General features: G+C 47.1%; 1 protein-coding gene across 1 annotated transcript; it reads left to right on the top strand.

The window, feature by feature from the left end:
• The first annotated feature begins 493 nt into the window (after nucleotides 1-493).
• Nucleotides 494-50,081, top strand: USF3 (upstream transcription factor family member 3). Its single transcript, XM_088450775.1, has 8 exons — nucleotides 494-553; nucleotides 11,064-11,251; nucleotides 18,667-18,778; nucleotides 21,747-21,815; nucleotides 22,907-22,935; nucleotides 23,608-23,690; nucleotides 34,230-34,326; nucleotides 39,932-50,081. Exons 4-8 carry the CDS (start codon nucleotides 21,769-21,771, stop codon nucleotides 46,207-46,209), a joined length of 6,534 nt encoding a protein of 2,177 aa, XP_088306901.1. The 5' UTR covers nucleotides 494-553; nucleotides 11,064-11,251; nucleotides 18,667-18,778; nucleotides 21,747-21,768; the 3' UTR covers nucleotides 46,210-50,081.
• The last annotated feature ends 11,149 nt before the right edge of the window (nucleotides 50,082-61,230 follow it).

Below are 61,230 nucleotides of genomic sequence, written 5' to 3'. Positions count from 1 at the left end.
GGAATACTTTAAAATAAGTATGATTCTAATGTACCTATTTGTGGTTACTTATTCACATTTCGCAGGCTGGACCAGTACTCCCTTAGAACTGGAGGCACCACTGAGGCACAGAGTGCCTCATGCCTCAGCGAGGTTGGCAGCTAGTAAATGCTCGCAGCATGTCTGCCTTCCCCGTGTCACGGAGTTCCAGCTGTAGGTGAATGGGTAATGATATCGGAGAGGGTAGGTCACCGGGTGGGCAGGCATGGCACATAACCCATAGCCCATCCTGGGGTGTAACCAGCTCATATGGTGCCGCCAAGGTGTAGGTTGTACAGCGTGCTTGTATCCGGCGCGGTCTAGGACCCGGCGCGGCCCGGGAATGGGGACGTCCCAAACTCAGGATCAGCCTATCAGGTGTGGACCTCACTGATCCGTTCCGCCCCTCCCCCCGCTCGCCAGCTGACCGGCGCAGATCACACTGAGGACGCGCATGCGCGCTGCGGGGTAACCAGGAAGAGGGGCAGCAGGCGGAAGAGAGTCTGGCAGCGGCTGCAGACCCGGATGGAAGGAGGTAAGTGTGTGTACTGTGTGTATATATATATATATCCCTGAATGTATGTACTGTGCATCTATATAAGTATATCTGTGTATACTGTACATCTAGCTCTGTGTTACTGTATATGTATATCTGTGTGTACGGTACCTCTAGCTCTGTGTTACTGTATATGTATATCTGTGTGTACGGTACATCTAGCTCTGTGTTACTGTATATGTATATCTGTGTATACTGTACATCTAGCTCTGTGTTACTGTATATGTATATCTGTGTGTACGGTACATCTAGCTCTGTGTTACTGTATATGTATATCTGTGTGTACGGTACATCTAGCTCTGTGTTACTGTATATGTATATCTGTGTGTACGGTACATCTAGCTCTGTGTTACTGTATATGTATATCTGTGTGTACGGTACCTCTAGCTCTGTGTTACTGTATATGTATATCTGTGTGTACGGTACATCTAGCTCTGTGTTACTGTATATGTATATCTGTGTGTACGGTACATCTAGCTCTGTGTTACTGTATATGTATATCTGTGTGTACGGTACATCTAGCTCTGTGTTACTGTATATGTATATCTGTGTGTACGGTACATCTAGCTCTGTGTTACTGTATATGTATATCTGTGTGTACGGTACATCTAGCTCTGTGTTACTGTATATGTATATCTGTGTGTACGGTACATCTAGCTCTGTGTTACTGTATATGTATATCTGTGTGTACGGTACATCTAGCTCTGTGTTACTGTATATGTATATCTGTGTGTACGGTACCTCTAGCTCTGTGTTACTGTATATGTATATCTGTGTGTACGGTACATCTAGCTCTGTGTTACTGTATATGTATATCTGTGTATACTGTACATCTAGCTCTGTGTTACTGTATATGTATATCTGTGTGTACGGTACATCTAGCTCTGTGTTACTGTATATGTATATCTGTGTGTACGGTACATCTAGCTCTGTGTTACTGTATATGTATATCTGTGTGTACGGTACATCTAGCTCTGTGTTACTGTATATGTATATCTGTGTGTACGGTACATCTAGCTCTGTGTTACTGTATATGTATATCTGTGTGTACGGTACATCTAGCTCTGTGTTACTGTATATGTATATCTGTGTGTACGGTACATCTAGCTCTGTGTTACTGTATATGTATATCTGTGTGTACGGTACCTCTAGCTCTGTGTTACTGTATATGTATATCTGTGTGTACGGTACATCTAGCTCTGTGTTACTGTATATGTATATCTGTGTGTACGGTACATCTAGCTCTGTGTTACTGTATATGTATATCTGTGTGTACGGTACATCTAGCTCTGTGTTACTGTATATGTATATCTGTGTGTACGGTACATCTAGCTCTGTGTTACTGTATATGTATATCTGTGTGTACGGTACATCTAGCTCTGTGTTACTGTATATGTATATCTGTGTGTACGGTACATCTAGCTCTGTGTTACTGTATATGTATATCTGTGTGTACGGTACATCTAGCTCTGTGTTACTGTATATGTATATCTGTGTGTACGGTACATCTAGCTCTGTGTTACTGTATATGTATATCTGTGTGTACGGTACATCTAGCTCTGTGTTACTGTATATGTATAACTGTGTGTACGGTACATCTAGCTCTGTGTTACTGTATATGTATATCTGTGTGTACGGTACATCTAGCTCTGTGTTACTGTATATGTATAACTGTGTGTACGGTACATCTAGCTCTGTGTTACTGTATATGTATATGTGTGTACGGTACATCTAGCTCTGTGTTACTGTATATGTATATCTGTGTGTACGGTACATCTAGCTCTGTGTTACTGTATATGTATATCTGTGTGTACGGTACATCTAGCTCTGTGTTACTGTATATGTATATCTGTGTGTACGGTACATCTAGCTCTGTGTTACTGTATATGTATATCTGTGTGTACGGTACATCTAGCTCTGTGTTACTGTATATGTATATCTGTGTGTACGGTACATCTAGCTCTGTGTTACTGTATATGTATATCTGTGTGTACGGTACATCTAGCTCTGTGTTACTGTATATGTATATCTGTGTGTACGGTACATCTAGCTCTGTGTTACTGTATATGTATATCTGTGTGTACGGTACATCTAGCTCTGTGTTACTGTATATGTATATCTGTGTGTACGGTACATCTAGCTCTGTGTTACTGTATATGTATATCTGTGTGTACGGTACATCTAGCTCTGTGTTACTGTATATGTATATCTGTGTGTACGGTACATCTAGCTCTGTGTTACTGTATATGTATATCTGTGTGTACGGTACATCTAGCTCTGTGTTACTGTATATGTATATCTGTGTGTACGGTACATCTAGCTCTGTGTTACTGTATATGTATATCTGTGTGTACGGTACATCTAGCGCTGTGTTACTGTATATGTATATCTGTGTGTACGGTACATCTAGCGCTGTGTTACTGTATATGTATATCTGTGTGTACGGTACATCTAGCGCTGTGTTACTGTATATGTATATCTGTGTGTACGGTACATCTAGCGCTGTGTTACTGTATATGTATATCTGTGTGTACGGTACATCTAGCGCTGTGTTACTGTATATGTATATCTGTGTGTACGGTACATCTAGCGCTGTGTTACTGTATATGTATATCTGTGTGTACGGTACATCTAGCGCTGTGTTACTGTATATGTATATCTGTGTGTACGGTACATCTAGCGCTGTGTTACTGTATATGTATATCTGTGTGTACGGTACATCTAGCTCTGTGTTACTGTATATGTATATCTGTGTGTACGGTACCTCTAGCTGTGTTACTGTATATGTATATCTGTGTGTACGGTACCTCTAGCTGTGTTACTGTATATGTATATCTGTGTGTACGGTACCTCTAGCTCTGTGTTACTGTATATGTATATCTGTGTGTACGGTACCTCTAGCTCTGTGTTACTGTATATGTATATCTGTGTGTACGGTACCTCTAGCTCTGTGTTACTGTATATGTATATCTGTGTGTACGGTACCTCTAGCTCTGTGTTACTGTATATGTATATCTGTGTGTACGGTACATCTAGCTCTGTGTTACTGTATATGTATATCTGTGTGTACGGTACATCTAGCTCTGTGTTACTGTATATGTATATCTGTGTGTACGGTACATCTAGCTGTGTTACTGTATATGTATATCTGTGTGTACGGTACATCTAGCTCTGTGTTACTGTATATGTATATCTGTGTGTACGGTACATCTAGCTCTGTGTTACTGTATATGTATATCTGTGTGTACGGTACATCTAGCTCTGTGTTACTGTATATGTATATCTGTGTGTACGGTACATCTAGCTCTGTGTTACTGTATATGTATATCTGTGTGTACGGTACATCTAGCTCTGTGTTACTGTATATGTATATCTGTGTGTACGGTACATCTAGCTCTGTGTTACTGTATATGTATATCTGTGTGTACGGTACATCTAGCTCTGTGTTACTGTATATGTATTTCTGTGTGTACGGTACATCTAGCTCTGTGTTACTGTATATGTATTTCTGTGTGTACGGTACATCTAGCTCTGTGTTACTGTATATGTATTTCTGTGTGTACGGTACATCTAGCTCTGTGTTACTGTATATGTATATCTGTGTGTACGGTACATCTAGCTCTGTGTTACTGTATATGTATATCTGTGTGTACGGTACATCTAGCTCTGTGTTACTGTATATGTATATCTGTGTGTACGGTACATCTAGCTCTGTGTTACTGTATATGTATATCTGTGTGTACGGTACATCTAGCTCTGTGTTACTGTATATGTATTTCTGTGTGTACGGTACATCTAGCTCTGTGTTACTGTATATGTATATCTGTGTGTACGGTACATCTAGCTCTGTGTTACTGTATATGTATATCTGTGTGTACGGTACATCTAGCTCTGTGTTACTGTATATGTATATCTGTGTGTACGGTACATCTAGCTCTGTGTTACTGTATATGTATATCTGTGTGTACGGTACATCTAGCTCTGTGTTACTGTATATGTATATCTGTGTGTACGGTACATCTAGCTCTGTGTTACTGTATATGTATATCTGTGTGTACGGTACATCTAGCTCTGTGTTACTGTATATGTATATCTGTGTGTACGGTACATCTAGCGCTGTGTTACTGTATATGTATATCTGTGTGTACGGTACATCTAGCGCTGTGTTACTGTATATGTATATCTGTGTGTACGGTACATCTAGCTCTGTGTTACTGTATATGTATATCTGTGTGTACGGTACATCTAGCTCTGTGTTACTGTATATGTATATCTGTGTGTACGGTACCTCTAGCTGTGTTACTGTATATGTATATCTGTGTGTACGGTACCTCTAGCTCTGTGTTACTGTATATGTATATCTGTGTGTACGGTACCTCTAGCTCTGTGTTACTGTATATGTATATCTGTGTGTACGGTACCTCTAGCTCTGTGTTACTGTATATGTATATCTGTGTGTACGGTACCTCTAGCTCTGTGTTACTGTATATGTATATCTGTGTGTACGGTACCTCTAGCTCTGTGTTACTGTATATGTATATCTGTGTGTACGGTACATCTAGCTCTGTGTTACTGTATATGTATATCTGTGTGTACGGTACATCTAGCTCTGTGTTACTGTATATGTATATCTGTGTGTACGGTACATCTAGCTCTGTGTTACTGTATATGTATATCTGTGTGTACGGTACATCTAGCTGTGTTACTGTATATGTATATCTGTGTGTACGGTACATCTAGCTGTGTTACTGTATATGTATATCTGTGTGTACGGTACATCTAGCTCTGTGTTACTGTATATGTATATCTGTGTGTACGGTACATCTAGCTCTGTGTTACTGTATATGTATATCTGTGTGTACGGTACATCTAGCTCTGTGTTACTGTATATGTATATCTGTGTGTACGGTACATCTAGCTCTGTGTTACTGTATATGTATATCTGTGTGTACGGTACATCTAGCTGTGTTACTGTATATGTATATCTGTGTGTACGGTACATCTAGCTGTGTTACTGTATATGTATATCTGTGTGTACGGTACATCTAGCTCTGTGTTACTGTATATGTATATCTGTGTGTACGGTACATCTAGCTCTGTGTTACTGTATATGTATTTCTGTGTGTACGGTACATCTAGCTCTGTGTTACTGTATATGTATATCTGTGTGTACGGTACATCTAGCTCTGTGTTACTGTATATGTATATCTGTGTGTACGGTACATCTAGCTCTGTGTTACTGTATATGTATATCTGTGTGTACGGTACATCTAGCTCTGTGTTACTGTATATGTATATCTGTGTGTACGGTACCTCTAGCTCTGTGTTACTGTATATGTATATCTGTGTGTACGGTACCTCTAGCTGTGTTACTGTATATGTATATCTGTGTGTACGGTACCTCTAGCTCTGTGTTACTGTATATGTATATCTGTGTGTACGGTACCTCTAGCTCTGTGTTACTGTATATGTATATCTGTGTGTACGGTACCTCTAGCTCTGTGTTACTGTATATGTATATCTGTGTGTACGGTACCTCTAGCTCTGTGTTACTGTATATGTATATCTGTGTGTACGGTACCTCTAGCTCTGTGTTACTGTATATGTATATCTGTGTGTACGGTACCTCTAGCTCTGTGTTACTGTATATGTATATCTGTGTGTACGGTACCTCTAGCTCTGTGTTACTGTATATGTATATCTGTGTGTACGGTACCTCTAGCTCTGTGTTACTGTATATGTATATCTGTGTGTACGGTACATCTAGCTCTGTGTTACTGTATATGTATATCTGTGTGTACGGTACATCTAGCTCTGTGTTACTGTATATGTATATCTGTGTGTACGGTACATCTAGCTCTGTGTTACTGTATATGTATATCTGTGTGTACGGTACATCTAGCTCTGTGTTACTGTATATGTATTTCTGTGTGTACGGTACATCTAGCTCTGTGTTACTGTATATGTATATCTGTGTGTACGGTACATCTAGCTCTGTGTTACTGTATATGTATATCTGTGTGTTACTGTGTATATATATCAGTGTGCGGTACATCTATCTGTATGTGTGTTACTGTATATCTATATATCAGTGTGCGGTACATCTATCTGTATGTGTTTGTTACTGTATATCTATACATCAGTGTATGGTACATCTATCTGTATGTGTGTGTTACTGTATATCTATATATCAGTATATGGTACATCTGTCTGTATGTGTGTGTTACTGTATATCTATATCAGTGTATGGTACATCTGTCTGTATGTGTGTGTTACTGTATATCTATATATCAGTGTATGGTACATCTATCTGTATGTGTGTGTTACTGTATATCTATATATCAGTGTATGGTACATCTGTATGTGTGTGTTACTGTATATCTATATATCAGTGTATGGTACATCTGTCTATATGTGTGTGTTACTGTATATCTATATATCAGTGTGCGGTACATCTATCTGGATGTGTGTTACTGTATATATATCAGTGTGCGGTACATCTATCTGGATGTGTGTGTTACTGTATATCTATATATCAGTATACGGTACATCTATCTGGATGTGTGTGTTACTGTATATCTCTATATCCGTATACGGCACATCTATCTGTATGTGTCTGCTCTTAGATAGCATTGATAGATAGGGGCTGCTGAGACATGAACCTCACTACAATTGATATGGAAAAAGTGGGAAGTCCAGGTACCGTGCACATACGGTATGTAGTCAGGAAAACCCAGCATGGCACTAATAATAGTCGTGTAAATACCGACACCTATCATCAGCCCAACGACGAAATCCGGACACCCGACATACCTAACGTAGGTGAGCCGGGACCCGTTAGCTGCGGGGGTGGGAGGGGTGATTAGGTTTATGGATCCCGGGAGGGTTAGGATTAGGCTGGGGGGGGTTGGGGGTCAGATACCTCTGGGGGAGGGTTAAGGTTAGGCACCCTTGGGCGGAGGGTTAAGGTTAGGCACCCTTGGGCGGAGGTTAGGGTTAGGCACTAAGGGGGAAGGTTAGGGTTAGGCACTAGGGGGCGGAGGTTAGGGTTAGGCACTAGGGGGCGGAGGTTAGGGTTAGGCACTAGGGGGCGGAGGTTAGGGTTAGGCACTAGGGGGCGGAGGTTAGTGTTAGGCACTAGGGGGGGAGGTTAGGGGTAGGCACTAGGGGAGAGGGTTAGGCACTAGGGGGGGGAGGTTAGGGTTAGGCACTAGTGGGGGGAGGTTAGGGTTAGGCACTAGTGGGGGGAGGTTAGGGTTAGGCACTAGGGGGCGGAGGTTAGGGTTAGGCACTAGGGGGCGGAGGTTAGTGTTAGGCACTAGGGGGGGAGGTTAGGGGTAGGCACTAGGGGAGAGGGTTAGGCACTAGGGGGGGGAGGTTAGGGTTAGGCACTAGTGGGGGGAGGTTAGGGTTAGGCACTAGTGGGGGGAGGTTAGGGTTAGGCACTAGGAGGGGGAGGTTAGGGTTAGGCACTAGGAGGGGGAGGTTAGGGTTAGGCACTAGGAGGGGGAGGTTAGGGTTAGGCACTAGGAGGGGGAGGTTAGGGTTAGGCACTAGGAGGGGGAGGTGAGGGTTAGGCACTAGGAGGGGGAGGTGAGGGTTAGGCACTAGTGGGGGGAGGTGAGGGTTAGGCACTAGTGGGGGGAGGTTAGGCACTAGTGGGGGGAGGTTAGGGTTAGGCACTAGGAGGGGGAGGTTAGGGTTAGGCACTAGGAGGGGGAGGTTAGGGTTAGGCACTAGGAGGGGGAGGTTAGGGTTAGGCACTAGGAGGGGGAGGTTAGGGTTAGGCACTAGGAGGGGGAGGTTAGGGTTAGGCACTAGGGGGAAGGTTAGGGTTAGGCACTAGGGGTGATTAGGTTTATGGAATCCCGGGAGGGTTAGGATTAGGCTGAGGGGGGGGGGGGTTGGGGTCAGATACCTCCGGGGGAGGGTTAAGGTTAGGCACCCTTGGGCGGTTAGGGTTAGGCACTAAGGGGGAAGGTTAGGGTTAGGCACTAAGGGGGAAGGTTAGGGTTAGGCACTAAGGGGGAAGGTTAGGGTTAGGCACCAGGGGGCGGAGGTTAGGCACTAGGGGGGAGGGTTAGGGTTAGGCCAGTGTTGGCTAACCTTGACACTCCAGCTGTTATGGAACTACATAACCCAGCATGCACTGCTACAGTTTTGCTATTAGGGCATGCTAAAACTGGCAGGACATGCTGGGATTTATAGTTTCACAACAGCTGGAGTGTCAAGGTTAGCCAACACTGGGTTAGGCACTAGGGGGGAGGGTTAGGCACTAGGGGAGAGGGTTAGGGTTAGGCACTAGGGGAGAGGGTTAGGGTTAGGCACTAGGGGAGAGGGTTAGGGTTAGGCACCAAGGGGGGAGGTTAGGGTTAGGCACCAAGGGGGGAGGTTAGGGTTAGGCACCAAGGGGGGAGGTTAGGGTTAGGCACTAGGGGGGAGGTTAGGGTTAGGCACTAGGGGGAAGGTTAGGATTAGGCACTAGGGGGAAGGTTAGGATTAGGCACTAGGGGGAAGGTTAGGGTTAGGCACTAGGAGGGGGAGGTTAGGGTTAGGCACTAGGGGGGGAGGTTAGGGTTAGGCACTAGGGGGGGAGGTTAGGGTTAGACACTAGGGAGGGAGGTTAGGGTTAGGCACCAGGGGGGGAGGTTAGGGTTAGGCACTAGGGGGTGAGGTTAGGGTTAGGCACCAGGGGGGGAGGTTAGGGTTAGGCACCAGGGGGGGAGGTTAGGGTTAGGCACCAGGGGGGGAGGTTAGGGTTAGGCACTAGGGGGAAGGTTAGGATTAGGCACTAGGAGGGGGAGGTTAGGGTTAGGCACTAGGAGGGGGAGGTTAGGGTTAGGCACTAGGGGTGATTAGGTTTATGGAATCCCGGGAGGGTTAGGATTAGGCTGAGGGGGGGGGGGGGGGGTTGGGGTCAGATACCTCCGGGGGAGGGTTAAGGTTAGGCACCCTTGGGCGGTTAGGGTTTGGCACTAAGGGGGAAGGTTAGGGTTGGCACTAAGGGGAAGGTTAGGGTTAGGCACCAGGGGGCGGAGGTTAGGCACTAGGGGGGAGGGTTAGGGTTAGGCCAGTGTTGGCTAACCTTGACACTCCAGCTGTTATGGAACTACATAACCCAGCATGCACTGCTACAGTTTTGCTATTAGGGCATGCTAAAACTGGCAGGACATGCTGGGATTTATAGTTTCACAACAGCTGGAGTGTCAAGGTTAGCCAACACTGGGTTAGGCACTAGGGGGAGGGTTAGGCACTAGGGGAGAGGGTTAGGGTTAGGCACTAGGGGAGAGGGTTAGGGTTAGGCACTAGGGGAGAGGGTTAGGGTTAGGCACTAGGGGGGGAGGTTAGGGTTAGGCACTAGGGGGGGAGGTTAGGGTTAGGCACTAGGGGGGGAGGTTAGGGTTAGGCACTAGGGCGGGAGGTTAGGGTTAGGCACTAGGGGGGGAGGTTAGGGTTAGGCACTATGGGGGGAGGTTAGGGTTAGGCACTGGGGGGGAGGTTAGGGTTAGGCACTAGGGGGTGAGGTTAGGGTTAGGCACCAGGGGGGGAGGTTAGGGTTAGGCACTAGGGGGAAGGTTAGGATTAGGCACTAGGGGGAAGGTTAGGGTTAGGCACTAGGGGGGGAGGTTAGGGTTAGGCACTAATGCACACACTCTACATATGTACAGTACACATAGTTGCACTAATGCACACACCATACATATGTACAGTACACATAGTTGCACTAATGCACACACACACTTCTTCATACATATGCACAGTACACATACATGCACACACCACATACATATGTGCAGTACACATAGATGCACTAATGCACACACCATACATATGTACAGTACACATAGTTGCACTAATGCACACACACACTTCTTCATACATATGCACAGTACACATACATGCACACACCACATACATATGTGCAGTACACATAGATGCACTAATGCACACACACTTCTTCATACATATATGTACAGTACACATACATGCACACACTACATACATATGTGCAGTACACATAGATGCACTAATGCACACACACTTCTTCATACATATGTACAGTACACATACATTACAACCAACAAAAATTATTTTGACCAGCATCTAGAAGTTGATTGCAGGACTTCCCATTTTGCCATGCTAATAGTTTTATTTCAGGGGTGAAAATATGTTTTATTTATTAACAATTTTTTTTTTTTTACCTGTCATTCGCCAGTCACCCCCACCCGTGGACTTCTGTCATCTGCTTTTCCGGCCGTGTCACTTTTAGCTTCCAGGCGCGGGGGGCGTTGTGTTCTGTATACTCAGCCGTCGTATTGGGGGCCGTTTGTGGCCGGGCTCAGCCACACTTATTATATAGATTATGAATACTATTTAATGATGGTGCTGGCTGCAGGCTGAAGCCCATAAATATTACATGTGGGTGATATAACAATGTGGCTCATTGCTAGGCCGTCCATATTTCATCTCTCTCCCTTTGTTCCTGAAGGGCTCCGACATCCCAGGATCCTGACGAACAGCGACTGAGCTTATACGCAGCAACATGTAGTGACAGCTGCAGGATCTAGAAGGAGAGCGCGAGACAGTCTCTTTCCTGATTCTGCTGGGGCAGTCCCAAGCTTAAGGAACGGTCTCGCTCACTCAGGACTTTGTCCCGACTTCAAGGACAGCTGTCGGGTACGTAACATCTCACGGTGCCCATAGGAGAGCAGCCTAGCCACTGGCTTGCGTTTATTTGCTATATGTGAATGACTAGACCTGTTTCATGTGGGAAAGGCGAGTATGAATGGTGTAATGGCCAACGCCCTCTACGCATATTGTATTTCTGTGTGGGGGACTGTGTAATGGCCGCTGCTTCGTTGGGTCTTTAGTCTGAACGCTGAGAAGGAATTGTAGTTTTTACGGGTAGGTGTCTCTGTAATTAACGCGTTTCACTCCTTCCCTGTATTCGTTGAAAGTTTTCTGATAATTGACCAGCAGAAAACCTATTTCTACTTCAGGGTCCATAGGGGGTCCACAGGGTTGACCTTGGGGGTATAAGCTGGATCTGGATCCATGGGCACCACGCAGTTAAAGCTTTAGCTGCTCCCAGGATGCACTTGGGTCCGTCCTCCTCTATACCCCGCCCCCGGCCACAGCACCTCAGTTTGAGTTGGTGCCCGGCCAGAGTCGGGTCACCTGCGCAGGGGGGCTGCAGCCCCAGCCCCCGCCCCCAAAAGCTTTCTATTTTTATTTAAAAAAAAAAAAAAAAGAGCCTGTTAGATTTTTATTTTAAAACAGAGGCTCTAGTGTGGCAGCGACGGGCTGTCTATGCAGACGCCCACGCTGCCGCTCTCCTTCCCCGCTGGCGCCGCGACGCCAGTACTGCACTGGGGATCGCGGCGGGAGGCCCCTGGACTGCTGCCGGAGTCGCAGGGGACAAGGTAAGCCGCGAGTCGCCGATTAGCGGCTGCTCGCGGGTATTGCCTGCACATGCAGTCCTTTGCCCCCGGTCCTAGGGGACAGACCGGGGGCCGCTAGCGGTGGCGGCGGGCTCCCCCTCTGAGGAGGAATAACCCGTGGGACCACTAGACCACCAGGGATATATGGCAAGCGGGATGCCGGCAAGCCCTGGGGTTAATATGCTAGCCAGGGGAGGAAGCCTTCCCTGTCAGCGGCTCCTCCCCTCAGCTCAGCGCGCCTTTCAGCACGGAGTCTGGCGTCGCTGAGCTGCAGTTACACGGCCACTCCTCCTCTGAGGTCTCTGGGGGCCATTTTCTACAAGTGGCAGCGCAGATCTTCAGGGAGCACGCGGACCGGTCCCCCTGTGTACCTCTCCCCTGATCAAGGACAGTGTACACAGCACTATAGCCCTCCCAGACACTGAATCTGGGCAGGTTGATTGTGGTGGAAAGGTGCAGTGAGTATATCTTCCTGCATGGTATGTGACTTTTGCTAGTGCTGCCTGTCTGTGCTTATTTTCCGCTTACTGTCAGCTTATACCTATCCCTTTACTTCTCCTACAAGCCCTACAGGTGTGTGGGGGAGGGGCGTTTCTGCAGACCTCACCTATATAAATCACGTATTTGTGAGGTCCGTCACATACAGTTGTGTGCTACACAGTGCCGTATTGTGGGCTGTTGTTTAGCACACCGGTGAGTGCGTTTTCTTCTGCCCTGTTGCCAGATATATATTTTTTTGACTATATAATATATTCTGTCATGTCAGACGAGGAGGTTGAGCGCTCAGTGGCTCCGGTGTTGGCCTCCTGCGGACGCTGTTCTGCAGGAGTAGATAGGGAGGATTTGTCACAGGATGGCCTGTGTAGTCTATGCCAGGTGGCTCCTGGCCCATCCAGACCTTCTCTGGCGCAGGAACCACCGTGGGCAATGTTTTCTCAAGTGCTGGTGTCTATTGCGGACCGTCTGTCGGTCCCGACTGCTCTCCCTACTAGGGCGTTGCCCCAGCCGACCATCCCCCATTCCCCGGGTGTCCCGCAGTTATTGCGGAGTCCTCCTGGGTCTCAATCAGTAGGTCCCTATGCGGGGTTGCCTATGTATATACAGGCTTCCCCTGTGCCGCAGCAGCCTGTGGTACCTTTTCAGGCCCCTATGGCGACTCCTCCACCATGGGTGGATGTGCTCTCCAACTCCGTGCAAAATTTGGCGGCCGCTTCCTCGGCTTTTCAGTCAATGTTGCAGACTGACATGCCTTCTAGGATTTCAAAACGCCCACTCATGACACGGGCTGCTCAGGTATCGGACTCAGAGGGTTCCTCAGATGATGGGGAGGTCCCTGATGACACTGACTCGGACGCCTCGGTCCAGGAAATGGATACCAAGTCGTCCATTAATGTGCGAGCACTAGTTAGGGCGGTGCGAGCTATTCTTCTTATAGAGGATGAGGCACCGGTTCCTAAGTCGAAGTTTCCTAGTTTCAAAAAAACTAAGGTGGCTTCTGCGGTGTTTCCCCTGTCGGATCAGTTGACGGATCATATGGCGGTAGCTTGGCAGGCGCCCAGTAAGAGATTCCTTCCTCAGAAGCGGTTGGCTTCTAATTACCCCTTCCCTGAGGCACATTGTAAAAAATGGGAAACTCCACCGGCGGTGGATTCCCATGTCACCCGTTTAACTCGGGGCGCCACCTTACCATTACCGTCGATATCCTCGCTGAAGGATCCCACGGACAGGAAAGTTGAGACTTGCTTAAAGTCTATTTACTCCCTCTCCGGGGCGGTGGCCCGACCGTCCATGGCCATCTCCTGGGTGGCCAAGGCCATTGAGGGGTGGGCCAGTGCATTGGAAGATACCTTCCCGGACGACGCTCCGGATGTCCAGCGGGCGTTGTTGGGACAAATGAGGGACGCTGCTTCTTACATTGGAGAAGCTTCTTTAGATGCTAGTCTGCTGACCTCGCGGGTATCGGCTGCAGCGGTGTCTGCCCGCCGATCCTTATGGTTGCGGTCCTGGAGAGCGGACTCTGATTCAAAGAAAGGTCTGGAGGCCTTACCTTTCAATGGGGAATTGCTATTTGGTCCGGACTTGGACAAAATAGTGGACACCCTGGCTAAATCCAAGTCGGCCTTCCTCCCTTCGGCGGCACTGCCTGCTAAGGTTCGGAGTTCGGCTTTTCGTTCCTTTCGGGTTCAGGGTAAGGCGAAAGGTCAGTCCTTCCCGAGACTGTCTGCGAGTAAGACTGCCTCTAAACCCAAGAAGCAAGCCTGGAGTGCTCGGCGCCCTTCTTCCAAGCAGGAAGATAAACCTGCGGCCTGATGGGACGGGCCTCCCTCTGGGGGACCTCAGAGTGGGAGGCCGACTTCTTCTATTTGCCCAGTGCTGGCACAATACCACCACGGATGCCTGGGTTCGAGAAGTGGTCTCCCAGGGGTACGCCCTGTCTTTTCGGCACAGACCACCCCACCAGTTTTTCTGCACAAGTCCTTCTCAGGACAAGACCAAGGCGTTACAAGTTCAGGAGGCTATAGAGTCCTTGCTGAAAGCAGGGGTCATTGTTCCCGTTCCTCTATCACAACGAGGGACGGGGTATTATTCGTCTCTGTTTCTGGTGCAGAAACCCAATGGTTCTCATCGCCCTATCCTCAACTTGAAGTCTCTGAACAAATTCCTCAGAGTTCCCAAGTTCAGGATGGAAACGTTACGTTCCATCATTCTGGCGATGGAACCAGGGGATTACATGGTGTCCCTGGACATCCAGGACGCCTACCTCCATGTTCCGATAGCATCTTCACACCAGCGGTATCTGAGGTTCGCTATCCTTCAACACCACTATCAGTTCCGGGCGCTACCCTTTGGTCTCTCCACGGCACCGAGGGTGTTCACGAAGATTATGGCGGTCATGGCCGCACATCTTCGGAACCAGAATGTACGGCTGCTGCCGTATCTGGACGACCTCCTGTTGCTGGCGAGCTCCCCGGAGGTACTGCTTCAACATCTCCACCTGACGATCGCTTGCCTGCAAGCACACGGGTGGTTGATAAATTGGAAAAAGTCCTCCCTGATTCCATCACAGCGGATGGTTCATTTGGGAGCCCTGCTGGATTCGCGTCAGCAAAGGATCTTCCTGACTCCGGAGAAGGTCGCCTCCCTACAGCTGCGGATACGCAGTTGCCTGAGCCGTTGCCGCCTGTCGGTCCATTCGGCTATGAGAGTTCTGGGGTCCATGGTGTCGACATTCGACATGGTGGAATTTGCCCAGTTCCATTCCCGGCCCCTGCAGGGGCTGATTCTATCAGAATGGAACGGGTTACCTCACCGGATCCGCTCTCAGGTGCTGGTGTTGTCTCCGGACGTTCGGCAATCTTTGGCTTGGTGGCTTCAGACAGCTCATCTGGTCGAGGGGCGCCCATTTTGGATCCCGGATTGGGTCCTGCTCACGACGGATGCCAGTCTCCTGTGTTGGGGGGCAGTGACCGGCTCTTTGTCGCTTCAGGGTCGTTGGTCAGCGGAAGAAGCACTTCTCCCCATCAACATCCTGGAACTGCGGGCAGTATACAGGGCCCTGCAGTCGTCCGGCCCCGCTCTTCACGGAAGGGCGGTACAGGTGCAGTCCGACAACGCCACCACGGTGGCGTATATCAACCACCAAGGCGGAACTCGCAGTCAGGCAGCGATGTCGGAGGTGTCTCGTATCCTGACTTGGGCGGAGGGTCACATTCCAGCGATCTCGGCGGTCTTCATCCCCAGGGTCCTCAATTGGGAGGCGGACTTCCTCAGCCGTCACGACGTGCATCCCGGGGAATGGTCGCTTCACCCAGAGGTGTTTCAGCTACTCGTGGACAGGTGGGGACTGCCGGAGCTGGACTTGATGGCCTCCCGTCACAATCACAAGTTGCCCGTTTACGGGTCAAGGACAAGAGACGCAGGCGCAAGTCTGGTGGACGCGCTGTCGGTGAAATGGACGTTTCACCTGGCGTATCTGTTTCCTCCGATATCCCTGCTTCCTCGGGTTCTGCGGAAATTCAAGCTGGACGGCGGTATGCTCGTGCTGGTAGCTCCGGCGTGGCCCAGACGTCCTTGGTACTCCGATCTCAGGAGCCTCTCCATCGACGCTCCGTACTTTCTTCCTCGGCGTCGGGACCTGTTGTCTCAGGGGCCCTGCCTTTACCCGGATCTGGGTCGGCTGTCTTTGACGGCGTGGCTCTTGAGACAGCCGTCTTGAGGTCTCGGGGCTTCTCCAGTTCGGTTATTGGTACCATGCTCAGGGCACGCAAGCCTGCTTCAGCACGGATTTATCACAGAGTGTGGCACACTTACTTTCAGTGGTGTGAGTCCAGACATTATGATCCTCAGGTGTTCCGAGTTTCTAGGATCTTGGAATTTCTTCAGTCAGGATTGGATCTCGGCTTACGCCTTGCATCTCTGAAGGTTCATGTGTCCGCCTTGTCCGTGTGGTTTCAACGGCGGATTGCAATACTACCAGACGTTCACACCTTTTTCCAAGGTGTTCTCAGGATCCAGCCTCCCTTTGTGCCTCATGTGGCTCCTTGGGACTTGGCGGTGGTGCTAAGGGTCCTGCAGGGTCCTCCGTTTGAGCCTCTTGAGGCGGTGGAGCTCAAGTGGCTGACATTTAAGACGGTTTTTCTCCTGGCAATTGCTTCGGCCAGGAGGGTGTCTGAATTGGGGGCGCTTTCCTGTCGCCCTCCTTTCCTGATTTTTCACCAGGACAGAGCGGTGCTCCGCACTCGTCCTGAGTTTTTGCCCAAAGTGGTCCCGAAGTTCCACATTAATCAGGAACTTGTTGTGCCAGCTTTTCAGTCCCCTGATCTTTCAGCTGGTGAGACTTCCTTAGATGTGGTCCGGGCGCTTAGAATTTATGTAGACCGGACGGCTTCGGTTAGGAAGTCTGATTCCTTGTTTATCCTCTTTGGTTTTCACAAGAGGGGTTGGCCTGCCAACAAACAAACGTTAGCCCGTTGGCTTCGTTCCGTTATTTGTGAGGCTTATGCACAGGAGGGCTTACCTGTGCCAGCCTCTGTTAAGGCTCATTCCACTCGTTCTGTGGGTCCCTCTTGGGCTGCTAGACGTGGCGCTTCTGCTGTTCAGCTGTGTAAGGCGGCCACTTGGTCTTCAATTCAAACGTTTTTGAGGTTCTATGCGTTTGACACCTTCGCCTCTCAGGATGCATCCTTTGGGCACCGGGTACTCCTTTCAGCACAGGAGCGTCCCCACCCTTAGTTGTACTGCTTTGGGACATCCCCAAGGTCAACCCTGTGGACCCCCTATGGACCCTGAAGTAGAAAACAAGAGATATGGTAAGAACTTACCTTTGTTATCTCTGTTTCTACGAAGTCCATAGGGTCCACAGGGCGCCCGCCCTGACGCACCTGGCTTCAAATGGGCTGTGTGGCTGGTCACCGGTTTTCCGTCTCCCATTTCTGTGAGTATGGTTTCTTGTGTGTTCCAGTCTTCCTTCTCTCTGTTTAGTCTCCTCTTCCGGCCTTGGCTGCTTACCAACTGAGGTGCTGTGGCCGGGGGCGGGGTATAGAGGAGGACGGACCCAAGTGCATCCTGGGAGCAGCTAAAGCTTTAACTGCGTGGTGCCCATGGATCCAGATCCAGCTTATACCCCAAGGTCAACCCTGTGGACCCTATGGACTTCGTAGAAACAGAGATAACAAAGGTAAGTTCTTACCATATCTCTTGTTTTCTCTCTTTAAAATAAATTTTTGATATGTGGATATTTATTCTATAATGTTACATATATTAGTAATACAGTTCCAGTGGCCTGTCTTATTTCCTAGCCCTCTACAGCGTGACTACAGGGTCTCTATAATGGGCAGCATGTAACTGGCATTAATAGAAGGTGTCACATGTCACAGCTGGTTACTAACCTGTGCTGCCCCTTTAAGTATAACTCCGCCCTTCATGCTAAATATACAACGCCTGGCCTGTCCATAGTCCGTACGCAAACCAAAGCATTTCCACCATTTTGTAACTTTTGCGATCATTTTTCATCATCCTAATGTCTCCGCCTCTGGATTTGTTTTGCCCTTCCTATTGGTTAAAAATAATATTGCTTATTTGAGGAACTGCGTTTCTATTGGCTGCAGGCGCTGGGCAGTGACTGGTTGTGGCTCCTGACGGGCGTTAGCCCTAGGTGTTGGGCTTGGTAGCTTGGCTGCCGCGTGGTTATGGGGTTAACATAGAGCGAGCCCGTGGTTCCCGGAACCTTCTGTAAAATGATGGGGGGGGGGGGATGTGGAATCATGATATAAATGTACAAAGAAAGGTAAAGGTGGCTCTGCCCAAATGTGCTTACAGTCTAAGAGGAGCGGGGAAAACACTTGATACATAAATTAGTGGGGTGGCAAGTGCATGAGTAGAAATTTCAGGTGACTACTGTAAGGCAGCCATATTGTCAGCCAATCATAATGCTGCTTTTAGTGACCAGCATTGCTCTGCGGCTACCGGTGGGGGGGGGCGGATATCGGGAAGGTGGAGACCTGAATAATGACCCCACGATTATATAATTCTTCTTATGTCGTTAAAAGGAGGTCTGGGAACAAATGCCTGACACCGTTTCTGTATGACCAGTCCTTTTATTATACCCGCTGTCTTCATTTCACTCCTAACACTTCAAACCTCTCTGTTTAGGCTTCAGTAGAATGAGGGATGAGAAGACCTGTCTGCCAGGGGAACCGAGGAGAGATCATGGGGATGGTGAAAGCCGAGTGAGAGCCCCATAAACCCAGGCCTAAGATTGGAGGTGAGGAAATATATGTAACACATAGTATACACAGTGGGTGGTAAGAGATCTGTGCTAATCGGCAGCCTGCCTGTAACAGAGTAACAAGGACCATTGTGGTGTTTGGGGTATGTCCCTAAGATCGATCCTATACATGTTTTCCGAAATAGTTAGATGATTCCGGGACCTTGAGGTCTGATAGAGACTACAGGTGTTTGTAGAGAGGTCTGTGCAGCTGATAAGAGTCTGTATAAGGGCGCAATGTGTTCCCTGGGGGGTGCCATTGAGCTAATCCGTATTTCCCTGAACATCCTGTAGCACTAATATGCACATAGAGCATATTGGCCGGCACTGTACATTGGGGGGATCATGATATGATTATAAATAACATACATAGACAGAAAGGTAAAGGTGTCTATGGCCACATGAGCTTACAATCTAAGAGGAACAGGGAAAACACTTGATACATAAATTAGTGGAATATCAATTGTAGGTGCTGGTGGGGAAAGTGCAGGTGACTACTGTAAGGCAGCCGTATTGTCGCCCAATAATACGGCTGCCGTTAGTGTCCAGCATTGCTATGTGGCTACCGGTGGGGGTGGGGGATTGAGAATTGGAGTTTTGCTGTATTCTATTGGATATTCTTGGCCTGCTGTGACCTGGTGTCATTGTTTTGTCTGGCTGCCGGACACCTCAGGCCTGGCAACTGTGGTCTTCACCGGGAGCAGATTGATGGTGTTTAGAGCCGGCTGATTCAGTGCCACGTGGTCATGGTCACTAATAGGGCCAGCAAAGTACAGGTAATGATACATCGGATCCATACAGTGGTCAGGAGGATGCAGAGATGAATACTGTACCGAAGCCCAGGGTTAGACTAATTTGTGACCAGCCATGTACTCCTGCCAGACCTGAACGTACAGGAGTGGTGCTGCAGAGCTGGTGGGTGCACATACCGTGGCGCTTTATTGAGCCCAGGGGCACAGGGCAATAATTGCCATAAGAGGTAGCAGTGGCTGTGCATTTATCATGTGACCAGAACTTGCACCATGACGTTACTTAGGGTCAGCGTCTGGGCTTTATCTAAATCAATGAAAAAAAAGCCTTTATTGGCCTCACTAAGGGGAGAATGATGTCACTGCAGCACCTCAGCATAATGGGGACTCGGAGTAGAACATTTCTTGTCCCTGTCTTGTTTCCTCGACCACATGAACCATTTTGCCCACGCGCCAGCCTTGTGCTGGATCCTCACCGTGCACCGGCTTCTGCAGGCTCTTTTTTTATACACTGTACATAACAATGTAGGTTGAGATGACGCCATGAAGTTTACTTACTAAACAGCAGGTTTTGAAAGCCACCAGTGATCGGCGACTTAAACCGCTGGATTTAAAACGGCAAAAAAATGCGAAACCAGCCTGAATTTGTTATTTTATATTTGGCATTTAAAGCCACCGTTCAGTAAATAAGCCCCCATGGGATGTAGTTACTATCACGGCGGATGGGATGCTAGCGCTCAGAATACCGGCGCTGGAATCCCCGCAGCAGTTTGGATCCCGGTGCCAGAATCCCGACCGCCAGCATCTCGACTTTAAACCTAACACTCCCCCTAACCCTAATACTTAGAGATAGGGTTAGGCGGCAGGTTTAGGGTTAGGCTGCGAGAGAGGATTAGGGTTAGGTTGCGGCAGGTGAGGGTTAGGGGGAGGGCTATGGATAGGTTGAGGGAAAGGAGGGTTAGGGTTAGGCTGCAGGGTGGGGGGTAAGGGTTAGGCTGCTGGACGGTGGGGTTAGGGAGAGGGTTAGGTTGCAGGAGTTGAGGGTTAGGGGGAGAGTTAGGGTTAGGCTGCCCGGGAGGGTTAGGGTTAGGTTGTGGGATGTGAGGGTTAGGCTGAAGGAAAGGAGGGTTAGGCTGCAGGGGGGGATGTGGTAAGGGTTAGGCTGCATGAGGGAGGGGTTTAGGGTTATGCTGCTGGAAAAGATGAGTTAGGGTTGGGCTTAGGGAAAGGAGGGTTAGGCCGCAGGTGGGGGGGGGGTTGTTTAAGGACTAGGTTGCTGGAGGCGGGTTAGGGTTAGGCTGCGGGAAAAGGTGGGTTAGGACATAGGGCTAGGCTGAGGAAGGTGAGGGTTAGGCTGAGGGAAAAGACTGTTAGGGTTAGGTTGTGGGATGTGAGGGTTAGGCTGAAGGAAAGGAGGGTTAGGCTGCAGGGGGAGGATGTGGTAAGGGTTAGGCTGCATGAGGGAGGGATTTAGGGTTATGCTGCTGGAAAAGGTGAGTTAGGGTTAGGCTCCCGGCAAGGGTTAGGCTTAGGGAAAGGAGGGTTAGGGTTAGGCTGCAGGTGGGGGGGGGGGGTTGTTTAAGGGCTAGGTTGCTGGAGGCGGGGTTAGGGTTAAGCTGCTGGAAATGGTGGGTTAGGAGATGGGGCTAGGCTGAGGAAGGTGAGGGTTAGGCTGAGGGAAAAGACTGTTAGGGTTAGATTGCGGGAGGTGAGGGTTAGGGTTAGGCTGCCGAACAGGGTTTGGGTTAGGTTGAGGGAGGTGAGGGTTAGGCTGAGGGAAAGGAGGGTTAGGGTTAGGCTGCAGGGAGGGGGGTGGTAAGGGCTGTGTTGCAGGAGGGGGCGTGCGGGAAAAGGTGGGTTAGGAGTTGGAGTTAGGCTCCCTACCTTCAGTTGTCTGGATTCTGACTACTAGGTTCCCGGCCATCCGGATCCTGTACCCAGTCCACCCCCATGTAGCTTGTTACATCCTGGCTTGCAAGATATGTGACCATAGCAGTTACACGTCGGGACTTCTCCAGCATTGTGGCCAAGTTACATTGTTAGTTGCCAGCAAGTCCTTTATTTTCCAATGCAGAGAATAAATCTGGTTGGATAGCAGCCTCTGCAGGGTCCGGCCTGTCCTGTTCCCGGCTCTTATTGCTGGAGTGAAAGCATGTGTATGAGTATTGTATGTATTTGCCATGTATAACATCCAGCTCGTTCTGCTTGTCCCCCAGTGGCCAGCCTCTGGATGTAAGCATGCCGGAGATGACTCAGGCTGGAAGTCCTGACAAGAGCAAGCATAGGTAAGAGCTGCACAGCGCACCGAGCGCCCCGCTAAGAGTGCGCAGAGGCACTCCATGGCTAAGTGTTCCTCATGCATGTCGCTGGCTCCTAGTGACGTGATTGGCTGATGTGTCATGTACATTTGTTCAGCCGTAGGTAGATCTCCTACAGTGCTTGAACCCTCAACAGAATCTGCCCAGAGTTCGAGAGAGCTCGGTCTCCGTTACTGCAAAACAAAATGCAATAAATCCCCACAATAGTCCATCAGAATAATCCTCTATAAATACTTATCTGCTGTAACACTGAGGATTTGGGCCCTGGTGCTCTTAGTACCCTGTCTACGCCCTTCCTTAGAGCAGTGTCTGGACAGTAAACTTATTACTTTTATCGGTTCTTTTGAAACATTCTTTCAAAAAAAATTAAAAAAATGTCAGCGTGGTCAGAAAACTGGACGAGCGGTAACTCCCAATCTACTACACGCACACATACCGCTGACCCCAGACCACCATTCCTGTGTGACCGGATTATGCAGCCACCAAGAGCCTCTGCAGTCTGGCTGGGCCAGTATGCAATATGTAGCACCTATCCATGTGTATTAATGCGGATTTCCCTGGAATGGGCCAGTATGTGTGTAAATGGGTTGGGTCGGGATGCCGCAGTTCAGAATACAGACAGCAGAATCCCGACACCCATAGAAACTGCTGATAAATATTTTCCCTAAACCTAACCCCCCCCCCTTCCTAGTGCCTATCCCTAACCTCCCCCTCCCCACACCCTAAACCTAAGACCCCCTCCCCAGTGCCTAAACCTAACCTCACACCCTAATCCTAACACTCCCTCCCTCGTGCCCAACTCTAACCCTCCCCCTAATTCCTAACCCTGCTAGCTAACGCTAACCTCCCCTTACACCCCGATACTTACCTTCTGGATGCCGAGCTGCCAGGACTTAGACAGGGCTGCCGACTACATCCTGTGTAAATAGCCATATCGTAATTACCACTCGGGTGGTGCTGTTCATGTTAGATTTCACCTGTCTGTGTGTATATTATGTATATAGTACTATAATATTGCTATATACTATACTATAATATTGCTCATTCCTTACCCCTAGGAATAAAAACCGGGAGAGTCACAATGAAGGTAAGGCACATATTTTATTTTTTTTTTTTATTATTCTTTTAGGATTGTTCTAGTATTTACAATTTAGCATTTTTTAGCTTGTTTTTATCTAACTTTTTTTTTTTTTTTTCTATAAACTTTTCTAAAAAAAATGAAATTGTTAGTAGAATTATAACCTTAATCGGTCATTATATTTAGATCATGATAGGAGGCCAAAAGTCTTGCAGGTATCCATGTAATAGGATGCTAACAAATGCAAGAACATCAACAAGTCCAAATCATACCCATAAAGAAAAACTGACAATGCAGGAGAAGGGAAAATAATCCTATATACACCTGGTTACTGGTAAAGGGTGCGAACGTGGATGCATTAATTTATCAGACAATTTAGGGAGCTGTCTGGGATGAAGTAATACAGCTGTCTGTAAAGAAACCCGTCCGTGGATTCAGAAACCCCTACAGTCCCCTTCTGGGTATATGACTCCGAGCTGTCTAGGGAAGGTCCCATTTCTCCTATGAGATTTCCCCTCTCTATCTTCCGGATATGCCGCCCCCCTATCTACGTACATAATTCCTGATGTCTGCTACAGATGGGGGCGAAGGAGCGATCCATTACTGTACACTTAGTTTAGGTGCTGTCTAGCAAAAATTATTTTCTTCCGCAATTGACGTCAATACTACTTGTGTTTTCAGTGGAGAGACATAGGAAAAAGAAGATCAATTCTGGGATAAATCGGATCGGTGACCTCATTCCGTGCTCGCCGGTGCTAAAGCAGGTACTCTTTCTGTTGTGACAGATAGACGGGCAGCAGTTATCGATTTTTCCACTTTAACCGTTCTATTGCTCCGATCTACGTGAGAAATTTAACCTCTGTGACAGGGTTATCTACTAATGACGTACAGGCTGTAACAGAACACCACAACCCCCTGGCCCACACTGCGAGCATGCTATTTAGGTAGTTTGGCATGCTAAGCGGTCCGTTCAGAAGCTCATTGCGGCCACTTCTGTCAGTTTGCCCCATGTTGGCGTTTGTACGCCGTCACGGGCACTCGTGTGGAGGGGTGAGCTTGGTGTGGGGCTCATGGATGCTAACTGTGCTGTAAGCTCACCAGTCTCACGATCTGTCCATCTCCCGGGCCAGTAGGGGTTGGAGGCTTCCTGGTGCAGGCTTTGCATTGCTGGAGCTAAACCTATAAGGACTGGTAAGGGCCTGTGAGGGCGCCTTACGTGACTAAAAGACAAGTGTCTGCCTGGTACAAGCTTCCAGCAGATTTAGTAGAAATACTGTCTGTAAAGGAATAGCGCTGGGGATGGATCTGTCTGGAGATCGGCGCCATTAATCGTCACATTTTATTATTTCCCCTTGTACCACGACATTTAGCTAGTTCTCGCGTTATGCTAGTTTGTTTTTTGCATTGGGAGACCTCAACAGTAAGATTTACTTAACGTCGATAGCGTAGGGCTTGAGATGGGGCTGGCAGCAGGTAGAAACTGCCCAGGATAGTGGCCAGGTGCTACCCAGATGCCCCCTACCATAGATGATCAATGTTATTGGAAGAGGTGCTGGGAGGGAGCCATCAGATACATCTAGATACGGAATTGTCCAATCGCTTTCTTCTGGTCTTTGTGGTCTGCTCCGCACTGTCCACCAGCGACCGAAAGACTACTTGTAAGTACTAGCCCCAGTTTTATACTCTAGTCTCATATATCCGATATTTGGCACTAGAATGGGCTATGGTTCTCTTTTATTGTTAAGATCAAAATGGCTTCTGCATGTTAGCCACCAGAGAGGACTCTCTGTATTATTGTCACCAGAGTAGTGTATGCTTTGTATACTAGCCACCAGAGAGGGCTCTGTATTATTGTCACCAGAGTAGTGTATGCTTTGTATACTAGCCACCAGAGAGGACTCTCTGTATTATTGTCACCAGAGTAGTGTATGCTTTGTATACTAGCCACCATAGAGGGCTCTGTATTATTGTCACCAGAATAGTGTATGCTTTGTATACTAGCCACCAGGGAGGACTCTGTATTATTGTCACCAGAGTAGTGTATGCTTTGTATACTAGCCACCAGAGAGGGCTCTGTATTATTGTCACCAGAGTGGTGTATGCTTTGTATACTAGCCACCAGAGAGGACTCTGTATGTATTATTGTCACCAGAGTAGTGTATGCTTTGAATACTAGCCACCAGAGAGGACTCTGTATGTATTATTGTCACCAGAGTAGTGTATGCTTTGTATACTAGCCACCAGAGAGGACTCTGTATTATTGTCACCAGTATGGATTATGCTTTGTATACTAGCCACCAGAGAGGACTCTGTATTATTGTCAAAAGAGTAGTGTATGCTTTGTATACTAGCCACCAGAGAGGACTCTGTGGGCCTGATTCAGACCCACTCGCGAGCGGCTGTCCGCTCGCAAGTGGGTCGATGTTATGGACTGAGCATGCGCACGACGGAGGGAGCTCCGTCGTGCGCATGCGCCAGACGCGACGAGCGAAGGAAAGTCCTTCGCTCGTTGTGTCCGATCAAAGGGGGCGTGCTGTCAATGTTGATTGACAGCACGCCCCCTTTGGTGGGCGTGCCAGGGGCGTGCCTCCCTGACGGGGGCGTTCCCACGGGAACGCCTCCCGTCAAAAGCCGGCCCACTGACATCACTAGTGATGTCAGTGGGAGTGATTTTGGCTCTGATAGAGCCAAAATCACTCCGGAGCTTGCGGTTGAAAACCTCAACCGCAGGCTCCGGCTCGCAAATTCGATGGTCGCGATGGTCTCGACCATCGCGACCATCACAATGCACGCTCGTATAGCCTGTGGGTGGTGACCCACAGCTAACCGAGCGTCCAGGAGGACGCTCCATGAAAATGGAGCCCGGTCCTCATTCAGAGCGTGCGCTCTGCTCAGAGCGTATGGCTCTGAATGAGGGCCTGTATGTATTATTGTCACCAGAGTAGTGTATGCTTTGTATACTAGCCACCAGAGAGGGCTCTGTATTGTCACCAGAGTAGTGTATGCTTTGTATACTAGCCCCCAGAGAGGACTCTGTATTAATGTTACCAGTATGGATTATGCTTTGTATACTAGCCACCAGAGAGGGCTCTGTATTATTGTCACCAGTATGGATTATGCTTTGTATTCTAGCCACCAGAGAGGACTCTGTATTATTGTCACCAGAGTAGTGTATGCTTTGTATACTAGCCACCAGAGAGGACTTTGTATGTATTATTGTCACCAGAGTAGTGTATGCTTTGTATACTAGCCACCAGAGAGGGCTCTGTATTATTGTCACCAGAGTAGTGTATGCTTTGTATACTAGCCACCAGAGAGGACTCTGTATTAATGTCACCAGAGTAGTGTATGCTTTGTGTACTAGCCACCAGAGAGGACTCTGTATTATTGTCACCAGAGTAGTGTATGCTTTGTATACTAGCCACCAGAGAGGACTCTGTATTAATGTCACCAGAGTAGTGTATGCTTTGTGTACTAGCCACCAGAGAGGACTCTGTATTAATGTCACCAGAGTAGTGTATGCTTTGTGTACTAGCCACCAGAGAGGACTCTGTATTATTGTCACCAGTATGGATTATGCTTTGTATACTAGCCACCAGAGAGGACTCTGTATTATTGTCACCAGTATGGATTATGCTTTGTATTCTAGCAACCAGAGAGGACTCTGTATTATTGTCACCAGAGTTTTGTATGCTAGCCACCAGAGAGGACTCTGTACTATTGTCACCAGTATGGATTATGCTTTGTATACTAGCGACCAGAGTGAACTCTGTATTATTGACACCAGAGTAGTGTATGCTTTGTATACTAGCCACCAGAGAGGACTCTGTATTGTTGTCACCAGAGTAGTGTATGCTTTGTATACTAGCCACCAGAGAGGACTCTGTATTGTTACCAGAAAGAGCACTGGCATAGACAGGGAGCACTAATGGAGTGATTAATTTTGTTGGTAATATTCATGGAAATTGATTAAATTTAAGCTCCAGGGCAGAGGGAATTGTTGTTTCTACTTCAGGGTCCATAGGGTATCCACAGGATACCTTGGGGTATAGGTGTGACGTCAGTCGCTGGGCACCATAGAGTTAAGCTTTTCAGCCTCCCAGGATGCACTAGGGTCCCCCTCCTATACCCCGCCCCCGAGCCAAGGCACCTCAGTTTAGTTTGGTGCCCGGCCGGCGTCGGGTGCACCTGTCGAGAGTGGGGGCTAGAAGAGCCCCTGAAGCTTTCTTCAGTGCAGCTGTGGCTGCACTTCTGGATGTACAGCATGGACAGTCAGTCCTGACGTCCATGCTGTCTTCCCTACACCCCCGCCGGTACCAGAACGCCGGTACCGATCCGGGGATGCGGTGACCCCAGATGTTCCGGACCATGGCCGGATCCAAGGGGGACAAAGGTAAGCAGCGGGGTCCCGCGGTGGGTCCCCGCTGGTCACATGGTCCTAAGTCCCCAGGCAGGGGGCTCCCTGGGGACTGGCTGCAGCGTGGAGCCAGGCGACCAACCTGCGCTTTCCACTACCCCCTGGGACAGCGGACCGCAGCAGAGCGGTAGCGCTGCGGCGTCCCAGGGGTTAAATGCATGCCAGGGGAGCGCGCCTTCCCTGTCTCACAGCCGGCGCCTCCCCCGCTGCACACAGCCCTCTCTGCATGCTGCCGACTGGTCCTGTGGCAGCGCTCCTCCCCCAGGCCAGCCTCCTCTCTGCTCCTCGGCGGCCATCTTCTCCAGAACGCATGGTGAACGCTGCTGGAAGCGCTGGCCGGAAGCATCGTGGTCTTTGTCCCCCCGCATACCTCTCCTCCGCTGTGGTCTGGTCTGTGTATGCAGCGCTGTGTCCTACCAGGCCCTGTGTCTGCGTAGTTGAGTGATCAGCGCTGTTAGTGCAGGAATTGATTTTCTTTGCATTGTATGTGACTGTGCTAGCGCTGCTGCCTGTAACTTTTCTCTAAACTGTCAGCTTTATTACTGTCCCTGTTCTTTCTGCTAAGCCCTTGCGGTGCGGTGCTGCAGGGTGGTCTCTCGCCTATTTAAGTTATAATTGGTGAGAGAGGTCACATACGTGGTGCCATCATGTCCGAAAGTGATTTTCCCCTCCGGCTACAGTGTACTACGTGTAAAGTACCGTTAGCGGAGGGGGAGGGTAGCGCGGAGGGCCTTTGCCGGCAGTGTTTGTCCATGGCGCGGCCTCTTACGGTTACAGCACCGGTACAGGAGCCGCCCTGGGCTTGTTTCGCTCTGGCGCTTACAGCCTTAGTGGGCCAGTTAGCTCCGCAGCCCGCGTTTACACCGATGGGTTTATCCCAGCAGTCAGTGGTGTCGTCACCCATGCAGGGTTTCCCACGACAATTGGTGGTGCCCCACAGTCTCCCTATTTCCCCGCTCCCGGTTTCTCAGGAGCCAGCGTGGGTTAACTCCCTGACGAGTTCTGTACAGCACTTGTCGGATGTGTTGCAAGGGGAGTCTGTGATGCGGCCGCATAAACGGCCGGTGGCGTCTCTGTCGGCTCCTTATGAGGATGACGAGGGGACGTCTGATGATGGGGAGATTCTGGATCCTTACGATCAGGAACCTCTCCATACTAAGGACGCTGATGCTAAGTCCAAAGTATATATTCCTGGACTTATTCGGGCGGTCCGCACAGCCTTGGTGATTGAGGACGAAGTTCCCCCAGCGGCTAAATCTAAGTATGCCTTTTTCAAAGATGTGAAGGGCGATGCCACAGTCTTTCCTCTTTCGGGTCAGTTGGTGGACCATTTAGAGGAGGCGTGGAAACAGCCTGGCAAAAGATACCAGCCGCAGAGACGCCTGGCGGTGGCTTATCCGTTCGCGGATAATTATTTAGCAAAGTGGGAATCCCCTCCACAGGTGGATTCTCACGTGACCCGTCTTGTCCGTAGTGCCACGTTGCCGATGCCAACCATGTCCTCCCTTAAGGATGCTACGGACCGCAAGGTGGAAATCTGCCTGAAGTCCGCTTATTCCCTTGCGGGGGGGGCAGCACGGCCGGCTATGGCCATTTGCTGGGTTGCCAGAGCGATGGAGCGCTGGGCGGATTCATTAGAGGCTTCTTTTGATTCCGACTGTCCGGCCGAACAGGCGGAGTTCATTGGCAATCTCCGTGATTCGGCCACCTACATCAACGAGGCAGCCCTAGACATTAGTACTCTGGTGTCCAGGATTTCTTCAGCAGCGGTAGCTGCTCGTCGCACCTTGTGGCTGCGATCCTGGAAGCCGGACGCAGAGTCCAAAAAGGGTCTGGAGGCGTTGCCGTTTACCGGAGAAGTTCTCTTCGGTCCGGATCTGGATAAGATTGTGGCCACGCTGGCAGCAGCCAAATCGGCTTGTCTCCCGTCGGCCGCTGCTCCTTCTGGTTCTGGACCATCATCCTTTCGGTCATCTAGGGCCCAGGGCAGGCCCAAACCACAGTCGTTTCCTCGACAGGCTGGTCCTAAGAAATCGGCCAAGCCCCGGAAGCAGGCATGGAGTACCAGACGTCCGGCCCCCAAGCTAGATGACAAGCCTGCGGCCTGACGGTCCAGACCTCCCTTTGGGGGATCCCAGGGTGGGAGGCCGCCTGCTACAGTTCGCCCAGTGTTGGTCGACCACTACGACAGACACTTGGGTTCTGGAGGTGGTTTCCCACGGATACGCCCTCTCCTTCCGGCACAGACCCCCGGCTCGATTCTTCACCACGGGTCTGCCATCAGACCGGAACAAGGCTACGGAGCTGCGGAAGGTATTGCACACTATGCTCCAGGCTGGAGTTATAGTGCCTGTTCCATTCTCCCAGAGGGGCCAGGGTTTCTATTCAAATCTATTTTTGGTACAGAAACCCAGTGGGTCGTATCGTCCGATTCTCAACCTCAAAGCACTCAACAGGTCTTTGCGGGTACCGAAGTTTCGGATGGAGACCCTACGGTCCATCATTCTGGCGCTGGAACCTGGGGACTACATGGTGTCATTGGACATACAGGACGCTTACCTGCATGTCCCTATTCTTTTGCGCCATCAACAGTTCCTCAGGTTTGCAATCCGCAGCGACCACTTCCAGTTTCGGGCGTTACCTTTTGGCCTGGCGACAGCACCACGTGTTTTCACCAAGGTGATGGCGGTCATGGCGGCTTCTCTGCGGCTGCAGGGAGTCCGCATGTTGCCGTACTTGGACGACTTGTTATTGGTGGCAGGATCTCCAGAGCTCCTGTTACGCCACTTGGACCTGACCATTGCACTGCTGCAACGGCACGGCTGGTTAATCAACTGGCAGAAGTCCACTCTAATCCCGTCTCGGAGGATTCTGCATCTTGGAGCCTTATTGGACTCGGGACAGCAAAGGATCTTCGTGACGGAGGACAAGATCTCTGCTTTACAGTCAAGGGTGCGCAGTTGTCTGCACAGCCGCCGGGTGTCCTTACACTCGGCGATGAGGTTACTGGGCTCCATGGTGTCGGTGTTCGACATGGTGGAATACGCCCAGTTTCACTCCAGACCTCTGCAGCACCTGATCCTGTCCAAGTGGAACGGGCTGCCTCAGTCTCTGAAGTCCCAGACGATTGTGCTCACCCCGGAGGTTCGCCTGTCCCTTGCGTGGTGGTTACAGACGACCCACCTCAACAAGGGACGTCCATTCTGGGTTCCAAATTGGGTCCTGTTGACAACGGACGCCAGTCTTCGGGGCTGGGGAGCAGTTTCGGGTCCACACTTGTTCCAGGGAAGGTGGACGTCGACAGAAGCGGAGCTTCCAATAAATATCTTGGAACTCCGTGCGGTCTTCAATGCTCTCCAGCAGGCACAGCGGTTTCTCCAGGGTCACCCGGTGCAGGTCCAGTCGGACAACGCTACCACCGTGGCCTACATAAACAGGCAAGGAGGAACTCGCAGTCGGGCGGCTCTCGTAGAGGTCTCTCGGATCCTGGTTTGGGCGGAGCGCAATCTTCCGGCCATATCAGCGGTCTTCATCCCGGGAGTGCTAAATTGGGAGGCGGACTTTCTAAGTCGCCAGGACGTTCATCCGGGGGAATGGTCCCTGCACCCGGACGTTTTTCAACTACTGGTGGACAGGTGGGGTCTTCCAGAAATCGACCTCATGGCGTCCCGGCACAACAACAAGTTGCCGGTGTACGGGTCTCGCACAAGAGACGAAGGGGCGTCTCTGGTGGATGCTCTGTCCGTCCGGTGGACCTTCCGGCTCGCATACCTGTTCCCTCCGGTCTCCCTTCTTCCACGGGTAATCCGGAATTCAAACAGGAAGGAGGGACGCTCCTGTTGATAGCTCCCGCGTGGCCCAGACGGCACTGGTTCTCAGACCTTCAGGGTCTGTCCGTGGACAGTCCTCTGCGGTTGCCGCTACGACCGGACCTTCTGTCTCAGGGTCCTTGCCTTCACCCGGATCTGACTCGGCTGTCTTTGACGGCGTGGCTGTTGAGACGGCCATGCTGAGGTCCCGGGGGTTTTCCAGCTCTGTGGTGCGTACCATGTTACGAGCTCGGAAACCGTCTTCCGCGAGGATATACCATCGCGTGTGGCATACGTTCTTCCAGTGGTGTCGACCGAGAGGTTATGCACAGCGGGAGTTTCGTCTGTCTCGGATTCTCGCCTTCCTGCAAGCGGGACTAGATCATGGGCTTCGCCTTGCTTCTTTGAAGGTACAGGTTTCGGCCCTATCTGTCTGGTTTCACCGTAGGATTGCTACAATCCCGGATGTGCGCACCTTTATGCAAGGTGTTCTCCGCATTCAGCCGCCCTTTGTTCCACCTGTGGCGCCTTGGGATTTGGCTGTGGTCCTGAGGGCTCTCCAAGGACCGCCGTTTGAACCACTGGGCTCAGTGGATCTTAAATGGCTAACAGCTAAGACTGTTTTCCTTCTGGCCATTGCTTCGGCCAGACGTGTTTCTGAGTTAGGGGCTCTTTCTTGTAGACCCCCTTTCTTGGTTTTTCATGGGAACAGGGCAGTGCTCCGCACTCGACCCGAGTTTCTTCCCAAAGTTGTTTCCCAGTTTCATGTTAACGAGGAAATAGTTGTTCCGGCCTTTAACTCACCGGGTCTTTCCGTGGGTGAGGCCTCTTTGGATGTTGTGCGGGCCTTAAGGACTTATGTTGACCGCACTTCTTCGTTTAGGAAGTCGGACGCTTTGTTTGTCCTCTATGGCTTCCGTAAAAAGGGTTGGCCTGCTTCAAAGCAAACTTTGGCAGCCTGGATCCGTATGGCTATTTCTGAAGCTTATCTTCATGAAGGCCTACCGGTCCCTCCTTCTCTGAAGGCTCATTCCACTAGGTCTGTGGGTCCTTCGTGGGCAGCTCGACGTGGTGCCTCGGCAGTTCAGATCTGCAAGGCTGCTACGTGGTCCTCTGTCCATACCTTCGTGAGGTATTACAGGTTTGACACCTTCGCCTCTCAGGATGCTTCCTTCGGGCGGCGGATTCTCCTTTCTGCACAGGAGCGTCCCCACCCTTAAAGGATACTGCTTTGGGACATCCCCAAGGTATCCTGTGGATACCCTATGGACCCTGAAGTAGAAAATATGAGATATGGTAAGAACTTACCCTTGTTATCTCTATTTCTACGAAGTCCATAGGGTTCCACAGGACTCCCGCCCTGTCGCACCTGTGCTGCAGATGGGCTTTGCTCTGGTCACCGGTTTTCCGTCTCCCTCTGGTGAGAATGTGATTCTTGTATGTGTCCAGATCTTTTTTCTCTCTCTTCCTTCTCCTCCTCCGGCCTATGGCTTGATAACTAACTGAGGTGCCTTGGCTCGGGGGCGGGGTATAGGAGGGGGACCCTAGTGCATCCTGGGAGGCTGAAAAGCTTAACTCTATGGTGCCCAGCGACTGACGTCACACCTATACCCCAAGGTATCCTGTGGAACCCTATGGACTTCGTAGAAATAGAGATAACAAGGGTAAGTTCTTACCATATCTCATATTTTTCTGATGGCACATGGGAGGTATGATTGACACAAAATGCATTTCAGGAGGTCTGATGGCTTGGCAGTGGTCTGATATCATGGGGGAGGTCTGATTGGCAAAAGGGTAATGTTAGATGCCTAATGGCTTTTGTACTTAAGGGGCATTTGGGGGTGGGGGTTCTGATGTCATGGGGTAGGTCTATTTGGTACATAAGGTGGGGGTCTGATATGCATGTGAGGGGGGTTTGATTGCTTGGGGTAGGTCTGATTGGCACTTACGGGGCATGGTCTAATTGCATAGGGACATCTGGATATATGGGAGTCTAATGGGCATATGGGGGTGGTCTGATTGCATTGAGAAGTTTTATTGGCACTTTAGGGGCATGTGTGAGTTCTGATGGCATGAGTTAAGGTCTGATGGGCACTTAAGGAGGATGTGGGGAGCAGTGTGATGGGCACTTAAGGAGGATGTGGGGAGCAGTGTGATGGGCACTTAAGGAGGATGTGGGGAGCAGTGTGATGGGCACTTGATGTGGGGAGTAGTGTGATGGGTACTTAAGGAGGATGTGGGGAGCAGTGTGATGGGCACTTAAGGAGGATGTGGGGAGCAGTGTGATGGGCACTTGATGTGGGGAGTAGTGTGATGGGTACTTAAGGAGGATGTAGGGAGCAGTGTGATGGGCACTTAATGAGGATATGGAGAGCAGTGTGATGGGCACTTAAGGAGGATGTGGGGAGCAGTGTGATGGGCACTTGATGTGGGGAGTAGTGTGATGGGCACTTAAGGAGGATGTAGGGAGCAGTGTGATGGGCACTTAAGGAGGATGTAGGGAGCAATGTGATGGGCACTTAAGGAGGATGTAGGGAGCAGTGTGATGGGCACTTAATGAGGATATGGAGAGCAGTGTGATGGGCACTTAATGAGGATGTGGGGAGCAGTGTGATGGGCACTTGATGTGGGGAGTAGTGTGATGGGCACTTAAGGAGGATGTAGGGAGCAGTGTGATGGGCACTTGATGTGGGGAGTAGTGTGATGGGTACTTTAATGAGGATATGGGGAGCAGTGTGATGGGCACTTAAGGGGATTTTACACAAAACCATAATCTACAATGGGACTAATTTCTTAAATGGCTGGTCCCTGTGATCCACTTTGGTATTAAAGGTAATCGTCTCATTTTCTTAAATCTTAGTGAAGGGTTCTGTACAAAGGAGACAAAGTAAATTGTCCAGTTTAAGACCTAGCTGACCCCATACACCTGAATCTCCAGCAATCCCAGCTGGTGCATTGAACCACTGAGCCACTAACCCTGATGGGCTTATTTTGCTCGGTAACATTTAGATGCTTATTTGCGGTCTGTGCATACGGAGCTGACTCTGCATCTGATTGTCCTGTGTGATTTCCCCCAGAGCAAAAATATGATTCTGGAACAAGCCTTCAAGTACATCACGGAACTCAAGCAACAGAACGATGAGCTGCTGCTGAATTGCGGAGAGGAGGAGCAAGGTGAGGGCTGACCCAGGCTCGGCTGTGGGCAAAGTAAAGCAGAATTCAAGTGCCAGCCAGTCAAATCCCGGGGCCAGGAGAGATATATTAAGGAGCCAGGGAAAATGCACATCATTTACTTGAATACTTTTTTAAGTTCTTGGGCTTCCTAGATCCCGTGAGCTTTTCTGCTCCGATCTTGTGTGTTTTGTAATATGTAGATGTATATTTCCTCTTGATCCACTAGGGGGCACAGGGATGACTGTGGGTATAACCTGGAGAAGGACAGTCTTGGTACCAAATAGTTAAACTTCAGGTCCCATCAGCCTAGACCCCTATTTTTTAAACATCCACAGCAAGCCTGTACAATTTGAATATTGGTCACCGGGACTTGCAATATAAACGTTTCCATTCCATGGTAGTTTTCATAGGCAAACGCAGGGGGGTTTCCAGTAGCCTGGAAACCCCCCTTCTCCGTATCACAAATGAAATAATTAGCACAATTAGACCAATGTGTACATATATGTCCAGGGCAGTGCTAGGTTCTTCTGCTGCTCCCACAGTCTTGCTCCAGTGTTCTGGAATGGAGCCCACGTCTGAAATAATAACATTCCGCTCAGGCAGGATGGTCCTACTGCCACATATAATTGCTTACTGTGATCGCTGGTCCTGTATATGCTGGAATTATGACACATAATACACTATGTATGACACATATAATGGGTTCCCTGTATATGCTGGAATTATGACACATAATACACTATGTATGACACATATAATGGCTTACTGTGATCACTGGTCCTGTATATGCTGGAATTATGACACACAATACACTATGTATGACACATATAATGGTTTACTGTGATCACTGGTCCTGTATATGCTGGAATTATGACACACAATACACTATGTATGACACATATAATGGGTTACTGTGATCGCTGGTCCTGTATATGCTGGAATTATGACACACAATACACTATGTATGACACATATAATAGGTTACTGTGATCGCTGGTCCTGTATATGCTGGAATTATTACACACAATACACTATGTATGACACATATAATGGGTTACTGTGATCGCTGGTCCTGTATATGCTGGAATTATGACACACAATACACTATGTATGACACATATAATGGGTTACTGTGATCGCTGGTCCTGTATATGCTGGAATTATGACACACAATACACTATGTATGACACATATAATGGGTTACTGTGATCGCTGGTCCTGTATATGCTGGAATTATGACATACAATACACTATGTATGACACATATAATGGGTTACTGTGATCGCTGGTCCTGTATATGCTGGAATTATGACACACAATACACTATGTATGACACATATAATGGGTTACTGTGATCGCTGGTCCTGTATATGCTGGGATTATGACACACAATACACTATGTATGACACATATAATGGGTTACTGTGATCGCTGGTCCTGTATATGCTGGGATTATGGCACACAATACACTATGTATGACACATATAATGGGTTACTGTGATCGCTGGTCCTGTATATGCTGGAATTATGACACACAATACACTATGTATGACACATATAATGGGTTACTGTGATCGCTGGTCCTGTATATGATGGAATTATGACACATAATACACTATGTATGACACATATAATGGGTTACTGTGATCACTGGTCCTGTATATGCTGGAATTATGACACACAATACACTATGTATGACACATATAATGGGTTACTGTGATCACTGGTCCTGTATATGCTGGAATTATGACACACAATACACTATGTATGACACATATAATGGGTTACTGTGATCGCTGGTCCTGTATATGCTGGAATTATGACACACAATACACTATGTATGACACATATAATGGGTTACTATGATCACTGCTCCTGTATATGCTGGGATTATGACACACAATACACTATGTATGACACATATAATGGGTTACTGTGATCACTGGTCCTGTATATGCTGGAATTATGACACACAATACACTATGTATGACACATATAATGGGTTACTGTGATCATTGGTCCTGTATATGCTGGGATTATGGCACACAATACACTATGTATGACACATATAATGGGTTACTGTGATCGCTGGTCCTGTATATGCTGGGATTATGGCACACAATACACTATGTATGACACATATAATTTGTTACTGTGATCGCTGGTCCTGTATATGCTGGAATTATGACACACAATACACTATGTATGACACATATAATGGGTTACTGTGATCACTGGTCCTGTATATGCTGGAATTATGACACACAATACACTATGTATGACACATATAATGGGTTACTGTGATCGCTGGTCCTGTGTATGCTGGAATTATGACACATAATACACTATGTATGACACATATAATGGGTTACTGTGATCACTGGTCCTGTATATGCTGGAATTATGACACACAATACACTATGTATGACACATATAATGGGTTACTGTGATCACTGGTCCTGTATATGCTGGAATTATGACACACAATACACTATGTATGACACATATAATGGGTTACTATGATCACTGCTCCTGTATATGCTGGGATTATGACACACAATACACTATGTATGACACATATAATGGGTTACTGTGATCACTGGTCCTGTATATGCTGGAATTATGACACACAATACACTATGTATGACACATATAATGGGTTACTGTGATCATTGGTCCTGTATATGCTGGAATTATGACACAATACACTATGTATGACACATATAATGGGTTACTGTGATCACTGGTCCTGTATATGCTGGAATTATGACACACAATACTTTATGTATGACACATATAATGGGTTACTGTGATCACTGGTCCTGTACATGCTGGAATTATGACACACAATACACTATGTATGACACATATAATGGGTTACTGTGATCGCTGGTCCTGTATATGCTGGAATTATGACACACAATACACTATGTATGACACATATAATGGGTTACTGTGATCGCTGGTCCTGTATATGCTGGAATTATGACACACAATACACTATGTATGACACATATAATGGGTTACTATGATCACTGCTCCTGTATATGCTGGGATTATGACACACAATACACTATGTATGACACATATAATGGGTTACTGTGATCGCTGGTCCTGTATATGCTGGAATTATGACACACAATACACTATGTATGACACATATAATGGCTTACTGTGATCACTGGTCCTGTATATGCTGGGATTATGACACACAATACACTATGTATGACACATATAATGGGTTACTGTGATCACTGGTCCTGTATATGCTGGAATTATGGCACACAATACACTATGTATGACACATATAATGGGTTACTGTGATCACTGGTCCTGTGTATGCTGGAATTATGACACACAATACACTTTGTATGACACATATAATGGGTTACTGTGATCACTGGTCCTGTATATGCTGGAATTATGACACACAATACACTATGTATGACACATATAATGGGTTACAGTGATCGCTGGTCCTGTATATGCTGGAATTATGACACACAATACACTATGTATGACACATATAATGGGTTACTGTGATCACTGGTCCTGTATATGCTGGAATTATGACACACAATACACTATGTATGACACATATAATGGTTACTGTGATCGCTGGTCCTGTATATGCTGGAATTATGACACACAATACACTATGTATGACACATATAATGGGTTACTATGATCGCTGGACCTGTATATGATGGAATTATGACACACAATACACTATGTATGACGCATATAATGGGTTACTGTGATCACTGGTCCTGTATATGCTGGAATTATGACACACAATACACTATGTATGACACATATAATGGGTTACTGTGATCGCTGGTCCTGTATATGCTGGAATTATGACACACAATACACTATGTATGACACATATAATGGGTTACTGTGATCATTGGTCCTGTATATGCTGGAATTATGACACAATACACTATGTATGACACATATAATGGGTTACTGTGATCACTGGTCCTGTATATGCTGGAATTATGACACACAATACTTTATGTATGACACATATAATGGGTTACTGTGATCACTGGTCCTGTACATGCTGGAATTATGACACACAATACACTATGTATGACACATATAATGGGTTACTGTGATCGCTGGTCCTGTATATGCTGGAATTATGACACACAATACACTATGTATGACACATATAATGGGTTACTGTGATCGCTGGTCCTGTATATGCTGGAATTATGACACACAATACACTATGTATGACACATATAATGGGTTACTATGATCACTGCTCCTGTATATGCTGGGATTATGACACACAATACACTATGTATGACACATATAATGGGTTACTGTGATCGCTGGTCCTGTATATGCTGGAATTATGACACACAATACACTATGTATGACACATATAATGGGTTACTGTGATCACTGGTCCTGTATATGCTGGGATTATGACACACAATACACTATGTATGACACATATAATGGGTTACTGTGATCACTGGTCCTGTATATGCTGGAATTATGGCACACAATACACTATGTATGACACATATAATGGGTTACTGTGATCACTGGTCCTGTGTATGCTGGAATTATGACACACAATACACTTTGTATGACACATATAATGGGTTACTGTGATCACTGGTCCTGTATATGCTGGAATTATGACACACAATACACTATGTATGACACATATAATGGGTTACAGTGATCGCTGGTCCTGTATATGCTGGAATTATGACACACAATACACTATGTATGACACATATAATGGGTTACTGTGATCACTGGTCCTGTATATGCTGGAATTATGACACACAATACACTATGTATGACACATATAATGGTTACTGTGATCGCTGGTCCTGTATATGCTGGAATTATGACACACAATACACTATGTATGACACATATAATGGGTTACTATGATCGCTGGACCTGTATATGATGGAATTATGACACACAATACACTATGTATGACGCATATAATGGGTTACTGTGATCACTGGTCCTGTATATGCTGGAATTATGACACACAATACACTATGTATGACACATATAATGGGTTACTGTGATCGCTGGTCCTGTATATGCTGGAATTATGACACACAATACACTATGTATGACACATATAATGGTTACTGTGATCGCTGGTCCTGTATATGCTGGAATTATGACACACAATACACTATGTATGACACATTTTGAATCTCCCAGACAGATCGCGATCATCAAAAAATTGACACAAATTAATTTAAGAATTTACATAACCCCCGGGAACCACGCCTCCGGCACCCCAAATTCTGTTACACAAATGAATACCAACTAGTGGTTTCTATATGTATGTGCAGCAGTTTTGTGAGCAGGAACCAGTATTTTGGGAGCAATTATGTGCTCAGTCCTTCAGTTTTTGTGGCCTCTGCAAGTTCTAATTTATAAAACGTGACCGCCTTTCCCTGCAACGTTAAACAACTGTATTTTCGGGGTATTGCGGCACAGATGGGAGTTTACACCTCCTTCTTCCTGCTCTGTGCGCAGCGTTGTGGTTTTTTTTTTTTTTTCGTGATCTTCGATGAGTTAATGTTCATTTCACATTTGTGTTTTCTAGCCTGCGAGATCAAAAAGTTGAGAAGAGAGTTGACCGAAATCCAGAAGGAAAACGCTCGTTACATAGAGCTTTTGAAGAGCAATGGCATCTGCTTATACGACGATCCCACGCTGCATTGGAAAGGGAACGCCAGGAGAGCAAAGGCTTCGTTGGTTATTCCCACTGAGCAAGTCCAGAAGCTTCCGCTCTGCCTAAATGGTAACCAGCTGGGTTCTGCTAACCAGGGTACCGCTGTGCACGGAATCACGTTCAACGTGGGTCAGAACCTGCAGAAGCAAACGGCCAATGTTGTGCCGGTTCAGAGAACTTGCAACCTGGTGACACCGATCACAATTTCAGGGGTGTTTCCCTTGGACAAATCTTGTCCGCAAAACTCGACGTCCGCATCCACATCCACATCAAGTCAACAACCGGAACAGAGTCTTCCTGTGACCACTTTAGCCCCTAGCACTGCTGGCCTCATTTTATCCAAGGGCCAGCAGACCATCCACTTACCACCCAGCTCTATATCTCCTCTTACATTTCTGGCTGGCTCACCAGACACACTTAATTCTTCTTCCAACCAGGTAAGACCAGAAGAAAATAAGGTGGAATGTTCAGGTAGTAAATCCCTGGACCTTATACCTAAATCTGCTGCTTCCACCTTAAACCATCTTCCATCACAAGTAACCCAGTCCAGCACACCAGCGATAAATCAGTCTGGTCCTCCAAATTTAGTTCATGAGGAGATGCCAGGAGCTGCTGGTTGTGTTGAAACGGTGAATGATGTAGTCAAGGTTGACGTAGATTCAAGCCTAAGAGTTCACACCTCTTCAAGAGAAATAAATTCATCTACAGAGGTTCAAGTGGGGTCTGCTGAGCCGGTGCCGCCTGCCCCTTCTCTGGAGACCAGCTGGTCCATTCCTAGTAGCTTACCCGAACTGAAAAGTGTCAGCAGCTTAACACGACTTCCATCAGATGGAAATACTCAAACCACATGGACGACTCTGCAACTTGCAGGAAACACTGTGCAGCCGTTAAGTTGTATATCATCCGCCATTATGCCTACACCATTGACCGAGCAGCCAACGGTCTCCAAAGAGACCTTGAGTAACCGACAGATTACCGCTTGCGTTAGCGTGAATGGCATAGCACCTTCCAAAGTCAATCCTGTGGAAAAGGTCATTGTGAAAATGTCTTCTTACCAACCTGTTCCAGTCCAGTCACTCATAACCCAGCCACAGCTGCAAAGTGCAACCAGTGCCCTTCCGCTAAATACGCCACCTGTGCAAGTCATTCAAGTGGCTCAGCCTTTTGGTTCTGCAATAAATTCAGCTCCAGCCAATCAGAATATTATATTCCTCCAACCTCCAGCAACTGCTCCATGTCCGCCTGTTCCTAAGCCAGCAGTGGGGCAGCAAATTGTTATAATCCAAGCTACAGCTAACCAAAACCCTGTCCCTCTCATGTCTGCTCAGCCTTCTCCGTCTGTGGTGATGCCGATTAATGCAGCCAGCCCTGTAGCTTGCCCAACAAACTCTGTGCAAAGTGCGATGGTCCAACAGACAAACGGTGGAAAACACCTTGTTCATATACTGCCAAGACCCACGTCTGTACAGTATTTAAATGCAATTCAGCAAGTGCCCATGTCTACGGCCACATCAAACCAACAGCCACCAACAGTTTTGTTAAATGGACAGTTGTTTGCACTGCAACCCATGACCCCCTCAGCCGGCACTTCAAACCAAACGCCTATGCAAACTTTCCAGGCGACAACTAGCGAAGATCCGAACACAAACGTAGCACTCAACACCTTTGGTGCTTTGGCCAGTCTCAACCAGAGCATATCTCAGATGTCTGGACAAAGTTGCCTGCAGTTGACGCTTAATCCCCCTTCAGCAACTGCCAACAACATACCCGTGAGCTGTGCTTCAGTGGCAGGACCCAGTGTGGTACCCACCTATACTGAAACGTCCTCCGTTTTACCCGTGGCTTCTCTACTGGCAAAGTCTTTATCTGTGAAACCTGTTGGTGGGACACCACCCAACACAAAGCCAAAAAAGACCATCAAAAAATCTGTTGTGAAGAAAGGAGCTTCTGTAAAGAAAGATTCCAGTGCAACAACTAAATCAGATTTGCTGTGCTTAGAAGTTCCGAAACAGCAGTCCAGTGATGCAGATCAGAGACCAGCGGAAAGTGCGTCTGTGTTGGCAACCTCTCTCATTACAGTAGACGAGGAAGCGGATGCATCAGATGGTTGCTCACAAAAAGTTGCAGAGAGGGACACAACTCAAGAAACGAGCACATCGTCTGCATTGAACGCAAGCTTAGTAGCCAATGTCTTGCTTGAATCGGTGCATCATGAGCCGTTACCCACAGACTGTTCTAAAGATCTTGTTGCCGATGAAGTCTGTATAGCTCAGGATGAGCAAATGCCACCTACTTTGGCCCCGGAATGCTTTAAAGCTAGTATTGGATCCAGCACTGTTCCATTCAACCATCAGTCCGTCCAAGAGTCTCTAGTTGCCGAGGTTCCTCAAGAGCAGATTGGATTAACCACAAATGGAAATACCGAAACTGCCATGGTTTCCCGACCTTGCCTCACCGAAGGAGACCCTGCGACTTTAACTGCCACCGACTTGTTGGAAGTACAGATTTTAACCGATGAGCCAAATAGGAAATCCCCACCTGTAAAAGCCACCATTAAGGGTCTTGACAATCATGGGATATTATACAGAGAAGTCAAGTCAAAGGAATCTCTCTCTTCTGGACAAACCAAGTCCAGCTCCTCAATTGTCCAAGTTGCACAAAATCAGACCAGTATCTCTGAGCAAGAAAGTAGCCAGTGTGTGGCCAGTCGTCAGACAGATTCTCCCCTGTCCGGTAGCTCTGTAAGTAGCCGTAATTTTTCTGTGGCCTCGATGTTGCCAGATACCAGCAGAGAGGAAGTGGTCGGTGGTGTTTCGTTAGTGCCACCATTTAATGGTTGTGCTTTTTCCGAGCAAAATGATATCGTTGCAGTGGCTTCAAAAGCTCTATTCGACCAGGAAAGTCTTTCGAAGGGAAGATCAAGAACACAGGCAGACGTTGCGTTTACTGTTCCCAAGAATGTAGAAGGAGGTGCTTTGCATGCCGACTGTCCGCTGCCGTTCAAGCCACAATCAGCCAAAGAAAATATTTCTCATCTTCCTCCTACATCAGATACTTTCAATGCTCTGGATGCGAAGGAGCACCCTTGTGCTGATCGCTCGGTGGACAAAAGTAATTGCCTGCCAGGAGTGAATCTCGCCAGTTTCTCTCTACAGATCCCAACGTCTCGATCCCAGTCCCAGAGTGTGACCAGTATGAGTATAAATAATTTATTGCACCAAGGTGGAATTACCCACTCCGTTCTGAACTGTGCAAGTATGTGTCAGACATCTGAGCACGTACCTCTCCCTACTACCACGAACCCTGCGCTGTCCTCCAGCACTTACCAAAGCCAAACAAACGTGACACCCGCCTTGCCAGAGTACACTCACGGGCATCTACACAATATGAACTCCGCCAGTATGCAGGCGACTCAGAACACGGATTCCCTTTTAAAACAGCAAGCGGAAAGTAGGAGAGAGTCTAACAAACGCTCCGCTCATGTGGACGGGTTACTTTCCACAGCCAAGAGGCAAAAGCAGTGTCAAGCACCAATCCGACTGGAACGGTTACAGCCGCCGGACAGCGTTGCAGAGCAGAACGAAATATTAGTCAGTCACATCTCTTCCGACTCGTCATCGATGTCTGGGAGTATCCAAGGCCACAGAGAAGGACTTTCCAATCTGTTCCCGCCAAATAACTGTGTAAACTCAAATCTGCGACAAACGGACATTCGTTGCAGTTCGCAGCCTTCCATTTCAGACCACAGTCAGATGGGAAACCAGCACCTTCAGCCTTTGCAGCAGCAGCACCAGCAGCAGTTACCCTTTCATAACAGCAACCCGTATTTAAAGCCCCAGCAAGCCGGGCACTTGCGTGACCAGCATCACCTGTACCAGCAGCAACACCAGGTTTCTCTTGTCGACAGTTCTGTTCGCTCTCAGTCCCACAACAATCAGCAACAAAGGATGATGCAACAAGACGCTCAGTTGCAAAAGAAACGGGTCCCTGTGCAGGGATCCCACGCGGCAAGGTTGTCTTTACAACAGAAGCATCTTTCTGAACAGAACCGCCAGAAAAGTGCCCAGCCCCACCGCCAACAAATGCAGCAGCAGCTTCCTCCTCATTTCGGGTCTGGCCAGCCAGAAAAAACATGTGAGAGCAATACTGCGTCCCGCGGCCTTCACGGCGCCCACCCGCAAGGCCACGTGAGTCAGGATATGCGTCATCAGCACCAACAGGAAATCGGCAGCCGATCGCAGGGGCCTGTAGTTTCTTCTGAGCACTTGTCGGGTCACAACCAGGTCCAAAGACTTATGACCTCAAGGAGTTTGGAGCAGCAGATGGTCTCCCAGCCCAGCATTGTCTCTCGGCCAACGAACATGACGTGTGCTCCACACAGGCAGGAAAGGAATAGGGTTTCCAGTTACTCTGCAGAGGCACTTATAGGTAAGAGCACTTCAAATTCTGAACAGAGGCTTGGAGCTTCCATCCAAACTTCAAGGGTGCCGGAACAACTGGAAATGAGAAAGTATTTGGACATTTCCCGGAATAAAGTTATACCAGCTCATAACATTCAGGGGCGCATGTCCACAGAACATGTAGTCAATATGGATCCCCAGCGGCTGCCTGACTGCCAGACCTTTAAGCTGGGTGGCTTGAATCAGCAGCAGCCAACTAACTTTGACGTCCAGACGTCAAGAAGCAATGATGGCGGCTCTACATCCAGCATGAGGGGATTGCAGTCACAGAGCTACAGAATCAGTCAGAATCCGAACTCTGCCATGGATCGGCAAAAGCACCTGCAATACCAGGCGACGCAGGAAGTACCCTTGGCAAATACTCTTCCCATTCGAGATAATGAAAATTCTTGCCACCAGAGCTTTATGCAGAGCTTATTTGCCCCACATATCGGAGAGCAGGTGAGCGCCAATCACAGGTCCATATCGGGTCACCAGAGGCCACAGTATAATTCCTCCTCCAGCCTCGAGTTCAGCTGCCCACCACCAGCTCGTGATACGCTGCACCTCCGGCGAGAGAGTGAAGGACAGAACAGGGAAAGCTGCGACCTGGTCATGGGACAAGTGACCTCAAGGAACAATTCTTTAAATATCCCCTTCTCCAGTTCTTCTTCCTCTGGAGACATCCAGGGACGGAACACAAGCCCTCACGGTTCCATGCAGAAGTCCAATTCTGTGCGGCCAGCTGATGGCCAGGGGGCAAAGAACCAACTGAACATACAAGTCTCCATTAACATGCACGGCGTGGTCCATCCCCCACTTCCTCATCAATCTGTTCCCCATGTAAATATTGACCAGCGACAAACGGTGAGGCATGCCAATCCCCCGGTAGCCCAACGCTCACGACATCCTTTGCAGGAGGAGCCCGATTCCAAAGCCCGTCAGTCGGAAAGAAACAGATCTGGGAACCAAAGACATGGCAATGTGTTTGACTCTGCCTTGCCTCACCTTCCCCTAGCCGGTCCCGGTAGCATGATACTTGGGCGCCAGCAGCCGGTTACTGAAAAGAGGACCAGTATTGTTCGCTTCATGCCGGACAGCGCTCAAGTGTCCGCTGACAATACTGCCCCTGACCAGCACACCCTGGCCCAAAATTTTGGCTTTCCGTTCATACCAGAGGGCACAATGAACCCACCGATAAATGCAAATGCATCTTTCATTCCCCCGGTCACACAGACTGCCGCTACACGGACACCTGCACTTATCCCTGTAGACCCACAGAACACGTTGCCCTCTTTTTACCCGCCGTATTCACCAGCTCACCCCAGTTTGTCTAATGATCTCACCATACCCTATTTTTCTAACCAGATTTTCCCTAACCCCAGCACAGAAAAGCCCAACAGCTCCGGCTTGAACAACAGGTTCGGCTCCATACTGTCTCCGCCGCGGCCTGTGGGCTTTTCCCAAACCACATTCCCTCTTCTCCCCGAAATGCCTCCAATGCACATGGCCAATCCCTCGCACCTCTCCAACTTCAACCTAACGTCCCTCTTTCCAGAGATCGCCGCAGCGCTCCCCGCTGACGGCTCCGCCATGTCGCCCCTACTTTCCATATCGCACTCGTCAGCTTTGGACTCTTCTAAGGCATCAAATCGTCCCGCGCACAACATAAGCCATATATTGGGGCATGACTCCAGCTCGGCCGTGTAATCCCGTGGACCCTGGATGAGTTTCTGTGGAATGGGGGCCCTTCACTTATTTAATCATGTACATATATATATATATATTGGGTACATTTCTCTGCAGGTTTGGTTTTGTTTTAATTGGCGATTTTGAGAATTCTATAATTACGTTTTACGCCTATTAATGGACATGTATATGTAAGTGTTACATTGTTACTTGTCTTCCCATATCATCATCATATTTACTCTCAACCTTAACTAATGCTCATATTTCTGTTGGTTCCCGAGTCGGCATCTTTCAGTCCAAGCTCTTGGCATCCGACCAGTTTGTGGTGGTCCAACAATGGCCCCTAGCCTTACTGCTTTCATATCTGGGACATTGTGAGCTACTGGAAACCAGTAGTGTAAAATGTCCCAAGACTTTTATTGTATTGGGGATGATCCCAAGATCTCCCTTTTGGTGGAAGAGCTTACTATCCATCGCGTTATTATAGAACATCATTGTTTGTCATCGAAGTTGTTATAAGGCTGGCCCTGCGTTGCTATTGATAACGTGATATTTTTCAACCCCTCAATCTCATTTTGCACAACAAAAAGCCGCACGCGGTCTATAGGTCGGGTTACAGTTCAAGAGATATGCTTAAAAGCAACGAACCGCGTAAAGTAGCTGTGTGGGGTGTCTGAATCCTGACAATATAACCTATAGTCCGCATATAAAGAGAGAGAGGCTTTTTGAAGTGTTGGCTGAAATTGAATAAGGTTTATCTCTAGTTTATTCCATTAGACAAAAATCTTCATTATTATTACTCTGCATTTAGTGGATGGCACTGCGTCCTCTAAGTCCGCTGATGTTACGGTTATAATTGCAGTTACGTCTCGCCATATCAGCAGTGGGAACAAAATATTTGCTATTTGACTTTTTTTAATTTAAAAGGGAATTGCCCTCCTGTATATGTGTGTATGTATTTACAGCCAGAATAGTCCTGTAAGTGACTAGGATTTGCCCATCGGGGTTTTTGGATCTATTAAGGTTTATTAAAGTGTGGGTGAGAGGCTCCTTCTAAATATCTGTTTATTCTAACTCACGATTTTTCGCATGTATAATATGTTCACTACTAAGGTGTCAATTGGAGATATTAACACCTAATTACTAAGTGTCGCCAGGTATCTTTATCACTTTAAGAGCCACTGACCGCCAATCATTTATTCGTACTTGGCACATGCTGCAATCCCAGAAGCGGGCGGCATTTGCTTGGCGGCTACAGTAAACAATGGGGTGTATATGCATTGATCCTAAATTTAATTTGCACAAAAAGAAAAACTTTTTCATTTTTGTTGCTTGCTTTGTTGTATATGGTCTAGTCACAACCAAAACAGTATTATTGTCTGCGGGATGCCTTCGGTGTGGCTCCCCACGCTAAAGGGCGGACCTTTGTAAACGCTCACAACGCATCCTAATCTGCGCTAACATGCAGTCTAATGTGTATATAACAGCAGGAGCACAATTTAAAAATTTTTTTTTTTTTTTTTTTTTCTAATGGCATAAAACCTTAAAAGCAAAGCCCAAAGGGTCTACATTTCGTGTTCAGGCCAAACCAGGTACGGGGTGCAAAATTACACCAGGACAAACCTTTTGCAATGCACGTGGTGTAAAAGTAATCATTCATTTTTTTAAATGACAAAACTGGCTGCATTCAATATAACTTTACTACTACACTGCAAATTTAAAGTTAAGCTTTGATGTGCAAACCCAGACAACCCCCAGCTCAGACACTCAAAACGCTATACCCCCTCAAATCTGTCCAGACATTTAAATGCGACCTTCTGTAGTGCAGCGTGGCTTGGCCATGGGGCCGATTTGTACCTGGTGCTGGATTTACTGCCAACTGGAAATGAGACCAAAGTATTGTACGTTTCTCTGGTTGTGGATAAATCTGTCCCAGTATAGGAGGTGTTTCTCCTCCCAGTTGTAGAACTGGCTCAGTGCCTGTGTATGAGACTGGCATAGCGTGTCCGTATTATTAGTAGAGAGTGACCTGTTAATGTGCCCACAGACTGTGCCACCTGGCTGTTGAGCCTGATTGGTGCCGGATCTATGTGCAAGCTTAGCTGTCTGTGTGCTTGGCCTAACGTACGGGTCCAGAGTCTCAGTCACTCGGATAAATGAGCAGATTGCAATGTTAAGATATCTGCAGGCACAAACCTAACGCCTTCTAGTTGTCTGACATCTGTCTGTTCAATTTGCCGCATTGTTCAATCCGAACTGTATGTGACCAGATTTACATTAACTTACCCTGTTCACAGCAAAGATTTCTGGGGATTTACTTAGGGGCAATACTTACTCTTCCCTCGTGGTGTAATTTGTTGATGAGCCCTACACCCTTGGGTAAGGACTGCTAGAGCTGTATTGCTTGTCAGGCGTAAGTAATATCCATAAACCTGGATACAAAAGTTCTAGGAATATGTGAAAAGTAAAGATATTCGGGGAGGGAGGGGGGGAATCCTGTAATTGAGCCGTTAGTCATAAGACGGACGCCTCACTCATTTTTTTTTTTTTTTCCCTTTTGAAAATTCACATGTGCAAATTGGTAATTTGTGAATTAAATTTTTTTTTTTTTAAGTCTTCAAATATGCAAAATAAGCATATGTTACAGCTTTCCAACCTATCTACTTGTGAGCTGGTAATTTAGGGCCTGATTCTGAGATGGGAGTATAAAAAAACAACAAATATACCTTAGCAAGATCATGCTGCTGGGGCAGGTGTGAGATGTACCGAGAGCGTTAGATTTGGAATTGACATGTACTAGGTCTAATGTAAATTGCAGTGTAAAAATAAAGCTGACCAGAATTTGTACAGAGCGGGGTATGTTTTACCTTGTATGTAAACGCTGATTATGTAGCAATGTTTTGTGAATGTCAAATTGTTTTTGCTTTTTTTCTTGTTTGATTACACATAAGACGCTTAGGGGTATATTTACTAAAATGCTGGATTTTAGAAGTGGAGATGTTGCCCAATCAGATTCTACCTTATTATCTTCTATAAGGTGCTAAATAAATGTTATGTAGAATCTGGTTGCTAGGGGCAACATTCCACTTCTGATAACCCACACTTTAGTAAATATACCCCCTTGTGTATGAAAATTACTATATAGGAAAATAAATATCTCCCACCTTCTGCTTCTCTCAGTAACTTGAAACATATATTGGTTCTATTATACGCACACACAGGGAATATGAGGGAGCGGAACGCGTTATGTTCTGACATTACGCAGTTTACCACAAAGTGACGGGAACAGGCCGCTTCAGTTATAAGAAAAATAAATTCATTACACATTATGTTTAAATATCAGGTACATGGTTTTGATTCTGTTAGACCTATTGCTATTATAGGCTGTTTGCGCCTTTTAGTTAGTTTTTCCCCACGCGTTCTGTTACTGCAGAATTTGTATGTAATGTCTTTATATAAGATACAAGTTTATGGTAGCAGTGTCCTCTGTATACAGATATCCGCTCGGCGGTAGGTAGGAGAATCAGGATCTTATAGCAGAGATCCCAGCAGGAAGTTCAGTAAAACGCCCGACGCATTTCAGTGTTCATCCTCTGTATATATCATGTACATATGTAAATTGCGAGGAGATGTCAGTCTCCTGTGTACATTTTATGTATAGTTCTTTATACTTTTTGAAAATTTGAGGAGAATCAAGCCCGCACCACTTGGCGTTTCAGATATGTTCTGTTTATGAGGGTTGAGTGATTACCGGGGGAGGGGAGGGGGGGTGTTGGGAATTGGAATTTGATTGATTTTATATTGGTGCTTTGGGTCTTGCAAATCACATGGTATGTTTTGATTTCCAATGATTTTTATTTAATGTAACACTCTGGTTGTAATAATTATTTGTAAAGAGCTGAAGATATTTTATTAGTAAAATAAAAGTTCTCATTCCACTTGTGTCCTGCTATTGTATTATACACCAACGGTGCACCAGGAATCTGAGGAGAAATGTTGTTGAATACACACACACGGTGATAACACCCTTATAACAAGGAAATGAGTAAGAAGATATTAATCCAGTGCCTACACATGTGATATGGGAGGGGGGGGAAACTTTTTAGGGTATGGCAGCCATCTTGAAGTCAGCCATTTTGGATGCACCTCTAATTTTTGTAATTGGGAAGCTAATCGTGATATATCAATCAGATGCAGAATTTCATAAGAAAAACAATGGCGTTCTCCCTTTTAGTGTGTCTTTATTTATTCTCGAGTTTTAACATAAAGTTTATAGGATATGTTCAAAGTGCTGTCCACCATATAGCAGTGTGAAGGCGATTCCGTATTCCCATTCCTGATTAACCTTGACCGCCATGTCTGGCTGAATCTGGGCATAAGCATCAACAATTCGTTGTTGCAGATGATAACGATTTTGTATCTTCACAGCATAAACCCCATTCCTTCAGGTAACCCTACAGAAAGAAATCCAACAGAGGTAAATCTGGGGATCTTGGGGGCCACTGGACTTGGACCTCTATGTCCAATCCACCTTTAGAGAAACTGCACATCTCGATATTCCCTGACAATGACTCCATAATGAGGTGCGGCGCCATCTTGGTGGAAGAGATTAAGATATGACCCATCCTCTGACGAAGACATTTTTCCCAGATTGTTATCAAACAACCTCTTAAATTAAAGTGCTGCAGTTAATGTTGCATCAAAGAAGAATGGTCCCACAATACGGGTACCACACAAACCTCACCCTGCCAGCTGCTGGGACTACAACCCTACAGGCATCCATCCAGTGAGGGTTGGTCTCTGACCAGTACCAGTGGTTCTGCTTGATTGCCTCACCATTGCCTCATCACTAACTAATACCTGTGCCAGGTCTGCGGACTTTGGATTGCCCGGAAGAGACCTGGATATCTGCTCACTGATGGTACGGGAGGTTTGGGGTAGAGAAGGTCGAATATAACTCATGATGGATGTTATAGTACTATTAGAAATGCAGCAGGACAGTATTGTAAGAAAAGGTGCATTAAGCAACAGTTAAACTAGTGTTGTATTCAGTCTGAACCGGGTCGGGACCGGATTAGAATTAAAGGCCCTCATTCGGAAGTCTGCGTTTGCACACACCCGGTCGATGTTTGCGTTCTGCACATGCGTACGCACCACAGTGCACGAACTGGCCGCTGCGAAAGCAAACGCAGAGGACACGCAGAGCCACTGAGAAATGATTGACAGTAAGTGCCGTTTGGGGTTGGAGAGGGGGGTGGTTGAAGGAACACAAGCGTTCCTGTGCATTCGAAGGCCATTACAGGGGTGTGCATAATTAAGCCCTAGAGACGGCACACGCAGCCAGAGCTCTACATGGCGACAGGAAGCTTCGCAGGTTGAGAGTCAAGGTCAGCTCAACCACAACTCTGCGCATAGGTCCGATGTCACCGATAAACTGATTTGTGGATGTATGTAATGGGAAGTGGGCGGCTTTATAAGCTGGTGGGCATCTTGGTATAGTGCTGCACTCGCATTAATTTGCATATTTTCACAGACTTGCGATCCAAGCTGAATGAGACCCAAAATCTGTAGCCAGAGCAGCACCTGACTAAAACACAACTGGAACCGGGGTGGGAGTCTGGTTATATAGACGTATGGTAGACTTACCTAGGTAACTCCTTTTCTTTGAGGTCCACAGGGATACCATGCGGATATTATGTTGGAAGACCAGGCACCAAACGGTTAAAACTTTGGCTCCCAGAATGCCCCGGGTCCTCCATATATACCCTAGCCATTGGACTTCAGTTTAGTTATCAAGCCTAAAGGCAGGAAAAGGAAGAACAATTGTACACCAGATGAGGGAATCTGTGACCAAAAGAAAAATCACCCAATGAAGCCAGGTGCGTCAGGGTGGGTGCCCTGTGGACCCTATGGACTTCGATGAAAAAGAGCTATCTAGGTAAGTCTACCATAACTATATATTTCTTCTTCAGGGTCCATAGGGATCCACGGGGATACCATGGGGATGTCCTAAAGCAGTTCGACCGCTTCCTTGGCCTTCCCTGACGCTTTTGGGAAACAAGCCATTAAGGCCTATCTTTCTAGAGATGGGTTCCCTAAACTTGAAGACCTTGCCAGTGAGGAACTAGAAAAGCCTTTTACTTTATGTGAACTGGTGGAGGTTATCAAATCTACCCCCTCTGGGAAAAGCCCTGGCCCTGACTTATTATTATATAACCTTTAGGGACAAACTGGCTCCTTTACTTTTGGAGGCCTTCAACCTTGTATCGAATAAGACCCCGTCCTCCAATCCCTAGAAGCCCATATCATGGTAATTCCCAAAGACAGCAAGGATCCCCTCACTTTGTCCCAGCTACCTCCCAATCTCCCTTATCAATGTAGATGTTAAGCTTTATGTGAAGCTTCTCGCGAGTTGATTGAAAAATGTCATACCTTCTCTGATTCATAGCGACCAGGTAGGGTTTGTTTCGGGCCATGAAGCTAGGGACAGTGCCTCCAAAATTATAGCTCTCATTCACCAGATCATGTCAATGGACACCCCAGCTATTATACTGTCTACGGATGTGGAGAAGGCATTCGATGTGGTAGATTGGAGCTTTATGTCTGGGGTGCTGGGATTGGGCCCTGTCTGCTTTCAGCGTAACCTTGCCCTTTATCAATCCCTCTCGGCCCGCATTAGAATTACTGGCTCTCTGTTAGGATTTGCGGTTAGAAAATCATCTTGGTGGCAGTTCCCAGTCATAGTTGTTACTGAGATACTGCATCATGTCCTGTCCTTGTTCTGGCTTTTTGCTGGATGCTGGTAATCCTGTCTTGTCTTTGTATTAATCATAGCCTGTCATTCATGTCTGTCTGTGTGTTTTGTATCATGTGCTTCACTAATTACTAGCGGTCTGTGTTCAGAGCTCAGGTGTACACATGCCTTTTGATTAGGAAGTGCTCTCTCCAGGAATTGGTTCTGATTGGACCCTACTTCCTTTAAGTTTCAGCCAGCCTTGCACTCCATGCCGGTTATACTGTCTGACAACCAGTGTATGCATGTCTCTCTGAAGTCTGAACTTTTGCCGTTTTCCCCAAGTTCCACAGTTCCAGTGTCCTGCACCTATGTGTCTGTTTAGTATTAGCCTGTGAAATATACCCTGCTGCTGCCTGTGGCATTTTCATTCCAGAGTCCAGCCAAGTCGTGTTAGTCGGCTTCCTACCTGTGTTCCTGTCGTGCCAGAGTTCACCTGTCTGCCATATTGCTCCAGACACATCATAGCCTGTATCTCATCTCGGCTGTCAGCCGCACCAAGTAGCTCCCGTGCTACCACCATTCTCCATACGGCTTCCCAGCCACATCAAGTAGCTCCCGTGCTACCACCATTCTCCATACGGCTTCCCAGCCGCACCAAGTAGCTCCCGTGCTACCACCATTCTCCATACGGCTTCCCAGCCACACCAAGTAGCTTCTGTGCTACCACCATTCTCCGTACGGCTTCCCAGCCGCACCAAGTAGCTCCCGTGCTACCACCATTCTCCATACGGTTTCCCAGCCGCATCAAGTAGCTTCCGTGCTACCACCATTCTCCATACGGCTTCCCAGCCGCACCAAATAGCTCCCGTGCTACCACCATTCTCCATACGGCTTCCCAGCCACACCAAGTAGCTTCCGTGCTACCACCATTCTCCGTACGGCTTCCCAGCCGCACCAAGTAGCTCCCATGCTATCACCATTCTTCATGCAGCTACCCAGCTGCACCACTGTCCCTGGACATTTCTGAGACCCATTATCTGTCGCTGCTGGTGTATCCTGTCCATTATGCCTGTTTCAATACCATTACCTGCAGCCTCACTCCAGTTAGCCAGTTGTGGAAGGACTGCCACATCACTGTCCTGTCTTGTCCTAGTCAGCAGTCCTGCAGTCTCTCGCCGGTTGTGTAAGCCTCCACTGCTGGAGGCGTAAATCCAGGCGGCCACCTAAGTACCGGTGTATAAATAATTCACTAAGGGAACAACGGGTGGCTGTTAATGGTGGAAGATTCTCTCCCTGGCTCTAGAGGTCTTACACAACCGTGCATGAACCGTAACACTCTCTAACTTCTTCTCCATTAACAATGGGACTAGACAAGGTTGTCTTTTATCCCACTTGATTTTTATTTCATGTATGGAAGCTCTGGCAAGGTCAATTCGGATATATCCGGTTTTAGGTTGCACAGCGGTGAATACAAATTGGCTCTCTTTGCCGATGATTTACTGACCACGATTACAAATCCTATCATCTCATTACCGAACCTATTAGAGGAATTAAAAATTTTTGGGGACCTAACTTTAAAATTAATTAATCGGTTGCCATGAATGTTACAGCACCTCAGATGGTAGCGGGCCTCAAGTCGGCATTTTCCATTTACCTGGCACTCCTCTCACCTAAAATATTTGGATGTCATTCTTACTAGGGGCCTCTCCCACTTGTTTGAGACCAATTTTACGGGATGTAGTTATGAGACCGAGCGTGTCATCCTGGCAAGGCGTTGAAATACCGACTCCTATGTTAATCCCAATGCCGGAATGCCAAAGGATGCCAGACCGATCGTCGTCCTGCTGGGTAAGTATGCACTTAACCCGGGGATGGTGGAGAGGGTTAGGCTAGGGAAAGGGAGGGGTTAGACACTAGGGGGGGTTAGGGTTAGGCACCCCCCCGGTATACTTAGGTTTAGGGTGCGGGGAGGGGGGGTTAGATTTAGGCACCCCTGGGGGGAGGTTAAGGTTAGGCATCCCTAAGGGGAGGGTTAGTATACTTACGGGCGCCCGTCGGGATCTTCATCTGTCAGTCTCTCACTGTTGGACCTTATGTTCCATCACAAAGACAAAGGTGTGTTGCGATTCCCAAATATTAATGGATACTACCAGGCTTGTCTTCTCCACAGAATTTTGCCATGGTCCAGATCAGATACTCCCAAACAATGGGTGCAAATTGAGAGCCAGGCAATGGAGATTCCTATATCAATAGCCCCATGGCTTCCCATCCTCCCGAATATCTCTCATCCTACTATTGGTCCCACTTTAAGTTGCTGGAAAGCTATACGGAAGTCCTCGATATCCTCACTAAATTCCTCTCTTAGGTCATTTGTTTTTAATTAATAATTCCCTCCGGATATGGATATTAAAGCTTTCCATTCCTGGTATGCGGTGGGACTTTTCAAGGTCTGAAAGCTGATGAGTGGAAGTGGCTTTATGTCTTTTGCTGAGATACGTGAGAAGTGACCCTATCATCTGAGGAATATTGGCATTATCTACGTCATTTCCTGCAATCTCTTGGCCCTCCTAAGACTCAAAAGGAGTAAAAACTAAACAATGTGCTAGCTCTGCCTCCCCGACTCATACTATATCTCTGATATATAATTTGTATTATTTTTTTTTTGTAATCTATTTATAATTTTTAGTGCAAATTGTATTTATTGTAGAAAAAATCAATAGAATAACAATACAATTACTTAGACAATATCGGGGTCATTGCCGGGAAAGACAATATAGCAGAAATACGACACTGGAGAACGGCAAACCTCAATCACAAAAAGTACCAGTGGCATCATAAAATATCACAACATAAGACCCATTTATATATAAAAAACACAAAAAAGACACAACACAAGCAGACAAAGACATAACTAAACAACAAGGGCAGAGGGGGGAGGAAGGAAGGGGAGTAGATATAGTAAAGCAAGAAGAGAAGACAAAAAAAAGAGAAAGAAAAAAGTAGTCACCTCGTATCACATAATATAATCACAGATTTATCAGTACTTATTGGGAGGGAATTAAGAGAAATGCAATGAAAAGTATAGCTGTTAATTAATGTCTGAACCATGTGCAGATGCGCAAGAATTAGCATTATACGTTATTAATTATTATTTGATACTAATCTAGGAAACTAGAGGGCGGGAAGTGGAAAGAATACTTTTGAAGAACACTGAGTCCTTGAAATTCAACCAGCGACACCAAGTATCTCTAAAGGACTCATAATCACCATCAGCAGAGGACATTATATCATCCATATCCATATATAGATCCAGCCTAGTGAACCAATCCATAACTGTTGGAGGAGAGGAGAGGAGGAGCGCCATTTCACCGAAATAACTGCTTTAGCAGCATTATTCAAATGACATAATAAAGTTTTCTTGTACTGTGAAAGGGGCCTTGATGATAGGTGAAACAACCATAATGTTGGCTCTGTAGGGACCGGTTCGTCTAAAATTTTTGCGGAAAGGTTGAGAACTTCAGTCCAGAAAGGCTGAAGGATAGGGCACTGCCACCATATATGGAATGGATTACCTGGAGCCCCAGAGCAACGCCAGCATATATTCGGGACCCCAATTCCCATCTTAGAGAGAATATCTGGGCATCTATACCAACGTGATTACAGTTTATATTGAGTCTCCCTAACACCGACACTAGGAGAGCACGCGTGAGCCAACTTAAATATTCTCTCCCACTCATCGTCAGTTAGGTCGACCCCGAGCTCTCGTTCCCATACCTTGGTAAAATTGGGGAGAGAGAGGCTAGCATCTGCTAAAAGAAAATTATAAATCAGCGAGATAGTGTGAATTGGAGGGACAGGGCTAATACATAATTGCTCAGATGGCGTACAGGGTAAGCATAAAGTTTTGGGGGGACCAAGATACTGCAAAAAATGCTGTACCTGGAGGTAGCGCCAATATTCCCGAGAGGGTAAATTCCACTTCTGACAGACCTCATCAAAGGGCACAAAACTACCACCACTCACCAGCTGTCCGAACCTAAAGAGTCCTATCACTAACCAAGGATGAAAAATCCTAATGTCCAGGCCTGGGAGGAATTGTTAATTAAACAGAAATGAGGCGAGAGGGGAGTGAGATGATGATATCGAGGGGGATTTACGTAGTGTTTTCCAAGAGCTTAACGTAGGGTCAATGGTCGGGTGAGAGATTTTGGGAAGGGCAGGGAGCCAAGGGGCTATTGATAGAGGGATCTTCAGCATCTGATTCTCAATGTGCACCCATTGTTTAGAGGTGTCTGGTCTGGACCAAGACAAAATTCTTTGTAGGATGCAGGCCTGATAGTAACCTTTAATATTTGGGAGGCGTAGGCCACCCCGCTCTTTATGGCGAGACATGACATCTAATTTCAAACGCGGCCTGCCTCCTCCCCAAACAAAATCTCTAATAAGGGCCTGGACTTCCAGGAACCATCGCGGAGGTAGTTGAATTGGGAGGGTTTGTAACAAGTAAAGGATCTTGGGAAGAGAATTCATTTTGAGAATGCCCAGCCTCCCAAACCATGAGAAGGGTCCTGATTTTCATAATCTCAAATCCAAGCGTATCCTGCTCAGAAGGGGAGTGAAATTGGCCTCAAATAGGTGAGAGAGATCTCTAGTAAGATTAACTCCTCGATATGTAAGTTGGGAAGGGTGCCAGGTGAAAGGGAACGCTGGTTTAAGGCCTGAAACCATCTGTGGGGAAGCCGTAATATTTAAGGCCACCGATTTAGAAAAGTTTGAGATATCACCAAATATCCTAAATTCCTCCACCAAATTTGGTAGAGAAATAACAGGATTAGTAATCGTGGCCAATAAGTCATCAGCAAATAAAGCTAATTTATATTCATCATTATGTAATCTAAAGCCAGATACATTTGGATTCAGTCTAATCGACCTTGCCAAAGCTTCCATACACACAACAAAAATCAGGGGGGACAAAGGACAGCCCTGCCTAGTACTATTATTAATGAAAAAGGAGTTAGAGAGGGAGCCGTTAACCTTAATGCGGGCAGAGGGAGAACGATAAATAGCAAGAACGCGTTGAAGGCAAATAGGACCGAGTCCCAAGTTTCTCAATATTCCAGACATAAAACTCCAATCTATCCTATCAAACGCCTTCTCGGTGTCAGTAGACAGTAGGATTGCTGGAGTATCAGTAGACAAGATATAATGAATAAGGGCTATAATAACCCCACCTGGTCATTGTGAATCAGAGAAGGTAGAAAGTGTTTTAATCTGTTTGATAAAAGTTTAGCATACAGTTTAATATCTATGTTAAGGAGGGAGATTGGACGGTAACTGGGACAGAGGGAGGTGTCCTTGCCTTCCTTAGGGATGACCGTAATGTGGGATTCTAGGGATTGGCCTGAAAAGGGGGTCCTATCGGAAACCGAGTTGAAAGCCTCCAACAATGGGGGAGCCAGTTTGTCCTTAAACGCTTTATAGTAATTTATAGAAAAACCGTCAGGGCCAGGACTTTTCCCGGAAGGGGTGGATTTAATAGCTTCCAACAACTCAGTTAAAGTGAAAGGTTTCTCTAAGTCCCCACTGGCAAGGTCGTCCAGCTTGGGGAATCCAATTCTAGTGAGGTAGGCCTCTATGGCCTGTTGTTTCCCAAGAACATCAGGAAATGCAGAAGGGGCAGGCAAATTATACAACGCAGAATAATATGCGCAGAAAGCGTCTGCAATCTTATGGGTATCATGGAAAACTGTTCCCCTCCCATCTTTAATAGAAGGGATAAAGGAACGGGCTCTCTGAGTTCGCAAAGCTCTTGCCAACATCTTTCCGGGTTTAGTACCCCAACGATAATATCGATTACGACATTTTCGGAAAGAATGTTTGACCTTGTCGAGTAGAAGTTTATTTAGGGCTGAACGAGCTTGGAATAAGTCCACATAAACATCAGAGGAAAGGGAAGTTTTGTGAGTAGATTCCAAAACCTGTATTCTCTGCAATAAATGGTCTATCTGTCCCAACCTTTGTTTCTTTAAATAAGAACCAAGTTGGATGCATTTTCCTCTGAGGACACATTTATGGGCTTCCCATACAGTGAGGCTAGATACATCCGGGGTGATATTACAATCTAGATATGTATCAATGGCCTCTTCTAACTGAGATCTACAGTAAGGGTCAGACAAAAGGGACTCATTAAAACGCCAAGAACTAGTGATTTGATCAGAAAATCCAAGGGAGATGTCCACCCCTACCGGAGCATGATCAGACCAGGTTGTCACTCCTATAAAAGTGTTTTGTATCAAGTGTAGAAATCTATGGCCAACTAATATGTAATCTATCCTGGAATAGGACTGGTGGGAACTAGAATAATATGAGCAGTCCCTATCTAATGGATGTGAGATGCGCCAAACATCGGACAGCTGATGAGTGTAAAGCAACCGTCTTACCTTCCTCGATGTTCGGCAAGGGACTGATGAGGAGCCTGACGAGGTGTCTAGTAGATGGTCCAGAACCCAATTAAAGTCTCCACCTACCATCAAGATCCCCTGTTGGAGTGTATCAATTTTATCCAGAACCCTCTCAAGAAAGGTTGGCTGGCCCTGGTTTGGTGCATAAATATTAACAAACGTGAAAAGTTGATTAAAAATAGAGCACTTAACCAGTAGGCATCTCCCCTCCTCCAAATCATGCACTTCAACACTGGTGACAGGCAAATGTTTAGCGAAAAGAATAGCAACACCCTTAGATTTTGATTGGGAATAATTACTGTAATAAGTTATGGGGTAAAATTGATTATTAAGTCGAGGAGCAGAGGAGGAGTGACGGAAGTGGGTTTCCTGTACAAAAACGATATTTGCTTTATCCGCATGAAAAGAACGAAGGGCTTGGGTTCTCTTTTCTGGGATATTCAGTCCCCTGGCATTAATAGAGACTATACGTAATGAAGCAGCCATATGTGGAGAATAGGGTTAAGGCAACATGACCGAGAAGAATACATCAGATAATACAAAAAAATTAGTAGAGGGACTAAGTAAGAGAGGAGGGAGGGAAAGGGAAAAAGGGAAGAAACATGAAGGAATGAAGGGGAGACATAAAAAACGGAAATTGCGATAGTATAGCAATACATTTATGAGAGGAAAAAGAAAAAAAAACTGCTGCCGGACAATAAGGGGACCACCAGGGAACCCTTGTCATGGGAAAAAATTAGCGGTAGGGGGCACACAGGGGGCGGTGTGCCCACGCCATCCAATAAAAAAGCAAAAAAAACAATCTAGTAGAAACACACAGTATTATCAATATAAAGTAAATAAACATAATCACATAACTCCTCAAAAAAGAAGTAAATGTAGTCAGAGTATATTTCTCCCTTTTTTTTTTTTTTTAAAACAGGTAAATAGAGAGAAGGCATATATTAGCATTTTAACTTAAAAAAAAAAAAGGTATGTAACTCAATTAATCTAACATATCTGACTATAAATGGACCTTGGGAAGAAAGAGATCTAATAAGCCTCTAACAACAAAAGAGGCCCGGACGGCCCAATTCTAAACATTACTGTAATAACAATTCTGCAAAAAAGAATTAATAGAAAGAGCCAGGAATGAATATCGTCTCAATGAAGGGAAACCCTCTAATAAGCTGAACATAGATCAGGTAGGGTCCGATGCTGGAGGGGAGTCAGGACCTTTAGGTTTCTTTTTATGATGCTGTACTTGTTGCCAACGGTCTCTTCTCGGACGGCCAAGAGGAGCAAGTAGAGGAAGTGAAAAAGCCTGCCAATCGGGAAGTGTAATAAGCTCCACGCCCAAAGCAGAGCAGAAATCAGGTAAATCTGCAGGAGACTGGAGAACTAGATGTTTACCGGCATGAGTGACCTGTAGAGAGAACGGAAATCCCCATCTATATTTGATTTCTTGTTTACGCAGGGAATCTGTAAGAGGTTTCAATAACCACCGTTGTTGGAGAGTCCTCCAAGATAGTTCTTGAAAAATTTGTAGACGGGTACCATTAAATTCCACACCTTCCAGATTACGCACTTTATGTAGAATCTATTCTTTCTGTGAGACACGGCATATAACGTCTCTCGGACAATCAGTTGCAAGACCCTTCGGACGTAGAGCTCTGTGAGCACGATCAAATTCCACAGGATCAGTGGGGTCAAGTTCCAGTATTTCTCCAAAAATTTTGTTTAGGGCATCAATCAGTCCAGATGGAGGGACATCCTCAGGAAGCCCCCGGACACCAGTCATCCAGTCTGTTTTGCATTGTCCTCATGTCTGAGGCTTGTTGGGAGACTAAATCGTGAAGATGAGAT

Source organism: Taudactylus pleione, unplaced genomic scaffold (genome assembly GCF_031769625.1).
Source record: "Taudactylus pleione unplaced genomic scaffold, aTauple2 ptg000523l, whole genome shotgun sequence".
Classification (NCBI taxonomy): Eukaryota; Metazoa; Chordata; class Amphibia; order Anura; family Myobatrachidae; genus Taudactylus; species Taudactylus pleione.
The sequence above is the reverse complement of the archived record's forward strand: the minus strand, read 5'-3'. Positions and strand labels throughout refer to the sequence as shown.

Bases quoted from the DNA above. Each gene is read 5' to 3' on its own strand.
- USF3 (XM_088450775.1), top strand. From the start codon at position 21,769: ATGCCGGAGATGACTCAGGCTGGAAGTCCTGACAAGAGCAAGCATAG. The intron at 21,816-22,906 runs GTAAGAGCTGCA...CCTTACCCCTAG, and splicing joins CCTGACAAGAGCAAGCATAG to GAATAAAAACCGGGAGAGTC. The intron at 34,327-39,931 runs GTGAGGGCTGAC...TGTGTTTTCTAG, and splicing joins TTGCGGAGAGGAGGAGCAAG to CCTGCGAGATCAAAAAGTTG.